Genomic DNA, 72,089 nt, shown 5'->3' with positions numbered 1-72,089 from the left:
CCATATCCTTCTCTATTAGCTATTTTATTAAGGAATATTTTGTTTTTAATAGAAGTCACGTGATGCCGTGGTTTGGTATATCTATATGCCTTAGCCACTCATTTATCTTTAAATGTGCAATAGTTAATAATAGTCCATGTTTATCGGCATTTTGGTAATTCATCAAAATTAATTTTCTTCAAAAAATATAATTTCACGAATAATGATCTATATGCTTCCATCACATTAGTGCATTTCTTCTACCATTTCTATCCTGATATTTTACCCTTCAGTGAATTTTGCCAATCAGATACATATGTTAAATTTTTGAACAGTGATAAACAACTGAAAAAAAAATGCTGCTACAGGGTTTTAATTAAACGATATTAAGCATTTTTTTGTAATCTGTATTAATGACTACGAAAATTCTGCCTTTCTTTTTGCCGAACTTGAACCAGGTTATATAATAAGTTTTAAGGCCATTCTTTCATGCTTGTTCACCGCATCTTATCTTCAAAATGGGCTTTAGTCCGGTCTATAATGGATCACTACCCATCCATTAAGTTTTATAACAGCTGATGTTTCCATACTATTTATGGCTGTAGGTTCTTCGTGTTGATTTTTTCATTCAGTTTGTTGATTTGACATATTTAGTATTGGTATGAATGAAGACATTAATGGAATAAAGATTTTTAAGCTGGTTTGAATGAAACGGTGTAGAAGAATACGTTTTTTTTTATAAGAATATATTCATAATAAAAAATCTACATAAACTATCGTTATAGATTTTTTTCACTTAGAGCACAATAGAATGTCTCTCAAAGTAAAATAACAGATTATGAAATAAGACTTTACTTGTTGTATCTTTATGTATTAGAACTTTAACCGGATTAATTTATTAAAAAGAAATCACGAAAAGATGTATAATGACTCTTATATATATATATTCTTCTTTTTGTAGATGAGTATTCCAACTATACTTGACCCTGTGTTCACGCTGGAAAGCATTCTGGATCTTGGTAGGTGTTTCAGGAGTTTAATAGACTAAGTATAATTTTTAAACTTTCATAATTTGAGTACATATAACGACTTTGTCATATTGAAGTGAACATATAATTTGAACATTAGTTATACAACCTTATTATATCGTTTCTAAAACTTTTTTGTTAAGCATGATTGGCAAAAAACCAACCAAAAAAAAAAAAAAAAAAACAACAACAACAACAAAAAAACAAAAACAACCAAAAAAAATACAATAATATAACAAAACAAGCATATTTTTTAATATCACGGTATATAAAATAAATGAAATGGATAAGAAGTTTGAATTTCAATCATAAATGTACAAGATATTCTCAAGTTGAACGTTACATGTTTAATCGTTCACATCTAACAAATGCATATTTTTATTCACATGTTTTAGGATTCCTAGCGCAATATGGCTTCGTTCGCAGGTTAATGGATTATATTGTCTCAGGTGGGAATCTTTTTGTTTTATTATTTATGTTAACTTACTCGAAAAAGAAATGTAAGTGTATTTTATCTAGAAAAAATATTCACGCTGTAAAAACGAAGCTTGAAACGTGCCTTAAAATATTTTTAAAAAGCATGTTGATTCTTAAAAAGTGTTTTGAATTTCTTTTGGAATCAAATTAACAAACTTGTTTAGTCTAAATTGTTAATACTTACTTTCATTTATTCGGCATTTTAAAAATTCTATGGTTGTTAAATTAAAATCCAGGCTTTTTGATATCATTGACAGCTGCTTCTTCAACAAAAATGGAACTCGTAAGTTTTCTTACCTCGTCATTGGTCATTTGAAAAATTATTTTGATAAAACAGATTCTGATTGCACACATAAGTACTCTGAAGTTGACATCAAGAAGATGCTTGAGTTTCTGATTGACAATATCTATGTGGTTTTTGGAGACCAAGTATTCCAACAATCTATTGGAATTCCCATGGGTACAAATTGCGCTCCAATATTAGCAGACTTATTTTTATATTCATATGAAGCAGAATCTTTTGCGTGAAAAGAAAAAAAAAACACTTGCTGTGGCCTTCAACTCGACATTAAGATATATCGACTACGTATTGTCAATTAATAATGATAATTTCCATTCCTACGTCGACACGATATATCCTGGTGAGCTTGAGATAAAAGATACCACAGAGTCCGACACTTCTGCTTCATACTTGAAAAAGACACTTATGGTAATCTAACAACCAAGCTATATGATAAACGTGATGACTTTAACATTTCTATCGTCAACTTCCCTTACTTATGCAGCAATATACCTTCATCACCTGCATACGGAGTATTTATATCTCAGTTGATTCGATACGCAAGAGCATGCTCTACGTATGAACAATTTCTTAAACGAAGTAAATTATTGACAAGCAAGTTGATGAAACAAGAATATCAACAGTCTCGTTTAAAGTCATCATTTCGTAAATTCTATGGTCGATACAATGACCTTGTCAGCAAATACAATTTATCATTGAATGAAATGCTGACTGACGTTTTTCATACCAATTGTTAGTCCATTATTTATACACTGAATTGACCACGGATATTTTCTGTTATTTCCTGATTATGACAACGAGCACACGTTTTTTGCAAAATATTATATTTAGATATTTTGCAGTATTTAATTACCTTTTTTAGTGCAGAAAAGTCAGTATTTGTGACAGAAGAGTACGAAAATAAAAGTAAACATCATATTTCTCGTTTTTTATCATAAAGGTATACATTTTATTTGTTAAAAAAAGAGAGGGATCATTTCTTTCAAAAAAGAATTAATTACAACAATTTCACATAAAGACTTCAGAAAATATGAATTACAACATTTTCACACAAAGACTTTTTAAAATATTACCTGTTCTGCATGTCGGAATTGTAAAAAAAAAAACGACAAGAAAAACTGGATTATACTTACTTTGTACATGTACTACTTTATAATTTTTCATGCAAGATGAATTACATTGAATTTGACTTCATTTTTAAGATACAAGTCATTTAAATCAAATACCTGTTAATTGAGAATGTGATTTAACATTTTTGGTTCTTTTAAACGCATATTGGAAGAAGAATAATGATATCTGAAAACAATCTATTTTTAGCATTCCACACTGTTTTTGCAGCTGCTCCTGTGTAAAAATAAGCATATAAAAGTATTGTAAGTTTTTAATACCTAAAAATTAAGAGCAAGTGGTCAGGAAAGAAAGTTTTGAAAATTTCACACAAAGACTTATTGAACATACATGTAGGACCCTCCTTAACTCTCGAAAATGAATAAAAACGTGTAAACATTAATATAAAATACATAGTTACTGTCTTGAAATGTAAGCGATATTTGGGCGAGGGTAAGAAAACGAGATAGAGGGCGAGGCTTGCTGAGCCCTCTTACGTTTTCGACCCGAGCCCAATTATCGCTTTTATTTCAAGACAGTTATCATGTATTTTGTTTATCCTGCAACAAAACTTTACATTTTAGCGTCCAAAACAAGCTAATTCCGACAGATTTAGGCACATCCCTGCATTTGAAACTATGATGCCATGGCATAATCATTGCAGTATAATGCAATAATAATAATAATAATAAGACGTCATAATGCGTTTGGAACGTCCGTATACATGCACGAAGCTTTATTAGGGCAGTGACCAGATAAAGCTTAGGTTTATTAGGTTACCTTTATAAGATCAATACAAGAGGTAGTTGCAGGATAAACAAAAATTAAATGTTCTTATTTTTATACGTTGCATTCTGTCATTTTGATTAAAATCTAAACCGATGACATCATATTTGTACATCAGGTAACTTTTGAATTGATCATGTCGTGTAAAGAGAATGTGGGTAAGACAACATGTACAACGATATGAGAAATGGAGTTTCAAATTAAAGCAAATATCGTGTATATTTTGTTAAATTCATACGGAGCTCAGTTTATAAACAGATATGCTAATTTATATTTATCTATTATTTTATATTTTCTTTCGAAGACAGGCAGCTATATACGTATCTCGGTCGGCCTTTCCTGTGTCATTTGTGACAAAAATAATGCAACAGAACAACAATAAGCTATATATTTCAAAATATAAGAATTGTACAGATGGAAAATATGCCTCCTAGAATACTTGAAAAGTGCTGCTAGAATCCAGGGTTAAGCTTGGTTTTACGAAAAATCTCTGTTCATATGTAAAAATTTGAAAACAGAGGGTAAGGTTTTGTGTGAATATGTTGAATAATTATTTTACTGACTGGACAGTTGGTAGCAGCACTTTTTAGGCAAAATAGATGGTTTTCAACTGCCTTATTAACTAAAAAAATTATTAAACACCGGGGTATTGTTGTTCTATTAGCTTTTAATTAAAGCTGAACACGACTCGTAAATAGGCATACGCCATTTTTGATAGCATTATCTACGATACATCAATACTTAAGTTTTCCCGCGTTTCGTAGAATAGCGGGAAAACATTGTATGATAGGAACGTATTTTATTTGAAATGCCTGTTTATGGAAGGCTTGGCCAAAGGAAGGCCAATGAGAAGGTGGTATTTTGTGGAGTGTTGGATCATTCTAAGCCAGTGCTCCGCAGAGCACACACGCGTTTTTGCTGAGTTTTTATCTATATTTAAATTAATATTTTGATATATGTAATATTATATATATATATATATGTAATATTGTCATATATTTTGATTTTGCTTTATTGTTCATTTACATAAACGGTGTTTATGCATACCAAGTTTTGCTCTGAATGCACGTCCGGCATTCTCCCTTGAAGCATTATTCACATAGCGACGGACACAGGTTTTCCATAGTTACTCGTCTATGGTTTTTTCCTGGGCGGTTTTTAATGTCTTTCATAGGGGGAAAAGGCATTACATGTAACGCATAGTTAACCAAAACATTGCAGTACTTCATTGTTCACATACACAATTATAATGTATGCCTGTTTGTTATGAATTGTTATTAAATAAATGCCAGCTGCTCCCACTAAGCTAGCTTGGCTTACAGCTTAAGTGTTGTATTATTTGAGGTGTAGTCTGTCAAATAATGAGTGAAGATTATACTAGGGTATACTCGTCGCTTTCGTTACACCTGACTGCTTTTTTGTCACAGGAATCGGCGTGGAATGGCGACCCGTGTTCGTGCTGGTTATCTTGCATTACCTTTGTTTATATCTTATTGCAGTTACGTTTATCTATGTTGTTTGTATACAGCACTGACTTATGTACCTATAATTGTAAATTTATTTGGTATCTTACTTTCCTTCATTAGACGAAGTATTACGTTATTATTCCAGTGACAAAGTCCTGTATAGCATACGTCCGTCTACACCGATATCCACTGATTAAACTGAACGGTCTCTAATTCTTGCCCTATTTATATGGGTCTGCAGGGTAGCGAGTCTCGGGAACTAAAATGGCGGATACATTTCTTTTACGAATCGTGTTCAGCTTTAAGGAAAATTTCGCTATAAGTAGAAGTCACGTGATGCTGTGGTTGTGGTGCACGTCGTTGCGTAAGACACTCTTTTATCTTGATGAAATAAATATTAATAGTGTACGTTTATCAGAGGTTTTAGTAAGTTATCAATCTTGATTTTCTTTAAAAAGTCTTATTCCTAAACATACCAGCGTAAGTGGTGCTTTCTATAAGACACGACGAGGTCTTCTCAATGCTATGTACACTTGACATTAAAATATCGGCAGGTATAGATTTCATTGGTCCGCGCCTCATAAGACTTTTTGCTGATATATATTCTAAGCCTATAACTCATTTAATTAATACTAGCATTATTTATTGCATATTTATTTTGCATCTGAAACAAGCTTAAGTCACCCACATATATAAAAAAGCAATAAAATGACCCAAGTAACTACAGACCAATATCTATCCCACCGACTTTACCAAAAAAGGTTTAAAAACATGTTGCTTATCAAGTTCGTGAATTTACCAGAGCTTTTGACCTCATTACAAGCTCACAGAGTGGTCTTAGGTAATTCCATTTTTGCCAAATTGCACCAACCAAACTTACCGACAGCTGGTTGCAAGGAATGGACCAAGGGAATTTCACCGGCATAGCATTTCTAGATTTCAGTTAAGCATTCTATTTAGTCAGCCATGATCTCTTAGTTGAGAAATTGAGGCACTATAACGTTGATTCGCTTACAATTAAATGGTTTCAGTCTTATTTAAATGAAAGAACCCAAAGTGTTAAAATTGGTGCATGTTCCTAAGATATCTTACCTTTCAGAGCAGGGATTTATCTTAGGTCCACTTCTATTTTTGTATATAAATGACCTTCCTGTATGTGGTTATCACTATAATATTGATATGTTTGCAGATGACGGAACTATACATTTATCCAATAACAATGTACATAATATTGAAAAATTTTTGAATTATGATTTATACGAAATTGAGAACTGATGTTTACAGTACCAAATGATTCCGAACACGAACAAATCAAAATCTATGCTTATGTGTACATAAAAAAAGTCAAGTTATATATTCCAGATCTTCATATAGACAATCAACACTTCGTAAAATAAAGAAATTTCTTCCATTAAATATCAGAAGAAAAAAAATTATGATGCATATACTTTGCCTTCAATAAACTATTGTCTTTGGGGCAACAATTTGGGGCAATGCATCTAAAACTAGCATTGAAGGATTTCATAAACTTCAAAAACGTGCTGCTAGAATTATTTTTCATTCAGCACCCGAAATTCATCATAACCATTGTTTGAAAAACCCGGATGGCTAAATGTATTTGCATTAGTCACACTACATACGTGTATTTTATTGTACAAAACTTTTTATGGTATAAGCCCTGAATATCCCCAGGACCTTTTTTGTTTTTTCATAGCCATGATTCCTATTCCCTACGTTCGGAAATAAATTATCATCTTTGTTTACCAAAACATCGAACAATTTTATTTATAAATTTTATTCAATATTCAGGTGTAAATTTATGGAATAACCTACCATTACATGTACAATTGTCACCAATTTTACCTATTTTTAGACAAAATGTAGAAAAAATATAATTAGCCAACGTCTGTAAATAAATTCTTGAGTTTCATTTAGTGAGTTCATCAATCACAGTACCTCTAGTTGTTATTTATTCAAATTAAAATTAGATGTTAAGATCCGCTCGCATACTCGCTACACTAACATATAACAACATCCCATCGAGGGTCACGTCAGAGGTCAAATTCTATCAACCAATCAAAACGTCGCTGGCGAAATCATCGTATATTGTTGAAACCAATAAGTCTAGAGCCGTTCCGAATTTGACATCTGAGGTGACCCTCAATGGAATGTTGTTAGATGTGAGTGTAGTGAGTATGCGAGCGGATCTAATATCTAATTTTAATTAGATTGTACACAAATTGTTATTATTAAGGTCTTTCAGCGGAAGACCTACAGTGTACTTGTGTTTTTAAGGTTTCTTTCCCACTATTTTTAAAGTCTTTCGTCTTCAGCGGAAGACCTTCTTGTTATTCGTTGGTTTCTTTTCCAGTGATTTTATTTTTATTTTTTTTCTTACCAATTTTTGTTTTCTCAAAAACGGCTGATTCTATTTAAGAAACTTTTAGGTCTGACAGAACAAAAAAAAAAAATCTTGATGCATTTTCTTTATTTTGATGACATCACTTCCGGTTCGAAGATTTTCAAAATTTTGTGATTTTTAAGGGTCAGTTTGTCCGTCGCTCTTTTTAATAACCACTCATCACAGGAGGATGATCCTTTTCTGGAAGATAGAGCTACATATGTAGATTTGCATTCTGTTGTTAATTTTCACCGGAAGTACTGCACGTTAACGTTCGGTATGGTCTGAAAAAAGTCATATTGAGCGTTTCAAAATTTCTAACACTTTTCTATTATCTCGCTTTACCTGTAAATATTTTGTTAAAACATATAGAACAAAAAATGAGAAGAATTCTGAGATCTTTTAAATGATATCTCGAAAAAAAGGCTAGACCCCTAAAATAAGGTATGAAGAGGGGCCAGAAATTTTAACTTGATACCTCAAAAAGTATTGAGAATTTGTAATACGTCAAAGAAGCAAAGTTGTTCAAAATGTCAAGCTTAATCTACTTGAGTCGTCAATATACGTCTGGCGACGTCATTCCCGGTCGAAAGTTGTCGGAAAATACATATTTTTGCCGATCTTGACAAGTTTTCGGATAACATCTGTCACTGGGAGGATAAAAATTTTCCGCCCGTCGTCATCACTTTCGGTTAAACTGTAAGTAGCAAAAACTGGCTTATTTTTGCAGTATTTAACATATATATATAGTATTTAAACCATTTTTGGGCGTTTTAACTCATTTTAAAAAAAAAATGGAAGTTACTTCCTGTCAAACAGGACGGAGGACCTACTCGTTATTATGCATCGAGCTTCGCTCTAGTTATTTTTTTTTCTTATCGATTTTGTACGCGCGATTTCTTGAGAACAGCACGATCGATTTTCATGAAACTTAAATGTGTGATAGAACATTAAAAAAATCTAGATATTTATTTATTTTGATGACGTCACTTCCGGTTCGGAGTTTTCTGCGATTTAGTAAATTTTAGAGGGTCACTTTGTCTGGCAGTTATCTAAAAAAGCACTAAACACAGAAGCATGAAATTTTCAGCGATGCTTAGAGCAACCTTTTGAGAAAGGCACTTAGTATCATAACTAGCGGATGTACGAAACGCCGACGTTTGCTAAGGTCCGAAAAAAGTCCTATCGTAAATTTAAAATTTCTGACACGTTTTTCCTCAATATCTTTTTACCTAAAAATATTTTGTTAAAACATATAAAACAAAAGAAGTGTATAATTACATGTTCTTTCAAAGAATATCTTGAAAAAAGTGCTGGTCCCTATAAATAAGGGCCACAACGGGCCAAAAGTTTTTTTTCCTTAATAGCAAGCGCAGCGAGCGTTGCGAAGTGACGCTCGTCACTTCGAGCTCTTAAAGCAACGCCTGTACGAAGAGAAAATTCGGACTACTGCACATTCATTCGATAGAATGTTTTGATGCCGTAATTTCGACCCACAATGCATCACTTGTTTTAGTTACGTTCTCGCGAGAATAACGGCAAATGTTCGACAAAACGTTTATTTAATGGATATATATTTAAGATACAATGTAAATAGAAAACGAAACGTTCTTTATAAACCTTCAACACTGTTCAGACTTTTTCTTGGTATTGCAACTTACATACGACGTCATGTGATGTCAGAGTCTAGACGCACCAAATGTCACGTGCAGTTTGACGAGCCCGATCTAAAATCAAAACAAAAGAAGAGTTTGCCCTTGCTCTAACGGTCGCACTGTCAACATATTATCTCAAAAAGTATCGAGAATTTGTAATATGTTTAAGAAGCAAAGTTGTTCAAAATGTCAAGCTGAATCTTTAGGGATCGTCAAAATTTGTCCGGTGATGTCACTTCCGGTCAAACCGGAAGTAGTCAGAAAACGCGTAGTTTTGCCGTTTTCGACAAGTTTTTTGGTAACATCTGTCACTGGGAGCATAAAATTCAATTTTTCGTCCGTCGTCGTCGTCACTTCGGGTCAACCCCGCAAAATGGCTTATTTTTACATTAACTGATTAACCGGGTACTCGATCCAACGTCGACTAAGCATCGAAAAGTAAAAGTTGTACTTGGTTTCTCGGATGTGTATTATTTCTTATTTCAAAGTACACTATCTTTTATCAAACTTTTTAAATAAATAAAAATTTCGTAAAATAGCTTAATTTATTGTGCATACGTTATCCTCATCTAGACCTGTAAACACCCGTTTTCGCCTCTGGCTGTTCATACACAGTAATTAATGACTATTTACATGGTACACATCTGCAACTTCCTACTATGGTCCTAAAGTTTAACAACGATTGCTTCAGTGATTTGTTTTCAGTGAACAGTATTGCAGGTTTATTTCTAAATTGTTTAGGATGTATGCAGCAGCGAAATCAAATAAACATTGAAATGACGCCATCTTTTTCATAAGTGAAGGAATATTTCAACATAATTAAAAAAAATTCAAAGTTAGTCTGCGTACAGTTAGTTAAAATACATTTTATTCAATTGATTTCTTTATATTATTTTTACCTTTCTCATTTGAAGGAATGGGCATGGTAATATTGCTTTCTGGGACAATTGAAATTTGGAGGGTGATCAATAACACTGGTAAGAAATGTGCTCAAATTTCGTTAATTGTTAAATTCAAAACACAATGAATGCAACAACTCTATTTAGTTTAGTTCAAAAGAGCGTATACTCCAATTTAGAAATTGAAAAATTCGTAATGTACACTCAGATTTAATTATAATTGATTAATCATAAAAGAGGATTGCATTTTGAAGCTGTTTTATTCTTCTTGTAGAAAAAGTATTTTTCATACATCCCGAAACGGAATTCAGTGACGTCTTTGAAGATTTTTTCCGCAAAAAATTTCCAAGGTACACACTACATTCTATGAAAGAAAAGGAATATCTAACAACAGATTCATTGATATTGGTTCTCTGTTACTCTACCTCTCGATTACAGGATGACGTAAATTCAACTCTAGAAAAGATCAAGTACAAAGGTATCTACCGTTTTAAATACCGTCAAAATTCATCATTAAGTACTTTTTTTGAATAGATAATCATTACATATATGATCTTCTGTTTTAGGAGACTTTATGCTTGTAGTAATACATTCATGTGAACCGACTCAAATCCCAACTAAAATACTGCGAAGTTGCGGGGACGAAAGAGTCAAAGCTTTTACAACCTTGCTGATATGGAATAAAAAGTTCAATTCTTGCTCGAACAAAGATGCTGAAAAGGATATCATTTCTTATCTCAAAAGGGAATAGATATTTATCTTAAAAGAAAATTGTTTCTCATCTGAAAAAGAGATTGTCATATTGATGTCAACGATGTCTATTTTCAGTCATAAATGAGATGAAATATACTCTTAAAGAAGTTATATTTTTTATTACATATATACCTCTACTGATTTTTTCCCTATATACATATAGTTTATAGATCTGACTTCGAAGTGAATAGGCTAAGTGTTAGTGCGTTGGTGTTTAGCTAATCCCTTGGTCAAAAGCCAGTCATGCTAATTCGCGGTTAAAGCTTTTCATTGTGACGTCATAATATAGCGACGCAAAAACACACTGCATCGTGACGTATTTCATATAACATACGTAATTAAATAAAATGAAACAAGAAACAGAATGTTATGATTGCATTAAAATAAGGGAATAATTGTCTTCTTATTAGGTATTTGCGACGAATAATGATAGGATAATCAGTTAATGAATTGTTCTCAATAAAAGTCTATCTTTACAATTTAAATTTGTATCGGTATAAAAAAAAAGTATATCATTGAGATTTTAGTTCCCCTCGACCAGGACTATTTCCCTTGGTGCGCTGCACCTAGTCCTGGTCTTGGGGAACTGAAATCTTGCTAACTCCCTCAATGATATCTTTTAACTTTATAATGATAATGTTACAGGGATACATGTAGGTACTCCCTCTAGATACCTGGGTTCATATGCATAAAAATTCTTATTCTGCTAAGTATATTCTCAAGTGCCGATTTACCTTAACCCTCTTACTGCCAGAGGGGTCATATATGGGCTCTACCCACTGGCTGCCACAGGGGTCATATATGACCCATGAAAACTATTTTATATTAAGTTTTGATCTATTCAATATTTAAGTTCAATTATTACGTATTTATTCTTAATCATTTATTTGCTTCAAATTATAAAAAAGTGTATCTTGTCCGTGGGCATAATATGCTGAAGTAGGCTACAACTGTAATACGTTGACGACGTCAAACTCGCATCGATGACGTCAAAAACGTCACAATAGGTAATGGTCTATTCAAGGACTTGACAAGTTATAAAGATAATGAATAAAACAACTATTGAACTCTCTTTCTTTTTTAATAACTATAGATTCGCTTTGAGAACTACAATGTATATTTAAAGAAATATAAATTAAAATGAATATTAGCGAGAAATATGATTATGACTTCATAAATATACCATACTATACTTGTATTTCAAGAGAAGACTTGAAATTGATCTTTGTTAGCAATTAAAAAAAAGTATCATTATTTGCAAAGTAAGACCAGAATACTAGTTTTGTCTTTTTCCCCCATAGAAACCAAATGAAATTTAGGATATTTCCCTTTCGTGTTATTGACGGGCTGAATATTTGATCCCCGTGGAGGGGAGAGGATAAGAATTTGGAATGAAACACTTTGCCCTTGATTTGCATGTATGTGATTTTAAAATAATCTCTCCACTTATGGGAATTATTGGGAAGTTTTCTAGAAAAAAAAAAGAAGATAAAAATTAAATAAAAAAAATTTCCCTTAGAAATATATATTCTGTCCTGTAAGGGTATTAAAATAAACAACCTGACTGAAGAAAATCATACTTCAACACGCCCCATCCCCTGGGAATTTCAGTTTCCAAGGTAAGTTTCAAAAATATGATAAATAACGCGTTTCATGACTGACTGAAATTTAGAACAGAAGTCTAGGATTGCTTAATGTTGCAGGACAGAACAGGAAAATTAGATTATGAAATTCAATATTTATCTGATTAGCAATAAATCAGAAAACATTTATGTATATTTTTTGAACTCCTTGTGTCGGATGCAAAAATTAGAAAAAAAAAAGGATCGACTAGTAGAAAAACCAAATCAGGAGTACTACAAGTAGATCTTATGACCTATGGACATCGATTTAAAAAAAAAGACAAACATTTTTTGTTTTGAAATTGTTCGTCTTTAATAAATTATTGATTATCATGATGAAAAAGAGAAAAGGATTTCGCCGCACCGACCATGGTAACATAAACATGTAGGTGAATCCGTTTCTTTGTGACGCTTCTGATTTCTTTAGCTCCGATATAAGACAATATTTCCAAGTTTTATATATAACACTCACTGTGGATTAGCTACTATTTGCAAGCGTGTATGTCAAAGCATTCACATTAACAAACCCACCCACCCCTTAAAAATTACCAAAACAAGAGGAAAAAAAGAGAAAATGTATTTAAATACATTTGTTTCAGTATATTCAAATATAAATTCAAAATTTTACATTATGAACACACTGTACCCTCTGGGACTCAATTAAACACCCGTAAATGTTGTCAATATTTCTGTTGAACCCCCCCCCCCCTCCGCTTTGTTAATGCAGCTCCAAACCCCTTTGCTTGAGTCAGAAAAGCATCCACATTATCTTTGTCCAGTTATACCAATGAAATAAACATCTACAGCCGACCTGTCTTTTTAGATTTTTTAACACTCCATGCAAGTAAATTAAACTATAAAGGTTAAAATTTTCCGCTATCCAAGTTATACTTGTTCACACACGTAAATACGCGTAAGCTGCGTGTTTCTTTAATTCCATATGTTCCCGAAATTTGTATAGTATTTCTCAGAAATGCCTTGGGATTTCGTTTTAAAGAATACCTTTAAAATCTGCTAGCAATTTTTAACAGAAAAATTGTATTAGCAAAATTTGACAATCATGTAGATTTCTAAAATTTGGTCCATTATTTATGTTATCACTGAGCCCAAGCATAAAGTGAGCATATGCTTACTGTTTTACACGGTTTAATACATATCGACAAATTTGAGGGGAGGTTACAGTCCCTCAAGCCTCTCCTTCCGGTTCCTACATCCATAACAAAGAACTCTATATATATATATGTTTATTCACCAATCAAGGGCCCACTGGGGGCATGAACAATTATTACAAAATGATAACATTGATTACAATTCTATATTAAGGATAATGTAACATGACTAGTGATTAAGTTTGACATTGAGAAGTGCATCACGACACTGGATCAAAAGCATAGAAACCATAGAATGATAAAAGAAAACACAATTTAAAAAAAATGATAGATATAAGGTAAATTAAAAAAAAAAATCTTGTAGTAATGGCAGTACTCTAATATAAAACTAGTGCATCTTGAATACAAAGGGCACCAGGGGATGATACCTCTACACAGCCAGTCTGGCAAACCTGTACCCTAAGTATTGAAGATGGTCATTCCAAAAAAAAAAATAATTTAAGTATTAACAGAAATAGTTATTTCAATTAATAGGTACTTAGCATATAATTAGAAACTTAATGCAAACTAATCTCTTGGAGTTAGTTCAATAGATATTTGACATATGCATACCCACATACACAAACACACACTTACTGTTACACAAATCCATGCATACAAAAATAATAATATATAAATAAATATATGTATGTAAAGTATATATTATAAACATACACTTATTGTTACACATATCCATGCATACAAAAATAATAATTTACACACAAATATATGTATATATATAAACAAATGGTACTATCATGTACAAATGTAAATCTGTGATCTTGAAGGTAGCATACAATTAATGTAAAGAAAAGGTAACTTGGATACAGAGGGTACCAGGGGACGATGCCTCTGCACAGTCGATTATACTGGCAAACCCGTACTCTAAGTATTCAAGACACCCATTCTGACTGATTCTGTACATTTAAGAAGGGAATGGGGGGACACATTAAATTTACAAAAAAAAAAAAAAAATAAATAAATAAATAAAAAAAATAAATAAATAAAAAATAATTCCATAGGTTTACTAATACTTTTATAATGCATCTCGAACAATTTCCCAAATAAACAGAATGTTCCCAAAATAAAAATTCTTTGGCGTTTAGAACTTCTTTAAGTTATATTAAGGTTAATTTATATGTACTACAAAAATGTTACTGATGTATTAAAGTACTTTGAACCAAAAGAAAACTTTGATTTTGTAAATGTTATTACGTGATTACATTATTTACCCCCCTCCCACCTTACAAGTATATGTAACAAGCGTGTGTGTGTGTCGTTTGCATTAGCCCCCTTCCCCCGCTTTTCGACTAAATCTGCTTCTTTTTTTAATACTTTTTGTGTCGCCTGTAGAGCAGAATTGCATTTAGGGATCACTTTACCCAGCATCTGTCTGTTTGTCCGTCTGTCACACCTTATACTAGTATCTCGAGAACTATATATAGATTTTATATTTTGCACATACATAATTCTTTGCACTTGACTTTTGACTTAATTTCTGAAATTGTTGACAGTGCCGATGTACAATGTATTTTTGACATTTAAAAGGTAAGTCTATGCTACTTGTTCAGCATTACAGGGCATTTGAACTTTTACCTACTTTGCGAAATAAATTCTCTTGGATTCTTTAAATTACGAAAATGTATTAATTAATTGATAAATTATTATTTATAACATAGGTGTCGGAACCGAGAGGGGGGGGGGGGGAGGGGGTAGGGGTGGCGTAAGTTAGCGCCCATCCCCCTCTTTTAACATTTACGTTCTACTTTAGGTCAAAAAAGTTTTTATAAAATAATGGTACTGTAAGGAGTTCGATCCTACACCCCACCCCGCCGAAATAGGACTTTCATGTTTGGGCAATGGAGACGTTTTCCTTCTTCTTCTTTTTTTATGCTTGTCGGGGTTTTTGAAATTTTAATGCGCGCGAATTTATTCTGTTTTTGTTTTTGTTTTGTCTGTCTGTTTGTATGTTTATCTGTTTGTCTGTCTATTGTCAACTAAAAACCTTTGCCATAACTTTTGAACCGTGAGAGATAGAAACTTCATATTTGGTATGCATACTACACTAATGAAACTCTTTGAACAAACACCAAGGACAATGATCGTGTGACCTTGACTGTGACCTGTTTGCTAAAAATTGTTTTTTCGAACTTTGTTGCCGCCGAGCGCATAGCGTTTCACAAACACATCTTGACCTTGACTGTGACCTGTTTGCTAAAAATTGTTTTTTCGAACTTCGTTGCCACCGGGCGCATAGTGTTTCACAAACACATCTTGTTTTCTCTGCTTCACTTATCCCCCAATATTACAACCGGTTACCCGTAGATCTTTTTTTTTTGGCATGAACTATACATACAAGAGCAATTTAAAAAAAGCTGACCACTCTTACACTAACTTACATCCTTAATGAAGCTAAAAGCAGGCAACACATGTGCTCCTTGGAACATTCTAGTTTTGAAATTACTTGTCTCATACATGTATGACATTTTCTTGATTTTCTGCACTTGAAATCGCAAAAAAAAAATTGCTAATTTTGAAGTTACATTTATTTTGTCTAAAAACCTCTTTTCCTTAAGCGAAGACGGAGGCGTATTTGCAGAACGTTTTCTTAGCAAAATTCTATAAAATAGTGTTGAATTTATAATTAAAATACTTTTTAATAATAGTACTCATTCTCTTCTCCGAATATTTATAAGTAGTAATTAAAATAGCCTAAAACATAACAAAAAACAATCTGTTTATTGTTAAAAACGTTTATATTTTTCATTCTTTTACATTATGAATCTTTGCAAGATTACGCGGATTTTTTTTTTACTGTGACGTAATACGAGCAAAGAAGCTGACGTCATTAATTAAATCAGAATTGAAATGTCCCTGTGTTCGTTAGGCTATTTGTAAACTCATTACAATCAAAAATTATCTATAGGATGTTGCTTATCATTAAAAGAATATTCAATGCATTCTGATACTTGTATATGTAAGCAAAAGTTCTGGCGTATCAACTGCACAAATTAGACACAGTTCTGGCAGTAAGAGGGTTAAGCAGAGTGACGTTTTTTACTTAGTACGTCACTTTACGTTGTAAGTGGATTGCATGACGTTTCTTATTCTTACTTATACGTCTTAGAATATGCTTAAAGTTAAACAACCCCTCACCTTGTCTAAAGTTTTTAAGCATTTTGCTTACCACAGCAAAATGGCTGCAAGACAGCAAAGACAACGCCGTGTTTTTAAGCCGAGATTAGATCCCTTTACGGAATACAATGCTGTGGGACTTATCACACGCTACCGTTTTGATAGACAAGGAATTGAACATATCGGGACGCTGATTGACGATTTCGTTTCACCAGCAACAAGTCGAAATTGTAGCATACCAACTAATCTACAAGTCATGATAGCTCTTCGCTATTTCGCAACAGGAAAAATGCAGTTATGTAACGGGGATGACTTCGGAATTCACCAATCCACTGTGTCTAGGATTGTTCAAAAGGTCTCTACAGCCTTAACTCGACCACATATCATTCAAAGATACATAAAATTTCCTACCGACGCTCAGACAATTCACCGGCACAAGACAGATTTTCACGCAATCGCCAATTTCCCGGGAGTGCTCGGCGCTATCGACGGGACCCATGTTAGGATATTGCGTCCTACAGTTAATGAAGAAGAATTTGTTAATAGAAAAAACTTCCACAGTATAAATGTGCAACTTGTCGTGGGCGCACATTATCATATACTGGACATAGTCGCCAAGTGGCCAGGGTCAACACATGACGCAAGAATTTTGCGAGAAAGTGGCATTAGCCAATTATTCCAAACACCCGGACTAATTCCTGTAAAATGTCACCTACTCGGTGATAGTGGCTATCCGTGCAAATACTGGATCCTGACTCCCTTCCTTAACCCAGCAACCCAACAGGAAAGAAGATACAATGGGTAAATACTGAGTATGTCTTATTTAATAATAAAGTTATACTGCGAACTTTTTTCTCATGATTTTCTGCATCAACATATTTCCAGGTTGATTTACAGTTAGTTTCCGCATTATCACCATTCGATAAAAAGAAAACAACCAGAAATAATATACTTTTTCAAGTTAGAACCTACCCTCCCCCTAATTATTGCATACATCTTCATTAATCAATTATTTCAGGCACCTAATACATGTAACAGGGGGGGGGGAGGGGCACTTTTTTCCCAACATTACCTTTACTATAGAAAATGTCAATTGAAAAGATGCCCCCCCCCCCCGTTTTCTAACACAGTATATTCATAGCAAGGAAAATTTTGAAATATAGGAAAACATTAGATATATATAAGATTTTCGATGTGTTTTTTTCGATGTTTTTTTTTTCTTTGCCTGTCAACTTTTTTAAGTAAAAAAAAATTCTCAGGTTGCCTCCCCCCCCCCCCTTGACAAACCATGTTACGTGCCTGTATTTATTTATTTTTCATTCATAGATCACACAAGGTGACGAGGTGCATTGTTGAGAAAAACCATAGGACAATGGAAAAGACGTTTTCATGTATTACATTCTGAGATAAGGTTGTGTCCAGAGAGGGCTTGCAAGATTATTATGGCCTGCGCAGTACTTCATAATTTAGCAAAATTGCTCAACACACCAATCATTGACGAGGATGGAGAAAGTGACTATGATTCTGATGAGGGCAGTGATGACGATGATGCTGACAATAACAACTGTGTCCCCGACAATCTGGATGGCAGAGCATACAGAAATCACATTACAATAAATCATTTCTAGAGAGAAGACATTTATTATTTTACCTTTATCGAATATAATTTATTTTCAGTATAAACATTAATAAAAAGTTTTACAAGTGTTTTTTATTGAAGTCTTTCAATTGTTGCTTCAGAAGGGCATTCCTCAGACGGAGGTTCTCAACTTCGAGTTGAAGTTTCTCTCTAGCTAGGTTACATGTAGCTGTAGTTTCTTTTGGAGAATTTGGTGGCATCGGGAAGGCCGAGATACCCAGTGACACGTCTTCTTGGATAATGGGCTGACTCGTGCACGTTGAGGGCTGTGGGTCGAGCTGAAAATCCTCCACCACTCTTCTGTTTAAAAATAATTTTTAAAGAACCATACTCGTCATTTATGAGCATCAAATTATCGATATACTATTTAAAAAACAATAGCCAGAAAAGTCAATATCGAGATTTCGAAAAAAACTAGAGGCACTGTGAGCGATGAGCCCCCGCTTCCATAACTACTAGTAGTTATATTAGCAAAGTCCATGTTTTGCTGTGGATGTGAAACTCAAAATATGTGTCGGATCAAAAAGTAAAATAGGAGGTGCACAATGGCAATATGTTATAGAGATTAACTCTGTGAAAGTTTCATTAAATTTCATTCAGTGGTATGAGAGGAGTTGCGGATAAGAGATGGGGTACCCCAAAGCGTAACAGACGGACGGACAGACGTGCAGACAGACGGAATTAACGATTACTGGTACTATATACCCTCCCGCTTTTCAAGCGGGGGGTATAAAACAGTAATAAAGTTACTGACACTTAAGAAAGCCTTACCCTTGCAGTGAACTCGATGGAATGTCTTCCATGCCCCTGGTGAAATTGTTAAACGTCATCAAAGAGGAATCAAAGGCCCCAGATATTCCACAGATAGAAACATTTTCCTCACCAATTACCTCCTCAACAGCTTGTGACAATGCACTTAATGGTTTCTCTGCCGGTCCTCCACCTATGTAAATTGAAACATTTTGTTTTTATTTAAAATTTGTTTTTTGTTGCTTTCAAAAAGATATATCCATTATTTCATGTATATAAGAAGTTTACATTTTCTTTATAAAAAAAATACCGGGGATCACTTTTGCTGAGATAGTAATATTTTTTTTCACTATGGCTTGCTAATTTCGAGCTGATTGTAATTCACTATAGAATATGATTTTTTTGTTTCTGAAAAAACATTATTACATAGATCTACGTATTTGTTTGGAAAATCTAAAATTTCTTCGCGGTGTGCACAATCTAATTTAAAGTAGATGTTAGATCCAATGTTAGTGTAGCGAGTATGTGAGAGGATCTAACATCTACTATTTATTAGATTGTGTAAAGTATTTTCGGTAAATGAAATTGCTGGTCCGGGGGGGGGGGGGTTTATAAAAAATAAAGGCATGGTTATATTCTAGGACATGCCATTAGGGTAAACACAGTGAGACTATGACCTATTATATACTACTAAATCAAAATAAACAATCTGCATGATTACCAAGGTCGTCCAAATTTCCGTAACCTTTCCGTGCTAAAATAATTTCCAAATTTGACACAGTGACAGTCTACTCTTTCACTGTTTCAGTCTTTGACGCCTGTCTTTTGTCATTCGAATTTTAACGATCCAAAAGTCCAACGGTACATTATTACACATGTAACTTTGGTACTTTATAAAATAATTTTTTAATACATTATGAGTCTCTTCACTTGGAATATAAATTTCTACTGCTTACATCCCGTTATATGTAATGCCTCAATACCGACAATAGAGTTATCACCCTTATATCACTTGTATCTTAGGTACGGTAAACAACATGGCTGACATAACAAGCATACCAAGCATTTCACGTACCTGTTTTTTGCAAACTTCTTCTAAAATCAGATATTTCTCCTCTCCCCTTCATGTGGATGTTATGCCACTTCTTTTCGACTTCTTCTATAGTCCGGACGGTTGAAGGGTTGGCTGCATTAATTGCTTCAGTAATATTTTTCCATACTTCCCTCTTCTTTTGAGTGGTCACTCCGGCGCCGAATTTAGCCCTCAAAATTTTCTTATTATCGTTAAATAAACGCGTTAAATGTAAACATTCTTCCAGTGTCCAGTTTGGTTTACGTTTCTTCTCTGCCATATTCAGACGATGATGATGACGTAAAACGGGAGATTCAATATCGTCAAAACCCGCAATGACGTCACACCATTGTGACGTTTTATTTTAAGCAAGAAGTGATATGCTTTGCTATGATGCACTAAGTATAATGCACTTAGAATTTTTATGCATGAAACTTAAAGTATGTTTCTTAGTTAAGCAGTTTGATCTGGGAATAAGTATAATACTTAATAAAAATTCTTAGATTTTTTTTGCATATGAACCCTGATCCTACCCACTTAATTTTCTTTTGTCCGTGACTTATTCTTTCTTCACATATATGTATTGTGTATTGATAACTTCTAGATCGATCATTGTTCGATAGCTTCATCTTTCTTTTGATTTATACATTTTTTTTAGAATTTTGTTTAGGCTTAAAAATAATTTCTAAAATTTCAAAAGTGTAAAAATATACAAGAGTTGGAATGGTTATTGGAAATCAATATTTAAAGAGGTCTTCATGCACAAAATTGTGTACATGTTTACCCAAGAACAAATACTTTTTGAGAGCAAATGTAATGTAAGATTTCCTTAACGGAAATCTGATATATTTGTAGATTAGTTTTCCGATCCCAAATGTCTTTTCAAATTGGTTGCAAAAAACTGTTAAACACTTGACTATTTGATATCCAACCCTTCTTTACTGGACAAAGTTCTTATACCAATATCAGGCTTTAAGTGGATCACAAAACGATCTTAGCAAAAAAAATAGTTAAGATTCGACTTAGCAAAAAACTTACCATAAAATCTTATTTGTCATAGTAACGAGGAACTCTTCAGGTATACAGGTAGAAAAGCCATTTGTATAGTCAGAGATAAATAAACGTCTCTTTATCATGTTTATATAAAAAATAATACATTCTATAGTGTGTACCACGTTTGAATGAACATGGCACCACACCACTTCGCACAAAACTTTGATCCGCCACTGCAAGGAACTCTTCAATGCGTGAAGGTACAAAACTTTATCGTCTGCTTACATTGAAAACAGACTTAAGATCAATCTTAAAAACTTAAGACTGCCTATAAGCAGTCTTAAAATTTAAGACAAAATTCCAGTCTTAACTCTAAGTCATTTTTTTGTGATTCCCTTGAAGATTAATCTTAAATTTTAAGTGCAAACTTTTGGAGTTAAGTCTGACTTAAGACTTAAGACAGTTTTATGATCCCGGAGCCAGCAAAATCTCAACTGCAAATCTTCCAATGTTGTCTACGGAATAGAATGTTAATTTTGCGAAATAGTGTATATTGGTGAACCAAAGTGATCACTTGATGAAAAATGCAAAATCATCCATTTCAAATAGATATTGTCGGTCAATCGCTTTATTACAAACATTTTTTTTTTAATTTACCGGGTCATTCTATTTTGTCAATGAAAGTTAGAATACTAAAAAAGATTTATCACCAAAGAGATCTTTCATTGAATACACTTTTCCAAAGACAACGAGAATAATTATCGATTATAAAACTTGGGACAATCTCTCCCTATATATGAAATGACCATGTCGATAGTAACGACTATCTTTCCAGTCCACAGTGTAAGAATGTGAATGTGACTTGTTCAACATACACAGAGAGGTAAGCCTAGTCATATGCATCGGTTTCTAAATAAACTTTTAATACATGATGTCTCTTTTGACTCATATTATTGAATGTAAATCATTAGTTACGTCTACTTACATATTGTATATTCGCACCAAAATTTATTCTCTTCCATTGAAACTTTTTAGTTGTCTTCTTGAAAAAGTCAAGATAAGAGTATTTTTTGATCCATCAATAAACGAACATAAGCCCGGTCTGTAATTATGGTTATTGCAAACCATAGACGTGTTAAATCCCCACGTTTGATTAACGGAAATGCAGGTGAAACAACCCGTCTTTTCCCTTAACGTTTTCATGCCAACAAAAGATTTAACGTAAATATACATGTTAGCACCATTCTAAATCACAAACGTGCCCAGCCTTGTATTCCACCATAATTTATATAAAATAAAAGACTACACTATTTATTCAAAATATAAAAAAAATAAATATACATTGACTATTGCTTTCAGATATTTTGATTTTAAAAAAAAGTCTACAGGGTACTGATTTTTCTGGACATGTTATTACTGGTGACGTAGATTAACTTAATAATGAGGACCTTAGATCAATACTTTTAAAAGGTCCCAGTTATAGGGGACCCAAATCCGTAAAATGGCGTCGAAATTAAATAAATATTATTGATTCTTAGAAGACTACTCCAGATAATGGGAAGATACATGTATGAACAGAAAGACGTTGACACTTTGTCAGAATGGTTAAAAATCTATCAGATATATGTTACAATCACGTATTTAAGGAATAAGGGGGGCAATATGAAAACGATATATGCTTCCGTATTCAACAATGCAAAAGTGAAAAAAGAATAACGAAAGATCCCATGATCAGTACGCACTGGTACCTAGTGATAAAGCCGGTTGTAAAGACGAATAATGACCCCCATCGAATAATGACCGGGGGTCATTTTTCGACAGCGAAAAATGACCCCCGGTCATTATTTGACGTAGAAAAATGACCCTTTTGCCCGTAGAAAAAGTGTCACAACCCTAAATTTTGCAGAATCCACGTGAAGAAAAATAACCCCCTGTATACATGTATTAAAGCTAAAATGTTTAGGGGGGGGGGGGCAAAAAAAAAATAGAATAAGAAGCATATTGGCCAAAATAATCACCTGAACTAATTGGAAATAAATTGATGATATGTTGATCTCATAACATTATACAATTATAGAGCTATTTTAAGGTCAATGCAATCATTCAGAATCTAAAGAAGTAAAAGATTTTTCAAGCGTTTAGGGTTAGGTAAACATTATTTTTTTTATTAGGAAATCATCGAACTGACAGAAAAAAATCATCAGTATTAAATATTATTATATCCTCCGCTTGAAAAGCGGGATGGTATATAGTGATCGGAATGTCCGTCCGTCTGTTACGCTTATAGGTACAATGTATTCATCTCATATCCGCAAATCCTCATATAAAAAAAATATTTGTTGGTGAAACAGCTATGTCCTTGTATGGCAACCATAGCGAAGATTAAACTTTTCTTAAATGCAGTTTAAATATATTGTTACCCGAAGTAGGGTCTTCTCACAAGAAATACAACTGCAAAATAGGAAAACCCTGGCACCACTTGTTCAAAAGTAATGGTTAAGGATAAGTTTTTGGAAGGTAGGTGAAACTCAAAGGTCAAAGTTGATGCTTTCTTAAGAAACTGTTTAATGTAACAAGGATTACATATGAGAAGTATGAATACCCTAGCCTTTACCGTTCAAAAGCTATGGCCAAGATTAAAAAAAAATAATAAGTACGGAAATCTCCAAGGTGAAGGTCAAAAGGTCAAATTTGGTGGTATCCAAAGTAAGGTCTTGTCACAAGGAAAACATATATTAAATATGAAATTCATAGCTCCAATAAGTGAAAAGTTATGGTCAAGGTTAAGGTTTTTCTGTCAAGCAGACCGCCAGATAGACAGACAGACATACAGACGAACACGATAAAGCTATATACCCCGAAACTTAGATTACGGGGAAATAAAAAGAAATGGTCTTCAATAAATTTTTTATATTATGATACATTATAAAGAAGACTTTACAACAATGAAAATATTTTTTTTCTGATTTTCTATTAAATTCTCTGAAAAACATACTCAGTAATAAGTACTGAGTAAAACAGAACAGGCTGTGAAACTTGGTATGGTATTTACATACAGCGACTTCACATTTTCAAATATTTTAGGGGTACTTGTCATAAAGGGAATATGAAAAATCACAAAAATACTTCTGCAAACATTCGTCGTTTAAAAACTTTATTAAGTGAATAATATTAAACAATATTTTATCACGAATAATTTCTTTTTTATTCAATGAACATAACAGATAAGTCCACTATTAAACTCTCTAAATGCATGGCAACTAAAGATTTATTACGATTTATGCATTCCTTCAAAATGGTTACATACGATTCAAACTATTACAAAAGTTGTATATGCCTACATATTTTCTCTTATTCCAGAAATATATATTGCCAATAAGCATTTAAAACCAAAAATATATGAATTGAATTAATATTATGTTGGCATGATTGAATTCTGTGATTTTCAAAATGAAGTATTTTCTACCATTTCTATTGAAGCTGTCAAGTACGGGAAAAAGTAGCATTTAATTATTTATGACGTCTTAATGGGTTAGCACAGGTTTAACACATTTACCAGTTATGATGTCATACGAAGTAGGTTCTACGTTAATTAAAAGAAATGTAATGAATACTGTGTGCTAAATCAAAAGTTTATGTCTACATGTATAGATTTTGCATTAGAATGACTGTGTATTTTACACTAGCCCATAGCTTTACAGAGCATATTTTTAGGTCTTATACTTATCCCGCCTTTTTTCTTATTTAGGAGGTAGTCGATATTGAACAAAGGCAAAAAAAAAAAAAAAACTTACCCTTATATTTCTATAAAAAAGAATTAAAAATAAGCTTAGAATAATCTACTATTCTACTAATTTTTATCTGTTACTTTGCCAGAATACTTTCAATTATACTTCCACCAACATTTAAAGTATGTTTTGATCATGGCGAAGTAATGATATGATAGTACTTGTGTGAAGGCTTAACTTCATTAATATCAACATTTTATCTAGAGCCTCTTTCAGAATTATTGAAAAGTAAAGAGTTTTATTTATATTCTTGCTTTTCATTGATTTATTTTTTTGTTTTGATTTAACGTAATGTTTTTTTTTTTTGGGGGGGGGGATAAAAATTTTCATTGTCAAACTTAAACAAGCTAAAAGTTAAAATGACAAAAAATAAATTTTTTCCTATTAAACAGTATTTAAACTTGAATTTTGCATGGTTTGATTTCTAAAAACAAGTGGAATATCATTCTTTTCGCAAACATTATAAGGAGGAATATTAAAAAGAAATTTTATTCACTTGACAATTAAACAATCTCTTTTCAAACACAATTTAAGCATTGAAAGACTACGTGAATCTCTTATTATTTCATACGACTTTTTGTATTTTTCTGGTTAGAGAAAATGCATGTAAAAATTAGTTTCGCTGTAAAAAAGATATCAAAGAGTGTATATTTTCTATCACATTAAAGGGAGTCATTTTTCAATGGGGGTCATTATTTTATAGGACTAACATATAAAATAATGACCCCTTAGGACTCTTTTTGTACAAAAAATGATTTTTTTCTACGGGTGGGGGTCATTTTTTGTCGTTGAAAAATGACCCCTCGGTCATTATTCGATGGGGGTCATTATTCGTCTTTACACCGGTAACATTTTCTTCGTTTGTGAGGCGCATTATATTATTAGCATTTTAGAAGAAGTTGGATTTATTTCTACAAGTTGTAATCCAACTTATACTCATAGTTCACTTTTTAAGGATTCGAGGAGATTTTTTTTAAAACTCGCATTGAAACGCCATCACTTACCGGTGGATAACTACAAATTTTGTCCTTTACTAGGCCCTCGTAGAGTCGTCGTTGTCGTAAACTTTTAATATTTTCATCTTCTTCTTAAGAACCACTGGGCCAATTTCAACCAAACGTGCTACAAAGTATTCTTGGGTTAAGGGCACTCAAGTTTGTTCAAATGAAGGGCCACACCCATTCAAAGGGGAGGTAATTATGAATTAGACAAAAATTAATGGCATTTAAAAAAAAATCTTCTCCTTAAGAAGAAGAATAGCCCAGGAAAGATGAAACTCATGTGGAATCATCTTCAGGTAGTTTAGATTCAAGTATGTTCAAATCATGACCCCCGTGGGTAGGATGGGGCCAAAATGGCCGCTCAAAGTTTTAAATAGGAATATATAGGAAAAATCTTAAAAAAAAAAACTTTTTCTCAATTACCACTGGGCCAGGAAAGATGAAACTCATGTGGAATCATTCTCAGGTAGTGTAGATTCAATTTTGTTCAATTCATCACCCCTAGGAGGTTAAAATTCAAGCCCCCCTCCCTCAGTAAACTTTCAGCTCTGATCTCAGATGTCCTTTCCCCTAACCAATTGCTCAGGTGTTTCTCTTTCCAGCACCTACTGTGATACTACGATACGGGATCTCGGTTTATACGGTCTCATCTGAAGGACCAGCCTACACGTCACACAATGGCATTCGAAACAAAATCATTAAGGAAATATCTAAGGCTTATCAACAACATACAGCTCTAACATCCAATTTAGCAAAGATAAATTAATTTATCGGTTGTTGTTTTACGTATGGATTTGTAAAATACAGAGTAATTTGTGGTGTTTTTGAATCTTAAATTACAAAAATGCATTTTGTATGTATATTAATAAAACATCAAGTTAGATGTGTATTTGTTAATATATTTTAATATTTATACACATGCTATGACATTCCTCAAGGCAAGTAAATATGAATTACGACTGAAAAGACTTTTAAATAAAAATATTTTAGTTGGTTGGAAGCATTGCAGGCTGTTTGTGAGGGTGTGTGTATGGGGGGGAGGGGGCATATGTACCATGCCAATCCAGTTGATTCGTACATTATCTGTCAAATATACATTATAGTTACTAAAGGACTAGCAGTATCCTCACAGAGTTTTATTTCTCTTATGGGGCTAGACAAGATTGATTGATTGTATATTGTTTAACATCCCTCTTAAGAATTTTTCACTCATATGGAGACGTCACCGTATGTCGGTGAAGGGCTTCAATTTTAGACCTATACTCGGCACTCAGGGCCTTTGAGCAGTGAGGGTTCTTTATTGTGCCAGCTCCTACCGTGACACGGGACCTACGTTTTTAAGGTCATATCCGAAAGACCCGTGACTTTTACCTCTGATGCCGAGCGCTTGGCGAAGGAACAGTCACTATCTATTTTTACGTCTTAGGTTTGACGCGGCACCGGGAACAAGAATCGAACCCGGACCTCCCGATCACGAAGCGAACGCTCTAACACTAGGCTACCGTGAACGGCGGCTAGACAAGAAGGACAAATTTAAACTCAACTAGAACAATAACAATGTGTGCATAGTAATTAAGGATATCGATGGTTCAGTTGATATAGTTAGGATTCCTCAAATATTATTTTAATTAACTACATGTAGATATCTAGGCTAGCTACTATTTTGCTGGTTGATATATATCGAAGGGGTTCATATGAAGTACGATGGGATCAAAAGCATGTTTCACATTTATATTCTCTGTTGACATTATAGTTTAGATAATATTATACATACAGGAAATAACACCTTTCAGAAGGAAGAGACAATTTCAGGAAATCATTGGATCTGTCATTTTTTTAGTATACTAAAAAAAGTTCTAAAAATAATCAGAAATTGAATAAGAAAGTTACGGACATGTGTTGTAATTAAAAGAATGATATTCTTAAGTAAAATCATGAAGAATAAATCATTGAAAAGCGTCTTTTGCTTCTTTTCGAACACCGAGGACATTATTTATTGAGCAGCCCCCGTATAACGTACCAATTTGTAAGAACTTGCTCAGTTAAAATTACATAATTTAATAAAGATAAATTAACATTCCATTCAAACAGAGGTCTATAGCCCCATGTCAGATGACTTATGCATTAATTTTTTTCTAATAAAAGTTACCATATCTGATATAAAAAATTAGTGCCCATACTCTACAAGTAACTTTAATGGACAGAGACGCCTGACCTCATGCCCTGTTTACGAATTCAATAAGGGAATTCGAATGTATTTCTTATACAAAGTAAGCATTAGATTTCCAACGTCCTAACAGTTGAATTTGGGCATCGAAAACTCCTTTTGGTTTTTCCTATGCTGTTGCACGAATTCTGAAAGAATATCCTACGTAACCTTTTGTGTCAAAGTTCAAAAAGTTGAAAGAGATTTTCAATTGTTGATTGAAATATTGCCTAGGTATTGGAGATTTGTTTTTGAACATAAACAGATGAACTGCATTTTGTCCTCTCAATTTTATATATTCCCTTATAGCTAAAACAGGACATAAATGTTTGTTTTCATTGTTCGCTGAAAGTTGCAAAGTAACGGATGGTTTGATGCTTGACGTTGACCATATAGTTATACACAAACTGTCGGGGGACCCATCATGTCGTTTCCCAAATAATACAAGAGCTTTTTTATTTGTGATTTTAAAACCTTTTTCAATATACTTCAACGTAAAACTTGGATTCTCTTAAATGGCCCCAGCCTACCCCGAGGTTATGATTCATGTAATTTCAAATCTACACTACCCAAAGGATGCTTTCACATAATTTCCATATTTTGTGGACCAGTTGTTCTTGAAAAAAAAAATTAATTACCTCAACCTATTTTTTTATATCTCCCCTTGAGAAAAGATTTGGTCCTTAATTCATTTTCAAATTTAAATTTAAATTTTTAAATTTAAATTTAAATTTCCTATCACCTGAGGCGACTTAGTATCTAGTTTCGTTAAAATTGCCCCATTGGTTCTGTAGAAGAAGTTGAAAATGTGAAAAGTGTACAGACGGACGGATGAACAGCTAACAAACGGGCGACAGACAAAATGTAATCACAATATCTTACTTGAGCCTTCGGCTCAGGTGAGATTAAGTGGCAAAGTCACTTTTGTTTCGCATTTAAGGGCACATCAATTCAAACATTCACAAGCACGTTTCTATATCCTTCCAGAGAGATAAAGAAAAGTTGTCAATATTATTGTTTCATAGTGTGTTTATTTCCCTTTAGATAACAAGTAATTGCCTTTTTAGCGTCCTTGTTCCTAGGACAAGGATAAAATACACCGTTCCATATCAGAAGAGTTGTAAAAGAATCGACTCTTCTGTCCGAGCACCTGTCCAGAATTTTCGTTGGTCTTTGAGTCGGTTCACAAGAATGTATTATGATCAGCATTATTTTTCCTTGATTAAATTAAAAGAAATGAATTTTTTCAGAAATGAATTAATTACAAATGATTTTTCAGATATGAATTGTTAAAAAAATATTTCTCAGATTTGACAAAAAATAAAAAGAGGAAGTTTTTTGTAAAAAATAATAATAAATGATTTAACTCTCCTACCTTTATATGAAATGTTTTTTAATGATGTATCAATTTCGTCCTTCAGTCGGGAGGAAGCGTAACATACAACTAGGATTAGAGAATCGAGTTTGGGAGAATCCTTTTGATCTATGCTTTGTAAAGCATATTCTGGAAATTCCTTACCAAAATAGTTCTCGAACAAATGTCCTGATTTCTTAGAGCATTGTATGTTAAAGACTTTCTCTGTAAAAAATAAAGGCAAAGATTGTCTTTCAAGTCGCCATTTTATTATTTTACATGTATGAGCATTAAGGTAAATTGAAGATTATTTTTTTATTTTCTTAAAAATAATTTATTGCACGAGTTGGTGAAGTGTTTAACTTAAAACAACTGGTAAGCAAGATGAATTCTTACTAGTGTGCCTCATCTTTTTCCACCACAATCGCAGGAAACCTATTGTTCCAAGAACTGTAATTGCTATGTTTCTCTCTTAAAAACACATAGAATTACAAAAAAGAATTTTAAAAAGTGAGAAAATGCAAAAAATCAAATAAGGTATACTGTACCAGTTACAATGGAATGAATCAATGTAAACGTTACTAAAACAATCTAGAATAAAATACGAACCTGAGAAAATTTTACAGATCAATCTACAGATAAAACCATATTGTGCTTGGATTCCTGAGAGAAAAAAATGATAAAGAGTATAACGTTTATAAGTGCAATGATGTCGTCATGTAGAATCAATGACAAAGTAGGATATGGAAAAGTATTCAATCTCAACGTCCATTAAACAAATATACAAAATACGAGCAGAGCAAACACGGACCCCCGAAACATCAGATGTGGGATCAAGTGCCATGGAGAAGTGAGCATCCCCTGCCGACCGGTCACACCCGCCGTGTGCTCGTTGCCATAATCAGGATATAACGGAAAAAATCCGTGGTCAATTCAGTGTATAAATAATGGACTAACAATTGGTATGAAAAACGTCAATCAGCATTGCATTCAATGATAAATTGAATTGTTGACAAGGTAATTGTATTGACCAAAGAATTTACGAAATGATGACTTTAAACGAGACTGTTGATATTCTTTTTTCATCAACTTGCTTGTCAATAATTTACCTCGTTTAAGAAATTGTTCATACGTAGAACATGCTCTAGCATATCGAATCAACTGAGATATAAATACGCCATATGCAGGTGATGAAGGTATATTGCTGCATAAGTAAGGGAAGTTGACGATAGAAAAGTTAAAGTCAACACGTTTATCATATAGCTTGGTTGTTAGATTACCATTAGTGTCTTTTTCAAGTAAAATATCCAAGTATGAAGCAGAAGTGTCGGAATCAATGGTATCTTTAATCTCAAGCTCACCAAAATATATCGTGTCGACGTAGGAATCTAAATTATCATTATTAATTGACAATACGTCGTCGATATATCTAAATGTCGAATTGAAGGCCACAGCAAGTGTTTTTTTTCTTTTCACGTAAAAGATTTTGCATTAATTCTGCTTCATATGAATATAAAAATAAGTCTGCTAATAATGGAGCGCAATTTGTACCCATGGGAATTCCAATGGATTGTTGGAATACCTGGTCTCCAAAAACCACATAAATATTGTCAATCAGAAACTCAAGCATCTTCTTGATGTCAACTCCAGAGTACTTTTGTGTGCAACCAGAATCTGTTTTAACAAAACGACACACACACACACACAGAGAGAGAGAGAGAGAGAGAGAGAGAGAGAGAGAGAGAGAGAGAGAGAGAGAGAGAGAGAGAGAGAGAGACAAAAAATCACAACACTGAAATAAAGTCCACCGATTTCTCTTTCATTCTTAGTTTAACATACGAAATCAATATTCAATATAGACAGTAATAGATTTCACGCGATGTATCCAGGATTTCGTTGAACATGCTTTAATACTAATAAGGTAGCTATAATACATAGACTTGGTTTTTTTTTTATTTTTCGTAAAAAATAAATTCCTTCCGACGAAATAAAACAGAATGCAAATTTGCTATAGTGAAATAAAAATTCGATCCCACAAATAGAAATCTGTTCCCATGAAATTAATTTCTTTCCTGCGGAATAAAAAATTCCTTCCTTTGAAAAAATAATCTGTGGAATGAATTTTCTTGTCCTGGGATGTTGGAAGAAATTTAAATTCATGGGAACGGATAGTCTAAACAAATCCTTTGAAGATGTACGATAGCAATCAATGTCTTCTAAGCATATTATTCATATTTGTTTTTTGTTATATCAATTCTATATGTTTTTGTTTTACTTAAGAAATGGGAGGTGGATCGTCTAGTTTATCTCCTGAAGATTATAAAAGTAAGTATTTATAAACTGAATTTGCTGATTGATTTCCTCATCAAACAAATCAAGTCGTTACATTAAAATTAAATAAAACTTAATAAATAAACAAAACTTAAAACAACGTTGTTTCAGACCCGTAAAATCAAGTTTATTTTTTGCAAGTTTTTCAAGTTTCCAATAATTCATTACAGGAAGTGTTAAATGGTGCAATGGCAGAAACTTCCGCTGATAAGTTTGGTTTGAATTTACAAGATTTTTATCTTTTTTTTATTTTCCTAAACAACGAATCCTTAAATTGTGTAAATACAACGTAAAATTAATTGATGCAAATGGGATGGGATTGGGGAGGGTAAAGGATATTTATGAAAACAGTTAAAGCACAAATGAAAACTTGGATTTAAATTATTCCAATAAAAAATATATTGATAAATATCGCTAGTGGAATACTTTTTTTTTTCAAGAAATTTAATGTTCATTTTAATATACATAGAATTCAGCATAAAAATACAGTTGTATAATTCAAGTCTATCAATAAAAAGGGAGAGTCTTTCAATGACCACCATTAGAAACTTGGTATAAGATCTTCCAAGGTGTTTGAGTTGAACGTATGCATAACCCTTCTGCTTTATGATTTTTTTGCATTCCCATTTTCCCCTTCCCGACCTATGAGTTTAAACTATTTTTGGGGGAAGCTTTTAAATGAAATAAAATTTTAAATAGAGGTTGAAACATAAAAGACAACAACGATTCGAATATCTAATTTGCATTTGAATTCAAGCTCCACTTCAAAACGGAAGTTTGCGTCATTGTACTAGTTATTTTTGTTTTCTAAGCGGCCGCCGCGTAAACAATGAAAGCGAGGGGAATTATTTTAACTATTTTCTTCATACGAAAGATAAATGTTTGAACTTGGGAGGAATTTATCATTAAAACAGGTTACTACATAGGAAAGTTGATTGGTTTCTTTGAAATAAGGTAATTTTGAATGTAATATACATTTCCTTTTTCTACTTTCGGTTCATTTCATGTTGATTTATCAATATAAACTAAGAAGATAAAAAGAGTAAAGAAATCGATTAAGAGACTTGTGTATACAGGAAAATATAGTGGTCTTTTCGTATTTCACGAAATTATAAATTCATGACATATTGATAATTCGCATGATTAATGCATATAAAAATGATTATGACTATGAATATCATTATCAAATGTAGTAGATAATTACCTCACAGTTTGATCACTTCTGTTTGCCTATCTGTAAACTTAAGTTCAAGAACTGGAAAACATAATGCACGCATTCTAAACAAAGAGAGCGTTTTTATATACTTCCGCAATTATCAACGCTGATTTGATTCATGACATAACATGACAAAAAGGTTGACAAAAAATTACTTTTTTTTTATTTTACCAAATATTCAGTGTTCAGCTTAATAGGAACAAGAAAATATGGCACCGTACAGTGTATTTTACTAAAATATGAAATATAGTTAGGTATTTCAAACCTCCTCCTGTAATTTCACAGAATTGTGCAAAATCGTTTGATTATTTAAATTTCATCGTAAGAGAAAAAATATCTTTTTGACGAATGCTTTTCTGTTAGTGAAATTCGAAATATCGTTAACTTAAACAATTTTAAATTTGAATAAATTCATTTTTAGTTTATTACATTTTTTGGTCACAATAAACTCAAATTCCAAAACAAAACCTTTTTATATCTCTACAATCCAAAACTTTCGAAATATTCAATCCAATACAATTTAAAAACCTTTTACTTTCATATAAATGTATATGATACTTAATTGGCATTTATGACTTTCTTTGATTTAGATGGATATACCAATCTTTCTCTATTCGTTTGATAATTTATACCAACCTGGAAATATTTTTGACTTAGGTAAGATAAAAGAAATCCTTTAATTGCAAATAAAATAATTTTTTTTAATATGGTTCAAATTGTACCTTAAGGATCATTTTAAAACTATTTTTCTGTTTAACTAGATTACATGTAGATGGCAGAAAAGTAATTTTATTGATATCTGCTATGGCAATAATTTGTATTATAATATGATAATATTATACTATGTACGATAATAAAATAAAATAAAACACATTCATATCCAGGTTCCTCAATCAATACATTATATTTCCATTAGTGAACTCTTCAGAATTAGAGGCGCGTTTGGTCGTCTGACTGGGACAGCATGGCGTTGTGGATAGTACAAAACATGCCAGTTTCAATCCAATTTTAAATGTTTAGTTAATTTGTCATTCTAACCAAAAAATAGAAGAACTAAAAGACATATGAAAGAGAGCAAAAGCCCTAACTTTATCGTCCATTAATAAAAAATACGACATTTCCGAGGTATGTGTATTGTCTTTAAATATACCATTACGATAAATAAATACATACGATCACCAATAAAGGAAAATTAAATTTCCTTGTCATCTCTACTCTTGATTTAAATAAAGCCCACAACAATTAAATATTTCATATGCATTTTGTAAGCATCTGTTCATCGACAGTCAACGTGTTGTTTACATGTTTATGTTACGTTTGTCCCAGAAATCCCGCGAGATTTGTACATTTTCCGACTTTTTTACAAAAGAGCGCACTTAGAACTATAACTCTTCAATAGTGGAAATAGAACGTATTCGATATTGTCGACATGTAAACAATGTTGATACAATATCGTGTTAACATCGTCTACATTGTCATTGATTCTACATGATGACATCATTGCACTTATAAAGGTTATACTCTTTATCATTTTTTTCCTTTCTCAGGAATCCAAGCACAATATGGTTTTATCTGTAGATTGATCTGTAAAATTTTCTCAGGTTCGTATTTTATTCTAGATTGTTTTAGTAACGTTTACATTGATTCATTTCATTGCAACTGGTACAGTATACCTTATTTGATTTTTTGCATTTTCTCTATTTTTTAAATTCATTTATGTAATTCTGTGTGTTTTTAAGAGAGAAACATAGCAATTACAGTTCTTGGAACAATAGGTTTCCTGCGATTGTGGTGGAAAAAGATGAGGCACACTAGTAAGAATTCATCCTGCTTACCAGTTGTTTTAAGTTAAACACTTCACCAACTCGTGCAAATAATTATTTTAAAAAAAAAATAAAAAAAAGAAAAAAAAAACAATCTTTAATTTACCTTAATGCTCATACACTAAAATAATAAAATGGCGACTTGAAAGACAATCTTTGCCTTTATTTTTTACAGAGAAGGTCTTTTGCATTCAAAGCTCTAAGAAATCAGGACATTTGTTTGAGAACTTATTTAGTAAGGAATTTCCAGAATATGCTTTACAAAGCATAGATCAAAAGGATTCTCCCAAACTCGATTCTCTAATCCTGGTTGTATGTTACGCTTCCTCCCGACTGAAGGACGAAATTGATACATTGTTAGAAAACATTTCATATAAAGGTAGGAGAGTATAATAATCTATGAATTAAAAAAAAACTTCCTCTTCTTACCTTTTTTTCAAATCTGAGAAATATTTTTTTAACGATTCATATCTGAAAAATGATTTGTTATTAATTCATTTCTGAAAAATCATTTCTTTTATTTTAATTAAGGAAAAATAATGCTGATCATAATACATTCATGTGAACCGACTCAGAGACCAACGAAAATTCTGGACAGGTGCTCGGACAGAAGAGTCGATTCTTTTACAACTCTTCTGATATGGAACGGTGTATTTTATCCTTGTCCTAGGAACAAGGACGCTAAAAAGGCAATTACTTGTTATCTAAAGGGAAATAAACACACTATGAAACAATAATATTGACATCTTTTATTTACCTCCCTGGAAGGATATACTAACGTGTTTGTGAATGTTTGAATTGATGTACCCTTAAATGCGAAACAAAAGTGACTTTGCCACTTATGCTCACCTGAGCCGAAAGCTCAATTAAGATATTGTTATTACATTTTGTCTGTCGCCCGTATGTTAGCTGTTCATCCGTCCGTCTGTACACTTTTCACATTTTCAATTTCTTCTACAGAACCAATGGGGCAATTTTAACGAAACTAGATACTTAGTCGCCTCAGGTGAAAGGAAATTTAAATTTGAAAATGAATTAAGGACCAAATCTTTTCTCAAGGGGAGATATAAAAAAAAACAGCAAAAACAAAAATAAGTTGAGGTAATTAACATTTTTTCTCAAAAACAACTGGTCCACAAAATATGGAAATTATGTGAAAGCATCCTTTGAGAAGTGTAGATTTGAAATTGCATGAATCATAACCCTGGGGTAGGGCGGGGCCATTAAAGGGAATCCAAGTTTTACGTTGAAGTATATTCTAAAGAACACTTTGGCAGGAAATCTGACTCTGATGTGGAAGCATCCTTTGGTATAGTGTTGATTTTAAATGGGGCTACTATTGAAAGTTTTACATTGAAGCATTTTGGGAAAAAAATTTGAAACTTATTCGGAAGCATCCTTGGGTAGTGTAAATTCTTATTTGTTTGAATTATGATTCTTTTGGATTGTTAGGGTCAAGTTAGGTATAAAAAGGGTAATATTTTAAATGACAGAATAGCTAAAGTTAGTCAGGTAAGCAATGTGGTCCTCTTTTTCACATTATTGACTGTTATTTTGAATTATAGATATATGTATACTCTTTTGCAAGAGAATGCTCCGCTATTGATTGCTCTTGTTATCAACATTTTTTGTCAGATTTTTAACGATGGAAGATTTTACATGTAAATAAATTATGAATTTCTAATATTTTTTAATCACTTTTTCACTTCTATTTCATATTTGTCAGAAATATGGGTATCATTTTTGAAAAAAATAAATATCCCCTTTTACACATATTCATGTGCATTATGACTATTTGATGATCTGTGTTACTAAAGTTACCAAAAATCAATATGCTTTTTTCCTTCTTTGTACCTTGTTCGTTGATAGTCATAATTTTGTTTAACAGTTTTTAATGTTTTATGATTCTTTCAAAGTAGGTTAAAAAAGGAAAAAGGCATATTGGTATGCTGCATTGTTGGGTTGTCAGACCATACATGCATCGTAGAATTTTAGTGACACATTGAACATAAAGATTATTTAGTTAAATGATGTATTGATAAAACAGAAATGTGGTAAGCAACATGAATACTATCTAAATGTCATAATTACTCAACAATTTAAAAATTATAGTCAGTTTAAGACCATTAAAGATCAATATCTGATATGCCCCCGCAGACACAAATGATAGCCACACATGGCATCTAATGGAAGCAAACGTGTGTAATGAAAACTGTATAGGAATACTCTCCCACTCCAAATGTGGAACTTTAGTCAGCTGTTGCAGAGTCTGGGGATGCAATTCTCTTTGGCAAATCATATCGATTCATTTTGTCCAATGCTGCTTAATTTGGATTAAATCTAGTGATTTAGATGTTTGTGACTGGAAGAGGTTGTTGTTTCTTTGCAAGAATAGGTGTATCAAACAAGCCATATGTGGCTGTGTAGTGTGAGATTGCAATACGGCTCTAGGATGCTGCAAAATTGAATGGGTATGTGGAGGCAGAACATGGTTAGAGTACCTTTTACCATCAAAGTCCATTGAATTCGAACCAAGTCAATTTTACTTTCATATAATACCATTTTCCATATCATTACACTACCACCGCCAACTTTTTTAACGTTTTATCCATCTAACCTTCATTAAAAAGCATTGGCACTCTTAAACTTGTGAGAGGCTTTCAGATAAACATTCTGGACTAGTAGGTTCACCAAAATGTTCAACAGTGATGCTGTAGTCATACTCTATTTATCAGAGATCTTTAAAGTCGATATTTGTGGTGTTTAGGGGTCGAAAAATGGCATGAATAATCCTTTTGCAATAATTCGTAGTCAACTGAAAACGGTCTTATGAGATGATCTGTGCAGTTCAGGGATAGCTTATGCTTTAGATAACGTCCTTGCATTACTTTCATGCAATTTGCATTATCCTCGGAAGTGATGCTGTGCTGCTGATGTCACACGTAGTCTACCATATTTTTTGCAAACATGGGATGTTCAATGTTAATGGTTTATGTTTTATAGGTTAGATGTTGTCTGTGTGTAACATTAAAACCTTTTGCAATTGTAGTCATAATTTTCCTTTTTGTGCCACACAACATTCAGATGCAGCCTTTTTAGGAATCGTCATTTCTCGGATAAAACAAGATTCAAAATATCGAGAACCCCCGCTTTTGATAGCCCCTTTGTACCTGAGGGAATTGCATAGGAATTCAACAAATGAAAATTGAGATTAAAATTTTGGTGGAAATTTTGCAAAATCACGCCTTTTTGTCTGTGAGACTTTTAGAATAACTGTAAAGTTAACAATTGCATTAAAAAATCATTCATTTCACTCGGATACATCGTATCCATACAATAATAAAAGGTATGACAAAAGTATCACAAATATTCAGGGCATTGTTCCTACTATGCGTTTCTTTTTTTGAAGAGTATATATTATTTGTGTATTGAACTTGGCTTTGTTTTACCAAGTCTATCTGAATCGGATATGAAGGTTACTACGGGTTTGTCTGAGGAACAAGAAAGCAAACTCGCTCTTCTCACCTGTGCCATTATCTGGTATGTATAACGCCCGTGCATGTTTTTGTCCAGTTCATGATTCGTTTTCTCTATGAGATAAAAAAAAATGCACGCTGTTTTTAATTTTTTTTCAACTGTTAGCTAGACTTCGATAATTCAATATATGTAACTGATAAATAAAATCAGAATTAGACAATACAAAAAGATTGCAGTTAAATTAATATTGCAATATTCTTTAAGTCAAACGGTAAGGTGGTTTAGTTTTAATATTAATTACTACATGAAGGGTACATAAATGATATAATCTAGAATTTGAAACATGTTTACTGTAAGGTTAAGATTACACAATCAGTTTTCGACCAAAAAAATACACAGCGATATTGACCCCTGGACAGAAAATTCAATCGTCCAAGGCCTCTGATTTCACGTCTAATATTTCATATAAAATATGGAAATGACAAATAATGCAATTTTTAAGATCAGAAGATATATTTATACCCCCGCTTGAAAAGCGGGAGGTATATAGTAATCGTTAATTCCGTCCGTCCGTCCGTCTGTTACGCTTTGGGGTACCCATCTCTTATCCATCCACAACTGTTTTACTCTCATACCACTGAAAGAAATTTGATGCAACTTTCCAACACAGTAAGAGTTGAGATAATTAGAAAATCTAAACACACAATTTTTCTCTAACTGAAACTTTAATCATGCAATTATACCGTCTTTCATTTCAAAAAGTTAGGACACTTAATTACAAGGGCTTCATCTTGAGTAATCAATCAATTATCTCCTACACCCTCGCCGGACTTTACGCCGGAACAAACAAAGACAAATAAATTGTTTTCACAATTCAATGAAAACTTGCAATAAAATACATTGTATTATTTATGGAAAATATTTAAATATGTCTTTCCTATAACGTTAGAGCCACGGCTCTAAAACAATGTAAGTCAAACATTTTGAAATTTTGAAATTTCAGCATGTTCAAGGAATTCTTTAAAATATTTTTACTGTTCTGAATTTCCCTTTTTTGAAATGCGGTAACTCGATCAAGAATCCTGATAAATAAACACGGCAAATCTACTTTCAAAAATGTTAAGTTTCGACTATGTACATTTTCAAAGCCATCATTTATTTTGTAAATAATTAGAGATTTTTAAATAAGCGTGTGCTTGTCATCTTTTGTAATTATAATCGATTGAGATTCAGTGGCCATTTAGTGCTTCACGTAAACTCTGCAACACAGTAAAATTTCAAATGATGGAGAACCCTGCTTATCCATAACTCTCCTCATACCACTGAAAGAAATTTGATGCAACTTTCACAGAATCTTGTGCACCTTTACTTTTTTATCCGACACATAATTTTGGTTTTCCCGGCCACAGGAAAGCTTGGACTTCTTCAACAGTTACAAGCATAAAAGAGATTTCATTTAGGAGCTCATCGTAATATACTATATTGACAGCTTTCATTTCAGTAATATAAAACCTTACTTTTGATGGATAAGTGCAATGTTTTATTAAAATCAAAAAATGTTATGTATAGAACACAAAGCCATCATTTATTTTCAATACTTTTTAATATATTTAGATACATAATTCTTTTCATTTGTTTCATTCGGATTTGGTGTAATAATAATGCACAGTGTACTATTTAATGGATTGCAGTGTTTTTATTAAAATCAATGTAATGTTAGAAATGCACATTTTATACTTAAATATAAGTTAATTCTTTCCATTTGTTGGTTCAGTTTATCCAAGTGAACCCGAAATTTCATCACTAAGTCTGATTTAATTGATGATCTATATATTGAAAATAATTCGTTGATGGAAATATTGAGTAACCTTCATGATAAATGTATTTGACCCAGTTTTTTTCTATATGCATCATTTCTGTATCATTTTAAACTTCGTCTGCAAATGGAGTGTTTTCCTTGAAGATTAGTGCAATTTAAGAGCACATTCTAAGTTCACAAATTTTCAAACTGAAACAAGCTATCGATAAACAAATTGATGAGACAAGATATCAACAGTCATCCAAAGTCACAAGTTAATGTCAATTCGTTACAATTGTCAGTCAGTTCAACTAAAACTACTCAGTACAACTGTATTTCATTTCAATCTTTCATAAAGTCGAAAACTGAAAGGGAATTGTCTCTTTTCTAAAAGCATGGAAAGAATCATCCGATACTTGTAATAGGTCGACAAGTAATCTACGCTTCCCTGACACCTTATCTCATCCCTGATGATTTATAGGTCTATAGTTGCTCTCTTCCTAATCCTTTCTTTTCCAAACGAACATTTTTTAAGAGCAAAAGTCCATAAGACAAAAAAGGAACAGAGCAAAGACGGATCTCCAAAACAAGAGAGGTGGGATCAGGTGTCATGTCAAGGAGAGGACATTCCTTGCGGATCAGGCACACCCGCCGTGTGCTCGGGAAATAACGGGTAAATTGGTCGTCAATTCAGTGTATTAACAATGAACTGATGTTTTGTATGCAAAAATCGCATTGGTTACAAGGGCATTGCCGTATACACGAGGTCCCGTGTCGCAGTAGGTGCTGGCACAAAAAGATCCCTCCCTGCGCAATGGCTCTGAGTGCCGAGGATAGGGCAATTGCAGTTCTCCATTGGCAAGTTGTGGCGACTCCATATGAGTGAAAATTCTTAAGAGGGACGTTAAACAATATAAAATCAATCAACTGACAGAGTCATTGTGTCGACCATTGAACTTACGAAATGACGACTTTTAACGAGACTGCTGAATTTCTTTTTTCATTAATTTGTTTGTCAATAATTTCAGAATCCGTCATTTGATTAAAAATCTTTCCTAATGATTAGATTTATATGCTGATTTCATAATATATTATATAATTATGTCTCATTTCTACTCCCTGGGACAATTACACGTAATTTTTTTTAATCTTGATATAACATTTTAAACAATGCATATTTTTTCATTGAAAAAGGTAAATCTTTACTTATTTATATAAGTGTGTCAAGCAAAATATTTATCTTTTATGTTTATTCATACAACTTATTTGCACTAAGGGTTATTCTTATCGCAAAGGTAATGCATGATAGACGCATTTTAAAACTGATATACATTAGAATTACCATGTGTCTCATGACTCAGATCATTCTGTGCAAGTATGAAACCGAAACTTATATTTTATCAGTTCTGAGTGATAGTTAATTTAAACCGACCTCTTAGTTATGGATATATTTATTATTTATAGGCGTATATTTGAATACTAAGATAATTTTTTTTTTCTAATCTGGCAGTTATGTATATCGCTTATTTCATACACATAATAGATAAACGAAATACGTATCAAAAATCAATATATATATGATCAATTTATTCTTTTTTCAAGATTTTTTTGGGACAAATTCTGAATTAATATTTTCAAAATTTAAATCGTGTGAATTGTTAGGTAAATATTCAAAAAAAATTGCTAGAACAAACTCTGTAAAGTCTTTTATTTAAAGTATGACATTCGTATGTGTTAAAAAATATTCAAATCCAAATGTGAATGAAAAAATATTTTAACTCTGTGAAGTCTTTTATTATCTCAGTTGATAAAGTATGACACAATTTCTTAAACGAGGTAAATTTTTGACAAGCAAGTTGATGAAACAAGTGTTAAAAATATTCAAACCAAAATACAATTTATCATTGTGAAATGAAATAATTGTTAGTTTTATACACTGAATTGACTAACCTGATTATGACAATGAGCACACGCAGTATGTCTCCTCCATGGCACCTGATCCCACCTCTGATGTTTCGGAATTTTGCTCTGTTCTTGTTTGTATTTGTTTAATGGACTTTACTGTTCGCTTATATCCTTATTCTAAATCTTTTATGCATGAAGAAGTTTTAAAGCTTCTTTATAAAAACAAACAGGCATGTCAGTAAATAGGGTAAAACTTTAATTTCGTTGGAATTCTGTTCCTAATCTCGCACACCATCTGCACACAACTTGGACGCATAACAATTGGTCTCTAAAGACTTTTGTTCATAATACTGTCAGTGAAGAATTCAAGAAAATTTCAAGTTAATTACTTACGAATTTAATTAAATTGATTACATATTCAAGCAAACACGGATCTCTACAATTACAAGAGGTGACTTCACTTGCCAATCGTTCACATAAGCTATGTACTCCTTGTAGTGCAAACGGGATGAAACGTAGACAAGTCAGCGCTTTAATAATGGTCTTATAATTCACGAAAAACAGGTTTTTAGCATAAAGCTAAATAAAAGATTGCTTGTTTTTCCGGACAGAATCATTATCCCGACCATAAAAATTACGATTTGTTGCGTTTATCATATTGTTCTGTAGTTAGATTACCAGTTACGTCTAACATAATGAAAATATTAAAGTATGAAACAAATGTGTCATTTATGTACAGCGTCTGACACATCTTTTCCATATTTGAATATCTTAAGTTGAAAAAAAGACGTCATTGGATATATATCAACCACATTCTATGATGAACCTGATGACTTAAACTTTTCAATCGTCAAATTCCCTTACTTATGCCTTCAACACCTGCATATTGAGTTTAAATTTCTCAGCTGATTCTGTTCACAAGGGTGTTATCATTGAGTCAAAAGCTGACTAACGTTTTTCATACTAACTGTTAGTCCACTATTTAAACACTGAATTGACGACATATTTTGCGTTATTTCCCAATCATCATAAGGAGAACACGGATGGTGTGACCGGTATGCAGGGGATGCTCACTCCTCCATGGCACCTGATTCCACATCTGATGTTTCGGAGGTCCGCGTTTGCTCTGTCCCTTTTTTGCGATGCTTATTGGACTTTTGAGCTTGAATACTGTTCGTTATCTGCACATATTACGTTTTGTTTTAATCTGGTTGACAATTAATTAGACATAGCTGTGGCTAGCGTTAATTGATAATACATCGTCGACATATCTACACATATTTGTCGATTTGAAGGTAAGATGAAGTGTTCTTACTTTGATTTTCTGGCGTTTTAATTACATTTTAAAGATAGAATCTGAATATTTTTAATAAAATAATGTGGCATTTACATTTTAGTTATAATGGGTGGAGGTTCATCTATCGTTTCTCCTGCAGAATTCTCAGGTGAGAAGATATTTTTTAGCTTTATGTAAGAAAATATCAACTTCATTAACAGCAAAAACCCGGCTCATTGATATTTTGTACTAATAAAAAGAGTATTATTTGAGACAGTTTTAAAGACGGAAATACTGAATTTGGCAAAAGAAAATGAAGGTAAGGAAATTTTAATAGAATATATAATTCATTTAGATAAAAAAAATTAAATGAAAGGTAATTACATTGTATTGCGAAGCAGAAAAGTTTCTATTCCTATAAATGTATTACACGAAGTTGCATAAAAACATCATTGATAAATATTCAGTAAAGAGAAATTTGTGTAAAAATACAATTATTATCTACCGTAAGATATTTGCTTTGCAAGTTCTATGATAATGGTTTTAATTAATTAACAGGTTTGAGGGAGGCAATACAGAAAATGGGCTTATTACAGCAGTTAAAGGATAGCAGTAGTACGATGCAAAATAACTCATATCTGTTTCAATAATATCTTATTAGAATATGTGTGCTTCAAAGAACTTCAGATATCCCCTTTAAAGAAGTTGCAGCTTTGCAAGTATTTTTGTTTCACCCAGAGGCTAAAAATATCACAATCTTAAAGATAGTTCAAATTATTAAAATTTTATACGTCATTAAGTGATTAAGTGTGTTAGTGGAATGTAAATTTTAATGGAGATAGGATATAAAAACTGCGTAGCTCAGCATATTCATTTTGTTTATTTTTCAGTTAATGTAAAAGGAGCAGTAGCTGTATCTATTCCGATTTCCATGTTGGGGTTTTACGGGGTACATAGTAAGAATGAAATCAATTATACGTATGCTGAGCTCTTTTTTGCAACTTTTGATTGCACAAATGTTCTGATATCTGATAATATCTGAAAATGTTATTGCTTTTTTTCAATATGATCTCTTAGAGCAGTCAGAGCCATTTACTACATACTAAGAATACAGTCTGCGATCATTTTCTAACACTATCCATGTCACAGACACAAAACTTATGGACTTTTAAAATGATTTTAAAAATGAACACATGCAATGCTGATTGAATTTCTTAAAATAACTGATTGTTGTTACAGATGTATTTATTTCTTTACTTTTCTCATCTAACATTTTGGTCTTTATGCCTCGTAGATTTATTAAAACGAATTGAAAAGACGTCTAAACAAAGAAATGAGGCGGAAAAAAATTCAAGTAAGAATATGTTTTTCTTTTTTAAAAAGTTAAGTTGGTTTTCAGAGAGAGATGCTTAAAATCTTAACATGTTTTACTTGATAGATTTTCTTAATGAACCATGGCGAAAAATCCACGAGACCTTGACAGACGTCCCGCAGGTAACAATTTATTTCAATTGTACATTTAACGGTACATGTACCTTGTTTTTCAAGATGATGGTACAAATTTAAAGTGAAAGAATTTATCATTAAAAACGTTTCCCTTTCCCCAGTTTCTATCCATCTTTGTCTTACAATTCTTTCCAGGTTTAAATTTGCAATTCAAAATTCAGCACCTGAACATAATCAGAGTTCTAGGGAACATATTTTGGAGTTCCTATCTGACGAAAAAGTTGTCATACATGTATATCGCAACTTTTGAGTGATAAAAAAGTTACAAACTATTTAGACATGCACATAAGACGACGAAAGAAAGACTTGGTCAAATTTATCGCATGTTTAAAACGTGTTAAATTTATTATACTGCTCTTTTTATTTTCTAAAAAAAATATGCAAAGATAATAAGCCATTTAATACATCGTGTCTGATCATTTAAAGTTTGTTAAGATTACATCATGCTAATATGTAAATGCACAATCTATTCAACAAGTGTTAACAATAGAAAATTAAAAATGCATGAATATCGCTCAGATAAAGACATGTTTTAAACTTTTATGATTTCGAAATGCAATTTTGTTGTACATGGCGTGTACTAAAGCATGTTTTGATTAAATTTTACAACAATTTAAATGTTATCTGTTGAAAAAAATCATTTATTTAAAATTATAAATTATTCAATTAGTAAATTACTGATTTGGTACAGTAAAAGATCCTAACTTGTTCGGTACATGTTATATCCCGTTTATAATTTTTCACCCTAACTATATGACATACATTACAGATATTGTGTGGCATTATATCGCAACTTTTGACTGATGTTACAAACTATTTATCATTATTGAAATTTTCGCATGTTTAAAACGTTTTCATTATACAGTTTTTTATTTTTTAAAAAATTATGCAAATATAATAAGCCATTGACATCGTGCTCTGATCAATTTTCTTACACATTAATTGTAATATTGTTCAAAATTAAAAATATGATTGGTCAGTGTATATAAGATATGTTTTATTTATATCTTATTCTTTTAAAGGGCAAATTTTTGTCAAAATCAAAAGGTTTAATTAAGATATCTATAGCATACAGGAATCCAGACTTTGAAATTTTTTCAGCGAATATATGACAATTAAACCCGCATTGACTGCACAATATAAGGGGTTAAAGGTTGTATCTAACAGAAAGATGTTGTTTATGTCAAGGTCACACAACTCATTTTTGCAAACTTGTAAACAACATTCAACTTGTTTCAATTTTCAAACTTGGAAAAAATGTGTTTAAGAAAAAAGAAAATCAATTTTTTTAGTCTTCTTACATTCATTCGTGGAAATCATTGTAACTATGGAAACTTATTTAACATTTTCTGCAGTATAGGGAGGAAGAGTACCAACATATTTTCAAATATGATCATTTTTAGGTTCTGAAACATGTAATTTTCAAAAATTTTAGGAATAACAAAATTTACAGAGATTCTATTTTACTTAATTTTCCCCTTTGTGCGTCAAAGAATGATTAAATTTTTTTTCGTCTGCTAATAAAATCATTGTAAGGAATTTTATAACAATCACGTTGAAAAGATTATTTATTTCTTTGTAGTATAGGATAATATTTAAAAAATACGAACAGCCCTCTAAAAGCTTATACAAGTAAAATGTTAGTTGCACTTATGTAGCCCTCTCCGATTCTTTTAAATCTATTTTCCGGAGAAAAAAAACGTAGGGATTGATATATTATTGCGGCTGATAAAATGTCTGTTTGTCTACAGTTAAAAGAAACCTTTATGAACAACATATCGGTGAGATCGACTGAAACTGACACACCACTCAATATTTTACTTCTTGGACAAGCCGGAAGTGGGAAATCTTCCTTTGTAAATGCATGTTTTACAGCCTTACTGCAGGAGGGAAGAGTGGTTAAAAGAGCCGTTGATGGATCAGTGGGGTCCGAGAGTATAACAGAAGGAGTATGTCATGTACTCATTTAGTACTATATAGAGTTTATCCTTTAGAATTACAGTTAGAATTTGTTCTATCTCACTGAATGAACTTTACATGCTTTGGTTAATGAATCTAAACAATTAAATTTAATTGGCACTTTATGGGTAAATTATATACGCCAATCTCTCTAAAAGCTTGAAAGAAATTGATTTATTTCTTTAAAGAAACTTCAATATCTTTCTAACTTTGTATCTTTTTGTTTCCATTTTGCCGTAGTCTTCTCTTGAAAATATATTTACTCGTACATACACGTATACATTTTGATTTAGATGCACGTGCTTCTTTACTTTGTAGTTAACATACTATAAGCTTGAAATTAAAACTGGTAATAAAACGGAATATGTACCTGTTCAACTGATTGATTGTCGGGGACTTTCAAAGGGAGATAAAGGTGTACAGACTGGAGATATTGAGAAGATTTGTAGAGGCCATATCAAAGATGGATATCTGGTAAGCACAAAAATATAAATATATGGAACAAAGTACTACAACACTAAAAATGTTATCTTTTAAGAGAATTTACTTTGAATGTAGCATTATATTTTGAACTTATTAAGTCATACAAATTTCTTGATAATATAACCACTTTTATTTGTTGATCACTGGCTAAAATACATGCTCAAAGTCCGTTAATTCGGGGAAAAACAATAGAATACTGGAAAAACTAATTTGAAAATTGATATATGGTAACGTTATTTCAAGTTGTTTCATGCAAAACATTATTTTGAATAAATCTACACAGGCCCACTTGTCTTAAAAGTACTACGTTTTTTTTATATTCTTAAAGTTAAAAGAAGGGCACTAACATACTGAATATTGACTGCCAATGATCGTATTTTCTATTAAAAAAAAAAACAACAACAACATTTTTCTCAAGGAATATACCATGCTGCAAAAAAGCGTTTTTTCGTACAATATTTTTCATTGCTAGTCTACAAATTTTAGGAAAGTACATGTATATGTTTATTGGTCTACAGTTTTTCCCTCTTTTATAATTATCTGATTAATATGGAATGAGGTTTTGATTAAAGATGTAATTATTGTATTAGATAAACCCAAAAGAAGGTATAAAACCGGATGACAAAATGTATCGTCAACATCCTCAAGAGAAAGACAAGATACATTGTGTTGTGTACGTTTTGGCGGCCGATGAAGTAGGATTCGTTCAGGAAGAGGTTTTGGATCAATTTAACACAATAAAAAGAATGTTCAGAAAAGGTATGTGCAATTGTTTTTTTAAATACAAATTTTCAATTAGTTTTGCTTCGGACGAGATTTGAAGGCACATAATGATTAAGGCTCAGTTGTGTTGTTTGTTTTCAATTTCATAGATTATGCTTTACATGCACATGTAATTATATGTTTAAAATTTTTGGAACAAAATTCAACAATAATTACTTGTATTTGCATATCACGGCAATGAAATCAATCAAAGGTGTCAATAGGCAAAGTTTATGAAACATGTACATGTACATGTATATACAATGAATTATTTTGGTAACAATTACCACATTGTTTGTCAAATTATAAAACTGATACACAAAACTGTAAACCAGCTTTTTTTCCTTTTTTAAAATAAAATAGAAGTGGATATTTTTTGGAAAGGATTTCATACAAACATTTACAAATGCCAAAAATCCAAAGACAGTGCATTGGTTTACAGTTTTGTTTACCTTTATATATTTCATCTTTCTCATTTTTATATTTTCCTGACATTTTGCCTGATGTGTACTGTAATTTGTATTTGTATTTTTTAGAATTAATCTCTGTTAACCTAGATATTCTGTGCGCAGTGGTATACAAGAATACTCAGTAATTTCATATAGCACATTGGTACATTGATATTATTGGAGGAAATATTTTTTTCGTCTGATTTCTTAGTATTGTATATTTTGCATGAAATCAGATGGAAAATATCAGTTATAATCTGGGGAAAAAATGGGCGTTACTTAGCCATGCAAACGGAAACTCTCCTTTTACTAAAACCAAAAAAAGTAAAAATAATAAAAAGACCGAACGAAATTAAAATTGTAACAATAAAAAAAACTTTGTTTATTTGAAATACCAAAGCTTACAGCAGAACTACACGCATATGCAATACTAGAGGTTATCATACTTTCTTCAACAGAGATGTTTGCAAAAATTAAGACTTTATGCGTACTTTTAGACCCATCTTGGAAATAATGTTGTCCAACCATATACTGTGTATGAACTCTTGATACCTAACATAACTTTCATAGACAAAGACAAAATTACTGATGACCAAATACGATTAATTTTAAATAAAATTTCAAAATTGCCTCGATCGACCAGAATTTTACTCTAGGTAATTTATAGCATCTATGATAATATGATAATAATTAAAAAATATGTACTCTACGATCATGCCATTGTTTTCTTTTTAAAATTATAAATGCAAGGAGTCCTTCCAATAGCGATATGAATAATATAAAGTACTATAGCTTAATATAACTTATGTTAGGCACTGAAGGGTTGTCACATTTAATGTACCTGTCAAAACAATTAATAAATTTCGAAATAATGAGATTTAACCACTAAAGGTTAAATCTATTTATCGAAGTGAAATAGATATTGGTGGTCTGGCTTGGTCGAAAATGCATCGGGTTCATTGGGCGATTTGTACGGTATTTATCAGTTCCATGTATAGTTTGGGGATATTAGTAGCACCTAGCAAGGGAACTCTGACGTCACGGCACTTATTCGTCATCAGTCTGTGCTGAAACTTTTAGAGGTAAGGATGTCATAAAAATACAAGAAGGCTATTTGTAATTTCATGTCGGCTATTTCATAGTATATTTACACACATTGACTTGCAAATACTTGGTAAAAGGCGATTTATTTTTCTCGATGGGTGAATAAGCTGTCAATTTCTGTCAGATTGTAAGATTCGAAATTAGGGGTCTCAAACAAAGGCACGGGCAGCATGCAGCACGTGGTTTTTTCGTTGCATAAAAAATAACGTAGTAAGCTTATAAAAAGGAAGTTCGAGAGGATGGTGTAAAAAATTATTGATGTACATACATATTTCGTTATTCTCTCGATATAACAAGCTAAAGTTAAAGCGAGGCGAGGCAGATGTCGGGAAGAGTTCTTTATGTACACATGTATCAGTGTAGTTAGAATAATCTAACTGTGTCTCGGTACAAGCCCTTAAACCGGGTCCGTAGGACAATATCATTTTAACGATAGAACATTCTATCTAGTATCAGTGGAAAACGGTAAAACGTTAGAGGCTAACTTTTTCTCAATGTCAATTATTTTCTGTACCAATTTTCGTACTACATTTTTCGTACATCACAAATAGTGGTGGGGGGGGGGGCCAATTAACACTTCCTATAGTTCAAGTAAGTAAGGTTTGGGAAAAAGTGGGGGGGGGGGCTGTTGCTACGCCCCATAGGCCTGTTATCAATGACACATAATTAAGGCATATTAGAAAATACAGACATAGGAAGGGGGTGTCGACACAGATATATATATTAAAAAAAAGAGAAGAAATTTTGTATGGCTACATGTCTTGACCCCTGTATTACCGGCAAAGATTAACAGTAAGACCTACTCTAAGACCCGAACCTTGTAAACCCTGGGTAGGCAGCATCCCACTTAATGACTGCAAACAATTTTTTACAATGGAGCAATAATCGAGGGGGCGCCGAGAGAGCGATTTTATAAAAATTAAAGATTGAAAGCTGGTTTTAGTATACTCCTTGAGTCCAGCTTTTCAGTATTGTATAGACTGGTCAAATGTTTAGATATTAACTATTAGTGGGACTAGAACCATACCAGTCTGGATATATGTTTTCATGGACGGGAATACAAGTCAATATATATACATGTATAGATCTATACTTCTTTTGGCACACCACACCTTCTTCATCTAAAACTGGCTGAATAATGAATTTTGGAACTCTTAGGTTATTTTCTATTTATAATCTGTAAAACAACAGTATGTCGCATTCAGAATTTTTGTATTCTGTATTTTACATGCTAGTACATATATCTATAAAACGCTAAATACAATCAAAAACTTCACATTAAGAATACGAAATAAATCTAAACTAACATTCATACATTTATGCTATTTAATACAAGGTGTGAATACGAGATCATCTTGCTGTTGAAACTTGTGCGTCAAGTAATTTTAAACTATTCTTTTTAAAAAGTCTAGCCAGGAGTGGGTCTGTTTTAATTATAAGCTCAAAGCTATATTAAACATAAGTTATATAGATCTAAGGATACTTAGTTGGGTTTTTTTTTTAAAGTTTAGTGGTAAATTACCTATATTTTCGATCCTTACTTTGCGGGCTCTAATCCCACTGTGGGACGTGGAGACCAGTCCTTCGGATGGAGGTCCTGTGTTACGGTAGGTGCTGGCACGAAAAAAGATCCCCCATTGCTTAATGACTCTGTGTGCCAAGTGTAGGATAAAATTTGTAGCTCTCCTCCAGCAAGTGGTGGCATCTCAATATGGGTGAAAAATTCTTGAAAGGGACGTTAAACAGACAATCAATCTATATTTTCGTACTCAGTCCATTTTCTTAATTGTTACAGCTTTAGATAGATCTACAAAGGAAAATTGCATGAGTCATCTGCAAGGAAAATGTATAACTTCAGTATTCTTGAAATTTGGGCGTTTTTTTTTTATTGTACATATTACATATATAACTTGCACGCAGTGAGTAGAGGCTAAGCATAAAGTGTAGGGGAAAACTATCCTTTTCCAGTTTGAACGACTCACTTCCAGGGCAAATTGGTTTTTTACAAGACCGATTCTCAAGCAGCGTTAACTTTTCTTTTCTTTTTTTTTTTTTTTTTTTGAAGGCATTTTTAAAAGAATTCATGGAAGATTTTAATCATAATTCGGTAAACAGTCGATTAGGCATCCCAGGACACGTAATTGGGAAGGACCGATATAGCTCACTTGTCCTCCACCCAGGGATGTTTGTAATGTTAATATATATGTATGTGTACATACATATTGCTCGATCATTTTTATGACCTGTCTAATTTGCTATTTACGAAATATTAGGTTAAATCTGCTTTATTGTCTGTAATGCTTAGCTAAATAAATTATATTTTTTAATAGTAAATTGCTACAAATTCACTTATTTTGCGTTAGCTGATGGCTGTGAGTGGGCAATGTATAGATCTCACTTTGATTGCTCTGCTGTGTTTTATTGCGTTATAATGCTTTATGAAAGTGATGGGATAGAAAGGGGTAAGAAGAAAAACACACCGTATTTTAATATATCTTGTACGCCGTTATCTAGGTTTGCAACTTACATACCTTGTCAAGTGACACGGTGTTAGATATCTCGACTTGGAATGGATAACAGAAAAACCTGTAAAATTTTAACCATTTTTACAGGCTTCTCTTGCAAACAAATTATTAAATTGCTTCATCATCACAGGGATACTTTTGGCCATGGATGCCCTATGACTAGTTAAGGGGTCATAATTTCAACAACGTATATAAATACTGCGTATTCAGTATGGCAGCGCATTAGTTTTTGCATTATCATCGCTTATTGCTAAAGCAATAGTACTGCTTGCTTTTATGGACATATTTAGGGCAATGTTTTTGCCCTCATTGAAGATTGATTGTTGCTTATTGCTAAGGCAATACTATTTGCATTTATTGAATGACATATATGAATTTGCTATTATGGTTCTAGTGACATGCTCATATAAATCATAATTTGCATTTTTGTCATACTTTGGGCCATGGCTGCGCTATGACTAGTTATGGGGTCATAGTGCTTCTACCATATGTATTTAATATGGCTGCGCATTGTGACTAGTCCATTATTTTTGCATTGTCATCGCTTATTGCTACGGCAATACTGCTTGCATTTATTGACATATTTTGGGCAAGGTTTTTGCCCTCATTGAAGATTGATTGTTGCTTATTGCTAAGGCAATACTGCTTGCATTTATTGACATATATTTGCTATTATGGTTCTAGTGACATGTGCACATAAATTTTAATTTGCATTTTTGTCACGTGCCTACTGGTGGCGCAGACTGTGTTGCGGCACAGTCTCGTGGCGTATATTGGGCTTACCAGTAGGCTCATTGAACTCTTTTTCAACATTTTAACAAATGTTTTCAGAATGGACTAGTCAGTGGACATCTGTACCCAGGGTTCACATTTTCTCAGGATGCCATTACAAAAGGCAGTATATTGATGCCTCGGCTCCTGCATTGAAGCGGCCGTGGCCCATTCAGCCAAATAAAATACTAATCACTCAGTACTATTGTTATTATGTTGTTTGACACAATAATTCAACTAGTAATCCCTGCTTTAGGGTTATTTCATCTTTGATAATGAGATTTAACCACTAAAGGTTAAATCTATTTATCGAAGTGAAATAGATATTGGTGGTCTGGCTTGGTCGAAAATGCATCGGGTTCATTGGGCGATTTGTACGGTATTTATCAGTTCCATGTATAGTTTGGGGATATTAGTAGCACCTAGCAAGGGAACTCTGACGTCACGGCACTTATTCGTCATCAGTCTGTGCTGAAACTTTTACCCACCCTCCCACCCTTATCAAACAAAGGTCGACTAGGATTTATAGAATTGTGTGTTAAGAAGGTTCCACCTTCCTTTAGAGTCATAGGTTTGTGCAAAAACTGTAATTAATTTTAATTCATACCTAATAGAACAATATCTTTTGGAAGAATGCTTTACAATAGGTGCATTGATAAATATAATATTGTCAAGTAAAAGAATTTTTAAAAATGCATATTTTCGTTATTTAATAATCAATTATTAAATCTTTAAAAATGTTGACAAGGGCGATAACTCGTTCTATTCTGAGGTCTCTTCTGTCAGGCATTTGTTTATTGTACTTCTAATGTAAAATATTTTCCCTGATATTCACAATTCAAAAGTATCTTATAAGTAGGAAGTACTAATATTTAGGAACATTCAGCATCAGAATTATGCATTTAAAATCAGTTTTTACATATTTTTCATAATACTTTATACAAAAAAAATGTGCGATTTTTTATGCTGACATACACTTCTGTTTATGTTTTGCATCTTAAATAATAAGGTGACCTATACATTTTTTGCAATAATTTGAAAATTTGAAGCATATTAAATGAAAATAAATCCAGTTTTTGTACTTTGAACCATTAAAATTGTGAGGGTGGAAACACCTTAAGTTTAGTATTTATAAATGGGCCGTACATAGTTTACATTTGTGTTGTTTCTCCGAAGACTTGTTCACAGTTTTTTTATCTTTTCTTTTCCTTTTTTCTGCCGAGTATTTTTTATCGTTTCAGATTGTATTTTCAAGCCCAGCTGCATCATTACAAGGGACCCCTCGTCACGGCCGCCTGATTGTAGCAACCTTACATACCAGCAGTTCACGCCAGGCATGCGTATATTGGGCTTACCAGTAGGCTCATTGAACTCTTTTTCAACATTTTAACAAATGTTTTCAGAATGGACTAGTCAGTGGACATCTGTACCCAGGGTTCACATTTTCTCAGGATGCCATTACAAAAGGCAGTATATTGATGCCTCGGCTCCTGCATTGAAGCGGCCGTGGCCCATTCAGCCAAATAAAATACTAATCACTCAGTACTATTGTTATTATGTTGTTTGACACAATAATTCAACTAGTAATCCCTGCTTTAGGGTTATTTCATCTTTGATAATTAATAGTCACTATATGTGCAACAAAAATGTTGGAATTACACGAAATTTAACAAATGTCAACAAATAGTAATTGAGTGAAAACATAATTATGATGTTTAAGCAACTGGTTGACATTTACATTAAACATACTAGTAATGATTTTACCCTTTAATTTATACAATTAATCACTAAAAACCTCGATGAAAACCACTCCATGTCATGTACAGATCATATACTACGTTTGATGAACTACTGTCAACATCGATAGAGTACATTTTATTTTCGCAGTTTGATACCAATGGCTCTTATGTAAACACCAGAGGCTTTTTGGACTTTAGCTTGAATTCATTCGAACTTTGCTGCATTTATTAATGTCTTTTCTATTTCTAAAATATATAAATAAATGAACATAGTACGAATAAAACTGGGAAAAGGATATTCAATTCATGTAAAAAGAATTTCTGCGATAAAAATGGAGCCATGATTTTAAAATCGATACATTGTAACAACTTGCAGAATTGAATTCCAGTTCTTCTAGACAGTAACACATATTAAGAGACAATCAGTCCAACAAACAAAGACATTGTAGTTATCTCTTTTATTTAACCTGTACTAGTATATAATGATTCTCATATAAACTATCGTATTCTTTTTCAATTTCATTTAATCACATTTTAGTCAAAGATGTTTCTCTACATTGCCAATATTCAGGCAATTCTGGAGATTTATCAAATTCAATGGGCCATACTGCATAAGTCATAACAGTGACCAATCCAAATAAATTCTCTACCTTCAATTGTACATCACACAACATTAAAATTTGTCACTGGTGAACTGTCCTAAAAAGCTTAATAGTGAAATCACATCTTCAACTCATGTCTTGGCAGAGCGTGAATCAGTTTCTACCTGTTCAGCTTGACAAACTTTTGTACCTTTTCTGTATTAGGTATAAGCAGTATAAAAACTCATGTGCATGGTTTTACTCACAATTTTTACTTAAAAAGGCCTCGGGCTTTTAGTCAGATTGTGAGTACAAAGGTCTGAGTTAACACTGATAAATTTTGGAAAAAAGAACGTTTAATTGAACACATATAATGAATATCATGAAAACATGTCAAAGCTTACATGTATCATTCGTACCAAGATGATTGATAATTTACGATAAAGTGTTATTTTTTCTCCTTATCTTTTCAAGAAAGGAGTTGAAATATTTTTCATGGGTGTTTTGTAGTTTCTCTAGCTGTGCTAGGAAAATACAAGTTACTCGTGAGAGCTAGATACATGTATCATGTTTTCTCTTTCAATCTCTAATTTTCAATCGTCAGATGGCAACAATAAAGTCTTATATCGTCTGAATGGACAAGGACTTCTACAGTTGATATCTACTTCTGAATTATGTAAATGATCTACGGATGTACGGAATTGATAAAGATAAGAAAAAAATTATTTCTGAGTTAGAAATTATGTTTTACACTAACATTTTTCACACAAACAAAAGAGGCGGTTAGAGGTAGAACGAAACAGATTGAAATATTTTACTCATTAGAGATGGAATCTCATTTTATTTTCAAAATGAATTCAGATTAATAAAGAAGAAAAAAAAACATCCTGGAAGGAAAACGTGAATGAGGCAGTGAGATGGTCAGGTTGGGAAAGGGAGGGTGGCTGGTAAGAGTAGGTTTGTTGTCGCTCTTAAATAACGTATTATGGGCTTTGAAATTGCCAGTTATTATCATTTTATTAGCCGTAAATCTTAATGTTTACATTGCAATTACCTTTTTTACGACGTCTAATGTACAAATAATAGGCATGACTTTTTTTTATAGGACACCAGTTATCCTCAACTCATTATCTATCGTTTATACTATCTATTTGTCAAAGTTGTCAAAGTTGTACATCTAGTCATTCATAAAGCAAATTATCTGCAAATCATAATTGGAAAATAATATACAAATGTTGGTTAAGGAAAATATTTACATAACAATTTTTGTATCTGAAACTGTAGACCTGATTTTGCTGGCGTGTACAAAAAGAAAAAAAAGAAAACCACACACAAGGGAGTTATTGACAGAGCAGAAATCCCTTGTTCCTTGAAGAAAACATTTATATATACATATAATATATATATTGTGTGTGTATATGCATATAAATAATCCACTAAACACTAAAACTTTAATTATTTAAAAAAATGAAAACCACGGTTGTTTATCGCTATATAAACACCGCTTACAAGTATCACGCCACCTGTATGAGTTTCTCTGCCTTGCTCTTACGTCAGTGAAACATACAATTGCGTACATTTTATTCAATATGAGCTGCAATTTTGAGAATATTTATTTGCTGTTTAAATGTATTACAGTGATTAATTTGTATGTAATTTAAACCCTCATGATTAATAAAACCAAAAAAAAAAATTGTTTCAGAAGAAATATATCTGTACAATCGAGGATATAGCATTATATAAGAAGTTAATAATATACAGGACCACAATAATGTCATTCTGTTACAATTAAAGATTACAAAAATTTCTTCCATCACAAATATGAACAAAGGAAGATTATAACTGTTCAAGTTTTTCTGTAATTGAAATAGTTGATTACAAATTTGCAACAAAATTTTCCTGGGTCAAACTTGCAGCTCATGTAGCATTATATGATATTTGTTTTTATTACTATGGATATTTGAATATAAAGAACAAAATATCTTCGTTTTGTTTGTAAAAAATGCAATTAACATTGCAGCTATTGCAGAAAAAAGTGTTTTTTCTGCTGAAAATTATTCAGTAAAGTTTTAGTGTATGTGTATATAATATTTCGAAAAGTTCATGACTGAATGTTAACCAAGATACAATGTAATACTAATATGTGATTTACTTCGAGAGTTAAGACACTTGTCAAACTTAACAGACTGCAGCATACCAAACTTAATCTGAAATCCAAATAACTTATTGACTTCCAAAACATCAGAGATAACATCAGGTGGCATGATCTAGTAAGCATGCCCCTGCCGACCGGTCACCCCAACCGTGTGCTCCTTATCATAATCGGAAAAAACGCAAAATATCCGTCAACAACTCGGTATGTAAATATTGACCAAACAATCAGAATGAAAAAAAAAGTCAGTCAGAATTTAATTGACTTAATGATCAATTGTATTTGCCGGCTAGGTCATTTTATGAATTTTAGAGAACTTACAAACCGCGACTGCTGATATTGTTGTTTCATCAACTTGTTTTTCAATAGCCTACTCCATTTTTGAAATTATCCATAGTGGAATATGCTCTTCCATAGTGAATCAATTGAGAGATATAAACTCAGTATCATATGGCAAAGGAATCTTTCTGCATAAGTAAGGCAAGTTGACGATTAAACATTAAAGTAATCACTTTTATCATAAAACTTTGTCATTAGATAACCTTTCACGTCTCTTCTTAGTACAAAAAATGCTAGTTTGAATAGGCAAGATAGAATTATGGAAATATTCATCAAGACATTACAAAATACAATGTATCAGCTATCGTATATTTTATCAAATATTTGCATAAGTAAAGCAGAAACAAGTCCCTTGATTTAGGTTTATTAAGCTAAAATTGCAAACATTGCATCAATATATTCCCTTTCTGTTTTTATGCTGCTATGCATTGACCAACCAAGCTTATCAAAACATTTTCTGTGTTAAGGAAAGTGTTTTTAATATCAATATTAAAAAAAATACTTTGAACAGACATTTTTTGGATTGATATATACGTCCCTTTTATTCAAATATAAATAACAATTACAGGACAATTTAACCATATGGAGATGTGTCTGTTCAGTGATGAATGACAAAAAAGAGATTTCTCCCGTTAATATGAAGGTTTTATTGGAACTGCCTCCGAAATAGGGATCGCCCTTGCAAATGACGTTGACCATCAACCCAGTTCTGGCTCCGTCGTTTTCTTTTGCATGGTATTTTCCTAGTTAGATTTTCAGGACAGTAAATTTTTCCATTGCATCTACATTCACAAGTGTATCGAGTACATCCAAGGTCAAACGTGTAAATTTCTTTTTCTCCGTATCTCTTCCCTTTGCTATGACAATGCCTACAGGACTGGACAGAGTAAGCGAGGATTGCAAGGACGACAGGAAGAAACAACAACTTCATCTGCAAAAGTTAATAGGTATACAATTAAATGTGTTTTTAAAATATCAACTTGCTAAATAAGTTAAATATACATGTTATTGATGTAATTTGCATGTATCTTATTGTACATGAATAACAACGTAAAAAGTGTGTGACTGTTTTGATAAGGATATTATATTCTTTCACACATTTATGTTGCTTTAAATTTTCTTAAATTTGAAAATGAATAAATGTACATACACAAGGGTTGTTTGGATAGTTCCTAGACTTCTGTTATATTTTTTTTTATTTTCTCATTATATGCTATCCATATTATATGGTACATGTACATATATGTCAACGATAAATTGTTACGATTTGTATTAAAAATGTTCAAAATTATCACGATTAATTTCAAATTTTCCAGAAAAAAAAAACTGCAAACTAAAATAAAATTGGATCGCGGCGCATATCAAAATTTTGTAGCTACCAAACAATACAGTACATAATTATATCTAAAGTCATATTCCCTGAAAAGTGGATCAAAACGAAAAAATCTAGACGTTGAAATAAAGTCCCGCTGTTTAATTTGAAACTGAAATTTCCTGAATGTCTTTACTCTCTGACAATGCCTTATGTTCAAGCCCTGCGAACGATATTATACGGCAAATAGAAATAGAAACAATTTCAACATCTAAAATATACAACAGTTGACTGTCTTAAATGAAAAATAAAATATCAAACACTCAGTTGCAGACAAATATTTTCGTCTACTCAACAGTACACATCGAAGGCAAATTTATGGAAAGTTAAGCAGCTTGGTAAGATATGTCTAGTTTCACACAAAATACAAATAATGACTTAGTACATATTAATAGCTTGAATCAAGTCTCAATAAACTAGAGGTACTGTGAGCAATGAGCTCACTAAATAATACCCCCGCGTCCCATATGAATATAATGGGCAGTATCCATGTTTTGCTCTGGGAAATTCAAAATAAAAAAAAAATTTAAAAAAAAGTAAAATAGGAGGTGCACAATGGCAATATGTAATAAAGATTCTGTGAAAGTTTCATTAACTTTCCTACAGTGGTATGAAAAGAGTTGCGGATAAGAGATGGGTACCCCAAAGCGTAACAGACGGACGGACGTACAATAAGACGGACGGACGGACGGACATACCGATTACTACATACCCTCCTTCTTTTCAAGCGAGGGGTATAACAAAGCAAAATGCAGAATGCTTGTTCCATGCATTTAGAATATTTCGACATTAAATGCTTACAGAACAGATTTTGATGGTTCAGGGATGTCCGATCCTCAACTTCCGAACATCAGGCATTGTATAATTGAAAATTCTTCAGATATCTCAGACTTCTCAATGCCTTGTGTATTTACCCACCGTGATTCCGAAAACGTTATCTTCAAAGTTTATCATATTATGTTAGGGAAATAAGGAATTCTTACATAATCTAAATAATTTAAGTTATTTATTTGAAATAATTAACATAAATCAATAGGATAAGTAATAGCTATGTAATCAAGGGGATTTTGAACTTTTAAGCTTGTACATTTATGAAAGCTAACTGCAGTATCAATATTCACCAATAAAAGTTCAATAACCATTATATTAAATGCATAATTGATAGAATAGGATGAATTGATATCTGATATTAATGTCACTTGCTCTCGATTAAATACATTCCATGAATATACATGTATGTATAATGTATGCTATGATGCATACTTTTGATATATGATATGATACCTTTATTGTACATTTAAAGTCATACTTTAAAAAACATTAATGCATCAATTTTCTATCACAAAAACATGAAAAATTGGTCAACAAAGTAAGAATTACACAAAAAACATCACATATTTAAAATAAATTTTAAACAAGAAATCGAAACTGATAGAAAATACAATGTTTTTCGAACGTGAATAATTCATCAATTTTTACCAAAAGCGTTGATTTTATCCTATTATTAGATATGTATGCATAAAATATTGATGAAGCCAATAAATGCACTTACCTTTATTTTTTTAAGGTCCAACGTGCGAATAAAAGTTATTACTTTTTTCCCTTTTTATAGAAATCTAATAAATAATTAATCTCTTAGTTTATTATCTATTGTCAATATAATTTTTTGTCAAAATTATTGTCATTTAAAGAGCAAATCATTATCTCCAACTCATAATTGGAAGATAATACACAGATGTCAATAAAGGAAAAGGCTTACATAACCTTATTTGCCTCTCACACGTCGACCTTTTTTTTCATTTGCAATTACATGTATAAAAAAAATCGCACGCTAGAATGTTGTTGAATGAAAAAAAAGAGCTAGAGTCCATGTTTCCTTTATTTCTCATGTATACACATGTTTATACCGCTATCAATTGCAAGTCACCTGTATAGATTAATGTGACTTGCTCTACCATTCATGAAACATACTATTACTTATAATTCAATGATATATACTGTAAAATATTTAATGCACTTATGTCTACTTGATACATGTACGAGGGTTGATCCAAAAGTAATGTCACTGTGTTCATATCTTTAATATTTGGCGTCGTATTATCAAATATTATGTACCAAAAGATGTATCAAAATACATCTAATCAAAATTGAAAATTTCATTAAATAATGTTTTATAGAAACCATTTTATAGACGTTTAAAACATTAAACAAAGGGGGTGTCGCCGCGTCACAACTAAACCTCACGTTTTAAAGTGTAAATTGTTAAAAATGAAAAAAAGACAAACACATTAAAAAGCATTTTAAAAAGGGATTAATCGCCTAATATTTTGAAGACAAAATTTACGACATTTTCTAGTCATTAGTTAAAAATTAAATGACGTCATTGCTATTTTTTGTTATAAACAGTGTTGATTTAATCTGATCTATTGAACAAAGGAAATGTCGAAAGTGAATAAAACGCCGAAACCAGCTGTAATGCGTTTTTCTTTCAAGAATGGGGAATTGCCAGTAGGGACAGCTATGATGATAAATAAGACTCACAGAGGAAAGAATTTAAATAAAAGACTGTTTATAAATGATTTCAGCGATTTGGGGCGGGACATGGATCATGGAACGATCTGCAGAGGACGTGAAGACCGAAAAATAGGAGGTCGGGCGGAAACGTTCAATGATGTCTGACTTTGTCAAAAAAGAGAGCGATATATGAGAAACTTTTGAGTTTGTCATATGGTAAAGTTCAAAGGATTTCATAGAGGAATAAATTTTGAATAGAATGAGTTTAAAATTGGTGTTAATATTTCTTAAAGAAAGTGAAATGTGTGAATGTGTTCATGAATCTCAAACGAAGGGGGGCGTGTACATGTATGACGGCGCGTATCGTGTATCCGTCATGTACGATGTTATTTAGGTGCGGTGACTACCTTAATCGCACATGGTATAAAATTTGATATTTTGAAAAGTATCAGTTGATTTTATTTGAATTTTTCAGGACTGATTTGAAATAAAGATAGCTTCCACCATGTTTAATTTTGAAATTTACGTCGACTAAAAGCAATTTTATCGAAGTTGTGACGTTACTTTTGGATCAACCCTCGTATAAGCTCGTATAAAGAATAAAAACCTTCTTTTTGTTTGTAAGTATTGCAGAAAAAAGGTAATTTTAGTATATTAATACGTACGTTGTCAAAAGGTTTATAAAATTATGATATTTTTACAATTTTACAATTACATCGACAGTTATGATACGTGTCATGTGAAAACGACTGAAGCATACTAAACAATCTCAAATTAAAATATTCCAAATTAGTCAAGCATCCGAATATTAGTTATAATTTCGTGCTATTTTGTTTTATTTCTATTATTAATTTATTTTTGGATACTCAGTATCAATACAAATATTTTAAAAAGATAAGGTGTCCGAAAAAAAGAAGGATGGTATATTTTAAAAGAAAATAATTGAAAAAGCATTTAGAATTCTCGGTAATGTTTATCAAGATATAAGTATTTTATCGTTATTTGAAAAACACATTAATAAGTCTCCAGACCTAGATTGATAAAATCTTAAAATCATCTGAAGATTTTTTAATTTACTGTTTTTTATTTATTATTTAATTATTAAGTTCTGTTTTTTTCTTCTTATAAGATACTTAATGTCAATGCAAATTCTAAAAGTATTTTTAAATAATCCATCATTAGATAAAATGTACAAGTCTCAGAGAAGAAAAATGGTTGGCAATTCCAATATCTTTCAAAATGAAATATGTGGAGATAAAAAACAATATTTGAGCTCAAAACATGATAATGTATTATAGGATTAAACGTTCTTTTTTCAGAATTTATCGATGTGTAAACTCTGCCTTTTTACTCACAAACTGAATAAAAGTGCGAAGCACTTTTATGTAAAGTTTGTAATTCCAATTACGATTTTTTTTTATTATTTAAATTATTTCCCTTTGAGGCCGCCATACAATCCGTTTTGTACGGCGTAGGAATACTTTATGCCGCAAAGAAACGTATACAAGATGAATATCGATAAAATCCAACCTAAATTGTCAAAACAATCAATAAATAAACTTATAAAAACTCATTGATTGTTGTTTAAGTCAACAAATATCGTAAATACGCGTATTCTCCAGTTTAATTCGTGTTTGACCATGGCCATGTTGACATAAACAACAACGTCATAATGAAAGTAGCAGACCAACGACGTCCTCGATTTCCTCTGGTTCGTTCAAAGATATAGGGAGAATATGGGATCTGTAGGATGTAAACATATGAATTTGATGCTAAAAAGGCAAGAGTCTGAGGTATGTTTCTTTTCCCTATCACAACCATACCAACTGAGCTGATACTGATTCGAACGTCGAGAAAATGACAGCATGATCAGCGATTTATTTAAAATTCACACTCGTGATCCGACAGTGACATAAACATGATATTCCCGTCTGTCAGTCCTGTTTATCTCCTTTTCATTCATTCATTCGATCATTCATTCATTTTTTTTATTTCAAGTTTCTTGTAATCATAATTTAACTATAAAACGGACTAGGCCTAGAAGTATCTGTTTTCATTGTTTTTACAACAGTCAAGAAAGTAGTTCTGATGATCGAAGAATTCATCGATGTGTAAACTTTTTCTTGAATTTGTTTTCGTCCAATCAAAACACAGGGAATCAATAAATGAAATTAAGATTGGAATTATTACAAAATGGAAGGGGAGCAAACACAAACCTCCCAAATAACACAGGTGATACATTGTATAAGGTGTCATTGAGGATTGATCATAAGCTGTTGGTGTAAAGACAAAAAACGACCGGGGGCCATTTTTCAACGACAGAGAATAACCCCCGTTTTGCAGCTAAAACAATAGGTGTTTTCCTTAAACTTTAATACGCCAATAAAGAAATTGATGCGGTTAAAATAAGTAATTTTCTTTGTCACGAACGGGTCTAGCCTTGCAATATTTTCATATTTTCCAAATTTTAAGTCAAAGACCACACGTTACCTACAAATATACATCGAGCATTGCTTCAATTCTTTGTATTACAAAAATGTTACATGGCCTGGACACCGAGTATCTGAAACATAATACACCATCGTGTTCGTGTTCTTCTTCGCCCTCTAACTATAGGCCTGATGGACATGTTATCAATGACCATTTCTATGACATTATGCATGGATGATACATGCAGATTTCTAACATAAATGAATCCCCTCTCTAAAGTCCTCTAGTGTAAGACTTCACTTGGAAATACAACTCATTATTACAATATGTGCACTCTCTACTATTTTGTCTAAGTAGTTCATAACATGATGTGAATTTATCTGGTTTACAATTTCTTTATATTCTAGAAATTTATTATGTGCATCATTTACAATGAAATTAGATAAAAAAAACTGTATACCAATCCAGGCATCCATTTTTTGATTGTATCATCTGTCCTTAAAACCAAATCCAACTCAATTCTCCTGGGAGAAATCAAATTCTGTATAACTGAGCGCAGTTTCCTTTCAAGCCAATTTTTCAAACAATAAAATATAACCCTAACTGTACCTCTGTATGACAGGAGAGGGCGGCACAATATTGCATTGCAAAACTAAATAAGTATGTATGCTCACCGTCAATGAAAACGCAACGTTCTAATTTTAGGGTGAAAAGTATATACGGGTTATAACTATGTACCAAAAAAGTTAGGACATCCTTTACTTTGCCAAATCATTTATTTAACGGTTGAATGAATTTCTTTCCTCTACCGGAAGTTGCTTTTTAGCCCTCTTAACAGAAATCAAATTTTTGCCTTTTTAATAAAATTTTTAACAATATTTTGGGTTTTCAAGGTTTTGTAGCTGTTTATGATAAGTACTATACTAAAATCCCTGGAAAAAAATCCTTCTTTCTTTACCGGATGTGATGCCTATATTTTCTCAAAATGACTGATTTTCATTGCTAATGCTGGAGATTCTCAAAATAAAGAATAAAAGAGCTGCAGACGCAAATGTACACTATTTGACGACTCATCAGGCTCATGTGTTTCAATAGCATAAAAACGGTTTCTATACCGGAAGTCCAAGAGTTACTACACTTCGCCAAGTTAGAGAAAATTCGACCGCAGTATCTGAACAACAGGCAATTGATAAACCTAATGCATGGTAGAAATCGGACTGCGTACATGCATGTTGTACAAGGCGGACTAGCATGTTGTGATTAAATGGTTGAAAGGAGGGGGTGTTTTATTTAAATGTTATCTGTTAACAGGGCTAAAAATCAACTTTCGGTAATAAAAGAAAACCATTCAACCATTAAATAACTGATTTGGCAAAGTAAAAGATGTCCTAACTTGTTTGGTACATAGTTATATACCGTATATAATTTTTCACCCTAAAAGTAGAGTGTTGCGTTTTCATTGACGATGAGTACAGATTTTTATTACAATAGAGGCCAAGACAAATATCTGTTGAAAACAGTTAACAGTGGACCTCGTTATTTGATCACTCGACATCAATATTTCTAATTGTTTTCTTTTTCTCATGTAGAAATATTCATTTTGAATAAGTTCTGCGTCATTTGAATATAAAGGGTCATTGAATAAAGAAGTATTATAAGTGTTCATCAAAATTCAAACAGTTTGTTTAAAGACCTCATCTCAAAATACTACATATTGTAAATCAGAAACTAAAACAGAAACGCATGGATCTAGTTATTATATCATTTTGATATTATTTTTATTTTTTTTTAAATGTAATAAAGTTTTTAAATATAGTCCTCTAACGGCATATGATTGCGCCTCCAAATATTTAAATGATTGCCGAGAGGGATGTAAATCTACAAACGAAGAATTTTTTATGGTTTTATGGTACTTGACTGTAATTTGTACACAAAGATGTACATGATAAACAATCAAAAGTTATTCATAGTACTTAAATCAGGATCTTAATTTATGTACATTTTTACACATTTTCCCAGCGTGCGCATTTTACAATATACACCTATTTACTCACTATGAGGACATTATCTAGTTTATCTTTTTCCAAGACAGCAAACTATATTATATTGAAATAGTTTACTGTCGAGGGGGACGATAAACTTGCTAATTTCCGAATAGTTAGTAAATAGGTGTTTTATTATACCGATGTTGACTTTATTATTGTTACGTCTTATTATCTACGTCACAATTAATCCGTATAAATTCAGAAGTTTTCCGAGATTAAAAGCCAGGGAAACAGAATGCTGCCAGTGAATAGTTTGATGACTATTTCACCATGGGCAGGTAGCACAAACAATTTTTTCACGGTAGAGGCTTTTTTGCATGTTTATTCGTCAAATGTTTATATAGTACAAATTCACAGAGATATAATACTTATCATTATTCCTTAAAACATACCAATTGCACCAGGCAAAAGTCTAGATCTGTAATAGAAATACGAATCTTAAAATATTTCATGTTTTTCAAAATAGCTGTAAATTAATTAATTAGATAATAAGACAAACTATTATAGTAATAGTACGAAAATACTCGTTGTAATGAGTGTATGTACATCTTTTATTCTCGGTGACCTTTGTTCATGGTAGTAAGAACCAGACTGGACAACCCATTACCTAACGGGGGCTTTAAAACTTGCAACGTCACTCGTCTGTTACGTCACAAGTAATTAATCATCGTGCAATATCAGCGACGCGAAAATAGCCGAAGTTAAGAGCTACAAGAGTTATAATTGCTAACAGCAAGGTAAGGAAGAAGGGAAAAGTATGTTTTGTGATAAATAATTTTTGTGATACAATAGATATATAATTGATTTTGTTCTTTCTCAGCTTAATGTTTTATATTTACTGAAGAAGCCATAATTTTCCATATAAAATAATTGATAATATAGTGTGTATTGATTAAATTGATCAATCTTAAGTGAGCAGTGAAGAGTATAACAAAATATTTCGGGCAACATATGATTTGTTGGACCTGAAGGTGAAATTGTTGCCCTGTGGCCTTGACAACATTTTCACCTCATACCCAGTCAATTACTGTATAATATTTTACATTAACATATTTTAATATCAATTTGATCATGAATTCGTAACTAAAACAAACTTGTTTCGGACTTGATAAATTTTCTATGTTTTTCCATGAGCTTCAATTTTATCTTATTATTATTAATATATACAAAACTATATGCACAGGAAATCGATTCCATAAAGAAATATATAAAATAAACAAAAAAGAAGTTTTTTGACTTACCTTAGTTTTTCAATGTCCAATATACGAATAAAAGGCATGCTCTCTTTCTATTTATAAGATACCAATAAATAGGTTTACCATCAGTTCATTATCTATTGTCAATATTATCTGTTTAGTTTTTTTCATGTATAGATCAAATTACCTACAAATTATGATTGGGAAAAAATATCTACAAATGTCAAATAGGTAAAATGTTTATACAAACAATTTGTCTCTTAACACGTAGACCTATTTTTTCATTTATATTTTGGAAGAAAAAAACCCACAGTGTCTGCTTTTATTGTACGAAGAAATTGAAGAAATATATGAACCTCCCTTATTCAAAAACTTTATTCAAACATGAATGACATATGATATCCATGCTAAATGCTATTAAACTCTGATTCCTTGTGTTTGTTTACATGAATTCTCGTTACGTTTCCATTTCACTCTGATCTACAGTTATGACGTCACGGTTTTGGTATGTAACTTCGTGACAAATAAATAGATACTCATACCATTCAGAAAAGCAAGATTTTGGCTAAGTTAAGTTTTGCATGTTTCAAATCGTTTCTACGACCTCAAATCAATCTGTAAATATAGGTTTTGAGAAATCGTTATCTCTAAGTTCATGTCATACATGTAACTTACTATAACGTCATATTGTATAGGCAAGTAGAATATCTGGTTGTAATCTTAACATACCCGCGCAACAGATTCAGAGAAACCGGAACTTTGTGATTATAGTCCTTGAATCTAATCATCAAATTTTTTATTCCGGATGATGGATCTAAAATTCATGCACCTTTTGCGTGTGTAAAAATAGACACTTAACACTCTCTGGGAGAAATAGACACTTTTTGTTTTGAATATCCTTTATATTCCTTTACCATCGGAAACCTTCCAAACGGACGAGATCCAAGGGGTCCGGATGGAAACTGGACACCATATAAAGCTCATGCAGTTATGACGAAACAACAAGCTTGAATGAAAGGCAAGAAAACTAAATTTCTTCATGTTCCAGATATTATCGACGCTGATATATTTCTTGACGATATCAAGGCAGCAAAGGAGAAAGACGATACGGTAGCCACGATACGTTCTTTGGTAGAACAAGACAAGTACTTAAAGTAAAGAGGATATCATTTATCGTGTCTTCCAATCCGAGATATATCAGAAGAGTTAACGTTTTACACATTTGGTAGTACCAAAGAAATATTGTAGGACTAAGGTTTTTTGTTTGTTTGTGCCTTCATGAATGTATCATGACAGGTCATCTAGGTACCTCGAGGGCCGTCAGAAAAGTTTTAACAGAATTTTATTGATCGGAAGTTCAAGTAGTAGTAAGTCGATTTTGAAGATCATGTGACATCTGTCAACGGACCATTCCAAAAGCAGGACTGCAAAGGTTTCATTCAAAGATATGCCTATCATTGAGGTTCCATTTAAAGGTGTAGCTGTCGACTTTGTAGTACCTATCCAACCAGTAAAAAGTAAGGGTAATCGATGCATTTTGACTGTTGTTGACGGTGCTGTAACTGTGTTGTTGACTGTACAGAGGCAATGAATGTAAAGGGTATTGACACTGAACGAGTCGTTAATGTTTTGGTAGATGTTTTTCGTAGAACAGGGGTACCAAATAAAATGTTCATGGACATTGGATCACAATTTACATCCGGGTTTATGACAGAGGTCAGTCGTTGACTTTCTATATGGCAGTTTAACAACGACGCCGTGCTACCCCATCGGCACTGGACTGTTCAAGCGATTTAAACACTATATATACTCCGACTTTTTTGCGGATCGTCTAATTGGGATAAATAGCTATGAGCCTCATTGTTTGCATGCTTATAATCTCATCACCGTTTGAGTTGGTTTACGGATAGAATGCTGGAGGACCTATGAAGATTTCTAGAGAACTGCGACCTAAGGTAGTGGCAGATTCATATGTGAGAACTACCTACCAATATGTTGTTGATTTGAGGAACGACTCGAAGCTACTTGCAGACTAGCGGTAGAGAATCTACAGAAGTTTACAGAAAAATACCGCAAGTATTAAAAACTGAGCAAGGGAGCAAGGGTCAGACAATTGTCCACAGCTGAGAAAAGTTCTGATTTGTTTGCCAAGTGCCAAAAACAAATTACAAATGCAATTAAAGGTCCATATGAAATTATAGAGAAACTAGGAAAAGTTGTAGGATTAACATACGCGTGAATGGAAAAATCAAAACAATCCATGCAAACATGTTGAAGTTGTACATTGAGAGAGAAAATACGTTATTAAGATAAGGGTGTTTTAGGCGCCGCAGTACTCAATGTAGAAGATGATGGAGAGAGCGATGATGAGATGTTGTGTGATTCTCCAGGAGAAACGAGAAAAGAGGAACCGGCTGATGAGAAACTAAGTGATTTACTAGCTTAAATGAGAAAGCAGTCATTAGGACATTACTAGACGATTTTGTAGATGTTTTAACAGATGTACCCAGTTTGACGAATCGCGGAGTTCATCATATCTGGTTTACTAATGACCAGCCTATTCGAAACAAGCCGTATCATCTGCCATTCATTTTAAGAGACGTTTGTGATATGGTAAGATAAATGCTGAAGCTGTTGTGATCGAGTGTTTAGTCCGCAATCGAGAAAGAATTTTATGCAAAAATCTAGCTGTGCAGTTTGTACGATATTGGAACGATTCGTACTTTAAGAAATTTCTACTCGAAACACTCACTATCAACACTAGGCTTTCTTACCAAAGACAAAATTTCAAATGCACGTCTGATGCGCTGGGTATTACTATTGAAACCTTACATGTTTCGCATTATTTCCATCAATGGTTCTGAAAATGTTTAAACAGATTGTCTAAGTAGAATTTAGTTTGTACACATACAAAGTTCTAATTCCAGATTGATTGTGTTTTATTAAAAGTTGATTTTTCTTATGTTGTGGAGATACTGTCACAATCAATATTTAATCATTTTCTTATTATGTTTATGGGTTTTGTTAAAACCTTAATGGACCTCTTTTTATCGTTACTTTTATTGACATTTAGGTTTAGATTTGCAGACATTGGTAAGTTACAGCCTATTGATATAGTATTTAAATCGATGCATTGGTGACCATGTGTCCAGGGTCCTTTTCATGTTTTAACATACTTGACGTTCAATCCAAGATGTGTATATTCGGAGGGGATCAGTTATATTCCAGCCATTTTGTGTGGACTCATGGCGCCAGCATTACCTGGACCGGAAACCAACTGGGAGCCAGTTGGCGGGATGCCTTCGTATAATGGGTGAGTCGGGACTTGGTCAGGTGGAATACTGGGATAACAGAGACAATTGACATTAAAGGGACATCTATTGTAGATAATTTTTGTGTCAATATGCAGTAAATATTTTTTGTATTTATTTCATTCATTGATATAAATAGAGTAAGTAGAAAAAAAATCTACAAAGACGGCTATCGTGACATGAGATACAAAAGTGGTGAAAATATTAATCGCTGCATAAGTTGTAAGTACAGACAGTTGTCGATAAAAAAATTGATTTCATAACGTTTATCATATTTTTGTGTTTAAAGTACCTGTATTATTGATACCTGTTTGCAACAAAGATATATCCGACTCTGCTATGTCTTTTACTTCAATGTTACTCGGATATACCGAATCGACATATAAGTGAAAGTATCCTCGAGAAATGTACATTCAGATTTATCTACATCATGTACACCTTCACCTCCTCTGTAGCAACTGGACACCGTTATTGATATATCAATTCTTTTCAATACAGACGCGGTTTATTGACGTCTTGTTTTCATTTGATTTATATAGGCCTACTGGCTATTTGATAATATTATGCATCTTACAAATTAAGCTTTACGAATGTTTTCAATCGGCTTTTAGACATAAATTTATATCCAAACTAAGCCTCCTATACCTATGTCGATTAATGTATTTTTTATCGTGACACTCATTTTGCAAATCAATTTAAGTAAAAAAATATCCAGATAATGTTTTAAGATTCAGAGAGTTTCAAATTTAATGTACATGTTCTTATTAATGTTACGCTAATGTAAACCTTGGATTGTTAAAATAATTGGTATTAGTGAGGTTCGCCTTTTTAATGATAATCCTGAATAGAATTTTTATTTAATACTAACACACCAACCGCTACGCTAGACACTCAATAAAAAGGTCCACGTTGCGTGTTAGTTCTTACGACCGGTGTAAAGACGAATAATGACCCCCGTCGAATAATGACCGGGGGTCATTTTTCAACGACAAAAAAATGACCCCCTGCCCGTAAAAAAAATTCATTTTTTGTAGAAAAAGTGTCCTAGGGGTCATTATTTTATATGTTAGTCCTATAAGAAATTGACCCCCGTTGAAAAATGACCCCCTTTAAAGTGAAAAGAGATTCTTTAATTGTCAAGTAAATAAAATTTCTTTTTCATATTCCTCCTTATAGTGTTTGCTTAAAGAATGATATTCCACTTGTTTTTAGAAATCAAACCATGCAACAATCGGGTTCCAATACTCTTTCATAGAAAAATAATTTTTCCTTCATTTCAACTTTTAGCTTGTATAAGTTTGGCAAATCCTATTTGACAATGAAAGAGGAGGAAATCCCCCCCCCCAAAAAAAAAATTACGTTTAATCAAAACAAACAAAAAATAAATACTTGAAAGTATTGTGGCAGAGTAACAGTAAAAAAATAGTAGAATAGTAGATTATTTTAAGCTTATGTTTAATCCCTC

At 32.4% G+C, this 72,089-nt stretch overlaps 5 protein-coding genes across 6 annotated transcripts; 3 read left to right on the top strand and 2 right to left on the bottom strand.

Annotated features, from left to right (window-relative positions):
- The first annotated feature begins 16,818 nt into the window (after positions 1–16,818).
- On the top strand, positions 16,819–18,385 carry LOC134264323 (putative nuclease HARBI1). Its single transcript, XM_062746618.1, has 2 exons — positions 16,819–17,558; positions 18,169–18,385. Exons 1-2 carry the CDS (start codon positions 16,819–16,821, stop codon positions 18,383–18,385), a joined length of 957 nt encoding a protein of 318 aa, XP_062602602.1.
- LOC134264320 (uncharacterized) lies at positions 18,255–20,604 on the bottom strand. The gene is made up of 3 exons (XM_062746616.1): positions 20,222–20,604; positions 19,168–19,339; positions 18,255–18,696 (listed from the first exon to the last, which is right to left on the bottom strand). Exons 1-3 carry the CDS (start codon positions 20,496–20,498, stop codon positions 18,456–18,458), a joined length of 690 nt encoding a protein of 229 aa, XP_062602600.1. The 5' UTR covers positions 20,499–20,604; the 3' UTR covers positions 18,255–18,455.
- An 8,327-nt stretch (positions 20,605–28,931) lies between these two features.
- Positions 28,932–30,232, bottom strand: LOC134264319 (uncharacterized). The gene is made up of 4 exons (XM_062746615.1): positions 30,170–30,232; positions 29,957–30,031; positions 29,582–29,785; positions 28,932–29,423 (listed from the first exon to the last, which is right to left on the bottom strand). The coding sequence occupies exons 2-4, from the start codon at positions 29,967–29,969 to the stop codon at positions 29,218–29,220; spliced, it is 423 nt and encodes a 140-aa protein (XP_062602599.1). The 5' UTR covers positions 29,970–30,031; positions 30,170–30,232; the 3' UTR covers positions 28,932–29,217.
- A 2,486-nt stretch (positions 30,233–32,718) lies between these two features.
- On the top strand, positions 32,719–36,187 carry LOC134264318 (uncharacterized). Its single transcript, XM_062746614.1, has 6 exons — positions 32,719–32,845; positions 33,698–33,764; positions 34,655–34,708; positions 34,847–34,921; positions 35,106–35,309; positions 35,462–36,187. Exons 2-6 carry the CDS (start codon positions 33,698–33,700, stop codon positions 35,665–35,667), a joined length of 606 nt encoding a protein of 201 aa, XP_062602598.1. The 5' UTR covers positions 32,719–32,845; the 3' UTR covers positions 35,668–36,187.
- A 7,289-nt stretch (positions 36,188–43,476) lies between these two features.
- Positions 43,477–48,338, top strand: LOC134264317 (interferon-induced protein 44-like). Of its 2 annotated transcripts, XM_062746612.1 has the most exons (9): positions 43,477–43,555; positions 43,664–43,705; positions 43,945–44,001; positions 44,277–44,342; positions 44,681–44,740; positions 44,825–44,880; positions 46,644–46,841; positions 47,170–47,325; positions 47,925–48,338. In XM_062746612.1, exons 1-9 carry the CDS (start codon positions 43,513–43,515, stop codon positions 48,153–48,155), a joined length of 909 nt encoding a protein of 302 aa, XP_062602596.1. In that variant the 5' UTR covers positions 43,477–43,512; the 3' UTR covers positions 48,156–48,338. The 2 variants fall into 2 exon arrangements, with proteins under 2 accessions (XP_062602596.1, XP_062602597.1); XM_062746613.1 differs by lacking the exons at positions 43,664–43,705; positions 43,945–44,001.
- Positions 48,339–72,089: the final 23,751 nt, after the last annotated feature.

The sequence above is a fragment of the Saccostrea cucullata genome, unplaced genomic scaffold (assembly GCF_032062105.1).
Source record: "Saccostrea cucullata isolate Sc308-1 unplaced genomic scaffold, CSIRO_AGI_Scuc_v1 ctg605, whole genome shotgun sequence".
NCBI lineage: Eukaryota > Metazoa > Mollusca > Bivalvia > Ostreida > Ostreidae > Saccostrea > Saccostrea cuccullata.
The sequence above is the reverse complement of the archived record's forward strand: the minus strand, read 5'-3'. Positions and strand labels throughout refer to the sequence as shown.

Bases quoted from the DNA above. Each gene is read 5' to 3' on its own strand.
- LOC134264323 (XM_062746618.1), top strand. From the start codon at position 16,819: ATGGCTGCAAGACAGCAAAGACAACGCCGTGTTTTTAAGCCGAGATTA. The intron at 17,559-18,168 runs GTAAATACTGAG...TTCTGAGATAAG, and splicing joins CAGGAAAGAAGATACAATGG to GTTGTGTCCAGAGAGGGCTT.
- LOC134264318 (XM_062746614.1), top strand. From the start codon at position 33,698: ATGGATATACCAATCTTTCTCTATTCGTTTGATAATTTATACCAACCT. The intron at 33,765-34,654 runs GTAAGATAAAAG...TTCCTTTCTCAG, and splicing joins TGGAAATATTTTTGACTTAG to GAATCCAAGCACAATATGGT. The intron at 34,709-34,846 runs GTTCGTATTTTA...TGTGTTTTTAAG, and splicing joins GATCTGTAAAATTTTCTCAG to AGAGAAACATAGCAATTACA.
- LOC134264317 (XM_062746612.1), top strand. From the start codon at position 43,513: ATGGGTGGAGGTTCATCTATCGTTTCTCCTGCAGAATTCTCAG. The intron at 43,706-43,944 runs GTAAGGAAATTT...ATTAATTAACAG, and splicing joins TTTGGCAAAAGAAAATGAAG to GTTTGAGGGAGGCAATACAG. The intron at 47,326-47,924 runs GTAAGCACAAAA...TTATTGTATTAG, and splicing joins ATATCAAAGATGGATATCTG to ATAAACCCAAAAGAAGGTAT.
- LOC134264319 (XM_062746615.1), bottom strand. The intron at 29,424-29,581 runs GTAGGAGAGTTA...AATTTAATCAAG, and splicing joins AAAAAACATTTCATATAAAG to GAAAAATAATGCTGATCATA.
- LOC134264320 (XM_062746616.1), bottom strand. From the start codon at position 20,498: ATGGCAGAGAAGAAACGTAAACCAAACTGGACACTGGAAGAATGTTTA. The intron at 19,340-20,221 runs GTACGTGAAATG...CAATTTACATAG, and splicing joins AAGAAGTTTGCAAAAAACAG to GTGGAGGACCGGCAGAGAAA. The intron at 18,697-19,167 runs GTAAGGCTTTCT...ATTTTTAAACAG, and splicing joins CCATCGAGTTCACTGCAAGG to AAGAGTGGTGGAGGATTTTC.